This window comes from Silene latifolia, unplaced genomic scaffold, assembly GCF_048544455.1.
Source record: "Silene latifolia isolate original U9 population unplaced genomic scaffold, ASM4854445v1 scaffold_332, whole genome shotgun sequence".
Lineage (NCBI taxonomy): Eukaryota > Viridiplantae > Streptophyta > Magnoliopsida > Caryophyllales > Caryophyllaceae > Silene > Silene latifolia.
In genome coordinates this window covers 31,604-101,124 of record NW_027413264.1, presented here as the reverse complement: position 1 = coordinate 101,124, position 69,521 = coordinate 31,604, and the positions used below count along the sequence as shown (strand labels likewise).

The window sequence follows — 69,521 nt, the reverse complement described above, 5'->3', positions numbered from 1 at the left end:
GAATGGGCTTGCCTTCCGTCATGGATCGTCAACAAGGGAAATGGTTTGGATTCGTTATGGAATCTCTTGAGATACGCTCGTCCTAAACTAGGGTTATATCAAGGTTTCTATTGCCAGACATGGAATAGGTAAGCAAAGAACACGGAGTTTCAGGTCCTCTACAACTTGGAATGGAACATCATTTAAGTGCACTTAAATCAACTGTCATGCGTTGCTCGTTATTTGTTTTAAAATGTCTCAAATCAATTCTTGTTGTCACAGGAAAGGGTAAAGGAAGAGATATGATAGAATATGTGGATTGAAAATTGTACTTTTATTGAAATGAATAATGAATGTATTTAACATAGACTCGAGAAGACACGTGACTCGTGGGACAGCCCCCAGGTTGTCACTGGAAATGGAAATGGACACGAAGAAAGACACTTAAAATGGGAAAGAAAGCCTAAGACTCGGAATCGGACCCGGACTTTGATTCGATCTTAGATCTAGACTTGTAATCATCGGCCCACGCTTGAACATTTAATCTTCCAGCAATTGGCTTCAGCATCTGGCTTTGAGCATTCATCCATTTCAGCACCACGTCCTCATCATTGGGAACACTGGAAGGATACCAATCAAGAAGAGTTTCTTGATAAGTGGTATATCCATGAGGATTGCCTAAGTTGCCTTGTGGGCTAAAGGTTGAGAGGGACAACTTCCCACTTTCAATCATATCTTGGATCATATGCTTCAAACAAAAGCATGATTTTGTATCATGTCCCCTACCACGATGATATTGGCAATATGCATTACTGTTCCATCTAGATAGTATGTTTTCAGGGTCTGGAGTTGGACCGATTAGGTGTAATTTGCCCTGTGATACTAACATTTATAGCGTTGCCGCATAGGTGATGCCAAGGTTAGCGAATGCTCTAGGAGCCCGTCTTGGTCTTCTAGGTGGGGCTTCCATGAGTTTAGCCCTATCACACTTAATGTTAGCTTGAGCAAAGGTCGATACATGGTACTTGTCGTTCTCGATATTATCCTGGATGATATTCTTTAGTTTGTAGCAATTCTCGGTGTCATGCCCCCTTCCTCTATGGTATTGACAATATGAATTGCCATCCCAAAACTTAGACTTATTTTTCGGATCTGGGGTAGGCCCTATTGGTTGAAGAAGACCTAGAGAGGATAATTTGTTTAAGGCTAGGGCATATGGTATGCCTAGACTTGTGAATGACCTGGGAGAGTTCTTTGACAAAGGCTCCATGAGGTTGACTTTGTTGATTTTGATGCTTGGATTAGAAGAACTAAAGATAAGTGGCTTGTTTTTTGCTTTAGAACTGTCAGGTTGAGGGTTTGTCTGGACACTTTTCATCTTGAGGGGTTGGGCCTCAAGTTTCTTACCCATTTTAGCAAGCTGGTTCTCCATGTTGGAAAGTCGAGAGTTTAGATTATCAATGGCTCCCTCTATCTTGGAAAATTTATTATTAAAGGCAATGGAAAGCATGAGCATTCTGATACCCGTCGTTGTGAGTACCAAAGATAAAATTTATAATTCCTATTAAAACTAACCTAGGCTAGTGGTAACAGGGTCGAACCACAGAGAGGCGGGGGAGTTATAGTTGCTTTTATTTCAGTCTATCGGTAACAATTGTGGGGGTTTTGATATGGAAAGAATCTAAGTCTAAATGCGAAAATAAAAGAGCAAATAACAAAAATAGATGTAAACTAATGATAAAAAGGAGCTAGGATGATCGGGTCACTACAGCTACGATGGCACATAAGTCTAGGTAAGTCTCGAACTACAGTCGTGGGTGATGGGGAAAACAAGTCCTCTCGGTCCATGTTAATTAGTAGCTACCTCTCGGCCTATGCTACTAATCCCTAAGTCTCATTAATACTAACTCTCGTTCTTGATTAATGAATCCTAATGCAAACTAAATTACATTATCTTTCGATCTAGCAATCTAGCCGTCTTAAATCGTTAATCTAAGTCCTTCCCTATCTTTCGATCTACGGGTTGGTCAAAACTAAGCATCTAACAAGTCTCCGCTAGGTCTCATTGATAGATATTGCACTTAACGATTCAAACGAAGCAAATCAAAACACGAAGTCAGCCGATCGACCAGCTACTCGATCGATCGACCAACCGACTCAGTCGATCGACCACTACTCCGATCGATCGACCAAGCCCTAATGCGAGGTCACCTATTCGTATGCCATCTACGCTAAGTTCGCCTACATCCTAGCAAGGGTAATTTAGCTAGACATACTTGAAATAACAATAGCAATAAACTTAACGATTAAAACATTCGAATTCATGCTTAAAATAATTAAACGAATAATTAACATAAAACGATGATTGGCTTTGGGAAACTAATCTATCAATTCTAATGCTACGAAATAAAGCAATTAAACCAAATAAAGACAGGAGAATACCGAAGGGAATTTGCAGAACAAAGATCCAAAACCGATTGCGAAATAACTTGTATTAGAGAACCCTAATAAATTTTATGAACTAAAACTGAAATAATAACTGAATGAATAAAACTTGATGTCAGGTTACGTTATATAGCAATCTCACGTAACATTATTCCTAAACCTAATATATATTGGGCTTCCTTATTCTCGATCTTTTATTTTAAATGGACCGTTGTTCATCGATCGACCATAAGCATCAATCGATCGACTAAGTAGCAGCGAACAGTAGCTACTGGAACCCGTGGGGTGGTCGATCGACCACTTGGACCATCGATCGACCAAGAGTCTTTGTCTGAGAATAGCATTCTGACGATTCCTGCAGCGCGCACCGATCTTAAAACAGCTGCCATTTCTTCGTTACTTGGTCAAATCAGGCGTTCTACGTGGCGTTGGAAGGCTAAGAGGATAAGCTTTCACCTCCAATTGGAATCACTTGATTATCTGCTATAGAACTCGAGATATGGCCATATGAATGGGGCTGCAATATCGTGAAATGCTTCTTTGCTCGTTAAACTCGTACGCACCCTTTCTTTTGCTATCTTTAGGCCTTGAAACGCGCACCAAGCTCATTCCTCGAGTCAATACTTCATGTCAAATGCAATGTTAATTACTTAGGGACGGATTCGGCTCGATTTCCGCTCAATTCTTCATATTTCTGCAATAATGGACAAAAACACGAAAGTAGAGGAAAATAGGGAAATAAAGGCATATATTGCACATTTGAGCTCTGAAATGCGTGTAGAATAAAGTGTGAAACATCATATTTTAGACACGCATCAAATCTCCCCAAACCAAACCTTGCTTGTCCCCAAGCAAGAACTAGACTCGATCCTAAAACCTAATGGAACGAGTTCAATCTCAGAGCGAAATGCAAACCGTCAAGCCTAAACCAATTTAATGCAATAACCAACAATCAATTAGCAATGCGAATCATGCAAACGAGTTATAAAGTCGTTAAAAATCACTGAACTGAACAATCAACTGAGAGACTTATCAATTCGGACTCTCACGGGTCGCTCAAATCACTCAAATAAGCACAGGTGAATATATGTAAAGATAGAAAGAAGTAATTTTGTGAAGACTCTCACCTAACTACGACCTATAAGAACATGCCTGCAGTCTAATATGAAAATAATCTCTACAACCGTACATATGCATTCCAACCAAACCAATGACCATGACACATGCCGAGGTAAATATGGATATGTGAGGTAATGGGTAAGAAGGGGCTAAAAAAAAGAATTTGGATATGAGGAGTAATAAGCCAAGCTAGTAACTACAATCCAAACTATAAGCGAATCCCAACTTCAAACTCAATGTAAATGTTACAATACGGTGCCAATTCAAGGCACAAAGCTCACAACCTCCATAAAATTGACTCCCCAAAGAATATAAATGATAAAATGGGAGTGAAAATCACCAAATCGTAATAATTCAAACATGTGATTTTTTTCGAACTTTCTTTTTCTCGGGATGCAGTCGATCGACCAATATGGTCAGTCGATCGACCAGCTTCTACAGCACTCGTCTCTTTTTTCTTTTCTTTCTTTTTTCTTCCTTTTTCTCCTCTTTTTTTTTCTTTTCTATTTTTTTTTTCTTTCTTTCCTTCCTTTTTTCTTTCATCTTCCCAACATCATCTCAAAATGAGCATATAACCAAATCGCAATAAAACATTTCCCAAAAATACAAGTACTAGCTCGGATAAGGTAGGCTAATTTTAGACTGTATTTTATGGGACAAAAGAGGCTAAATTTGGTTATGCGGGGTTCATGGGCAAAATAAGAAAAGGGAAACCTCTACCACATGTATCAACAAACCACAAACCGAATGCATACAGGTATTAAGCAGATTAAGTTCATATTTATGCATATTTATGTAACATGTCTCATAAGGAGTACTACTCACATTCCTAGATAAACTGGTCATAGATGACACCAGTTATAAGGCTCTAAATCTCAGAATATGATGTAGTTTGCCAAAAATCAAAGTCAAGTTATCAAGTTCAGCAAATAAATTAACGAAAACTCGTAGATATGCATATATGATTCTACTAATAACATGTTAATCAAGCAAGGCTTAGGCATAAAACAGCTGAAAATGCAATGTCATCATGGAAATACTACCGTTCCGACTCGACCTATATGCTAAAATAAACGTGCATTTTATGGAAATTTTTTTTGAATTTTGTATATATATAAGGGAAATGAAATAAACAAATGCAAACTGAAATGTAAACGTGAATGCAAGCAAATGAAATGCAACGCAAAACCCTTCCCCAAACCAAATCGCACAATGTCCCCATTGTGCAAAATCATGTAATGAAGAAATGAGAAATGGGAATTTGCGTTAAATTAAACAAACAAGACATGAAGTGGAAATCGGGAACTCACAAGGCTTTAAGCGCAGCAAAAAGGAAACCTCCCCAAACCAGCGTGAGCTAGGAGGTTTCAGTAGCCAGCAGTGCTACCAATAGGTACCTGAAAAGACAAACAAAAGATACCGCGTGTAAAACGAGAAAACAATTATGAACGGTACAATTATGTGCAAAAACGAAAAGCAGAAGAAATCAGAAATAAGACGGAAAATAAAGTGGAGGGAAGACTCCCTCAATTCCGCAAAACGATCAAACACAGCAGGGGAATGATCAAAAATAGGTACAGCGGCGAACTTGGTCGATCGACCACATCACCCAGTCGATCGACCAGGTGAACAGGAACAGAAGCTCCTGGAGATCGCAGCTCAGTCGATCGACCATACTAGCCAGTCGATCGACTGCAATAACTGCTGTAACTTTCTGATTTCGTCTAATTAGCTCAATAAAGAGAGCTAATATGGTCTTCAACCTGCAAAAGCACATAATAACGCGCCCAAAATTGCGCAAACCCAAAGTAACAGACTAAAGGTCTTTAAATCCTAAGCAAACCAAATTAAAGCGAAGTCTCGCGCACACAAAAAACGATAAATAGTCTAAAAGCAATAAAATAGATCAACGGAAACTGCGAAAAATCTCCGACCAAGGCTTCTGCCTACATGAAGTAGCTTCCGCAGTGCTCATCTCAGAAGCTGGACTCCACTCTACTCCGACTGGAATACTCAATGGGTCATCTCTAGCATCTTCCCTAGCTCCTGACACTTAAGATCCGACTCTTTGACTGGCTCCTTCTTCTTGGGCTCCTCATCTGGCTCCTCGTCAGTGCCATAGCTCAGACATCCCAGACCGCCTCTCTGAACAATGGGCTCCTTCACAGTTGAAGCAGAAAGCCGTTCTTCCTTCCCCAAACCAGTTCCTGCAACAGTCAAAACAGAAGAATCTTCCTCCACTTTGCTCCCATTCTGGGGCGGAGGTGTCATAACAAGAATAGGTACAGGCAAGGGAGTAGGAGTGTCAGTAATGAAAACATAAGACTTACGAGTAGAAATCGCATTACAAGTCACAGGACACATAGCATCTTTCTTCCTATAAGTCTGGGCAAAACTAATGGACTGCTTCCCCACTTTAAAGGTCAATGTCCCTGAGCCAACATCTATAACTGCACCAGCAGTGTGCAGAAAGGGTCTACCCAAAATGATAGGGATATGGGTATCCTCGGGTATGTCTAGTACAACGAAGTCAACAGGGAAGAAAAACTTTCCTATTTGCACAGGAATGTCCTCTAGGACTCCTACGGGCTGGACCGCAGAACGATCAGCCATTTGCACTGTCATATTAGTGACCGCAAATCTAGTCAATCCTAATCTCTTAGCAAGACTCAAAGGCATGACACTAATACTAGCCCCTAAATCACATAATGCCTTCTCAATTGAGAAGGTACCAATATTACAAGGGACTGAAAAACTACCCGGGTCAGCTAACTTGTGTGGGGCAGTGTGAGTCAAATAAGAGCTAGACTCTTGATCAAATTAAGACTCGACCCTATCAAGTTTCCGCTTCTTATTTAAAAGTTGCTTCATGAATTTCATGTAAGCGGGAACTTGATTTACCAACTCAAGAAAAGGTACTTGCACATTTAGACCATGAATGACATTTTTAAATTTTTCAAAATATACCTCATCCTTCGTTGGTACTAGCCTCTCTGGATATGGGGCTGTCAGAAGTAGCTTAGCCCTCTCCTCTAGGTCTGTCATACCGGCATCAGTGGACTTAGGCTGAAAATCCACTACTTTGTCTTTGTTGAAGCTCGAACCTTCCTCAGACCGTCTCAGGAATGACCCATTAATCGACATCGGGTCATACTTGGGAACCGAAACTGACCCATCAGTACTCGGGTCTTGCCTCAATATTGTCGGAGTTGTCGTACCACGAAACATGTGATCCCTCAAATTATTGGGCATTGGAGGACGAAATGACTCACCCTCAGCAGCGTACTCAGTCGATCGACCATGCATGTCAGTCGATCGAATGACTTCTACAGGAACAGTAGCTGCTGTATGTCGCGGACTGGTCGATCGACCGGGTGAAGTGGTCGATCGACCGTGATTACTGCTGGTCGTGTTTTTCTCGCCTTTTTTCTTCTTCCCCTTTTCAGCAGTTTCCTCGGGTCCATCGAGAACAGACCCGCTCCTCAGCGTCATTGCATGTACGGTCTCAATACGCTGATTCAGAGAGTGAAATTGACTCGGTATCTCAGCTGCATTTTGATCCAATGTTGCAATATGAGAAATCAGCTTCGCGATTAAGACCTGATTCGCCGCATTGGTTTTCTGTACCTCCACCATAAGCAGCTGCACTAGACTCGTCAACTCTGCAACTTCGTTTTCAACTCTTCTTGTGGAGTGGATGGTGGTGGGGCTTCATTTGGAGGCTCATATGGTTGATGCGGTGAACTAGGAGCGCAATTATATGAATTGTCGAGCTGAAGTTGATGAAAAGCAAACATCTTCTCCTTAGGATGCCTGCATGCCTCAGATGTGTGTCCCGATCCGCCGCATCTCTCACAAAACGGCATCTGCTGCTCCTGAGAACGGAGCATGGGTGGATCCTTCTGAAGTGCTGCAGATAGGACCTGTAGGACCTAACAAAACAACACTCGAGGAAATGGTAAGAACTGCCTCAAGGTACTCAATCTTCCCTTGAGGCGAAACACAGACTAAAATAAAAAACAACTAAAACTAGCGCTGCCTCCCCGGCAACGGCGCCAAAATTTGATACCCGTCGTTGTGAGTACCAAAGATAAAATTTATAATTCCTATTAAAACTAACCTAGGCTAGTGGTAACAGGGTCGAACCACAGAGAGGCGGGGGAGTTATAGTTGCTTTTATTTCAGTGTATCGGTAACAATTGTGGGGGTTTTGATATGGAAAGAATCTAAGTCTAAATGCGAAAATAAAAGAGCAAATAACAAAAATAGATGTAAACTAATGATAAAAAGGAGCTAGGATGATCGGGTCACTACAGCTACGATGGCACATAAGTCTAGGTAAGTCTCGAACTACAGTCGTGGGTGATGGGGAAAACAAGTCCTCTCGGTCCATGTTAATTAGTAGCTACCTCTCGGCCTATGCTACTAATCCCTAAGTCTCATTAATACTAACTCTCGTTCTTGATTAATGAATCCTAATGCAAACTAAATTACATTATCTTTCGATCTAGCAATCTAGCCGTCTTAAATCGTTAATCTAAGTCCTTCCCTATCTTTCGATCTACGGGTTGGTCAAAACTAAGCATCTAACAAGTCTCCGCTAGGTCTCATTGATAGATATTGCACTTAACGATTCAAACGAAGCAAATCAAAACACGAAGTCAGCCGATCGACCAGCTACTCCAGTCGATCGACCAACCGACTCAGTCGATCGACCAGCTACTCCAGTCGATCGACCAAGCCCTAATGCGAGGTCACCTATTCGTATGCCATCTACGCTAAGTTCGCCTACATCCTAGCAAGGGTAATTTAGCTAGACATACTTGAAATAACAATAGCAATAAACTTAACGATTAAAACATTCGAATTCATGCTTAAAATAATTAAACGAATAATTAACATAAAACGATGATTGGCTTTGGGAAACTAATCTATCAATTCTAATGCTACGAAATAAAGCAATTAAACTGAAATAAAGACAGGAGAATACCGAAGGGAATTTGCAGAACAAAGATCCAAAACCGATTGCGAAATAACTTGTATTAGAGAACCCTAATAAATTTTATGAACTAAAACTGAAATAATAACTGAATGAATAAAACTTGATGTCAGGTTACGTTATATAGCAATCTCACGTAACATTATTCCTAAACCTAATATATATTGGGCTTCCTTATTCTCGATCTTTTATTTTGCGTCAGACCCGTTGTTCAGTCGATCGACCATAAGCATCAGTCGATCGACTAAATAGCAGCGAACAGTAGCTACTGGAACCCGTGGGGTGGTCGATCGACCACTTGGACCAGTCGATCGACCAAGAGTCTTTGTCTGAAATAGCATTCTGACGATTCCTACAGCGCGCACCGATCTTAAAACAGCTGCCATTTCTTCGTTACTTGGTCAAATCAGGCGTTCTACGTGGCGTTGGAAGGCTAAGAGGATAAGCTTTCACCTCCAATTGGAATCACTTGATTATCTGCTATAGAACTCGAGATATGGCCATATGAATGGGGCTGCAATATCGTGAAATGCTTCTTTGCTCGTTAAACTCGTACGCACCCTTTCTTTTGCTATCTTTAGGCCTTGAAACGCGCACCAAGCTCATTCCTCGAGTCAATACTTCATGTCAAATGCAATGTTAATTACTTAGGGACGGATTCGGCTCGATTTCCGCTCAATTCTTCATATTTCTGCAATAATGGACAAAAACACGAAAGTAGAGGAAAATAGGAAAATAATGGCATATATTGCACATTTGAGCTCTGAAATGCGTGTAGAATAAAGTGTGAAACATCATATTTTAGACATGCATCACATTCCACTTTGGATATCGTCGTCTTCGAGGACATTGATCTCTTCGTCATCACAAGGATTGAGTAGATGAGAACAGTCTAGAGATGATTCTTTGTCATGTTTAATGATATTAGACCCAAGAGGGTCGATTTTCTTGGATTGCGCGACAGAAGGTGGCTTAGGAATCTTGCCCTCTTCGATCATATCTTGGATGGTGTGTTTCAAGAGAAAACACTCTTCAATATCATGACCTCTACCTTGGCGATATAAGCAGTATTTGTTTCCCTTCCAGAGGTTCACCTGTTTCTCTAATGGTGGATCCGAAGTCGGCCCTATTGGATGACGCTTGCCTTGGGCAGAGAGTCTCTTCAAAGCATCGACATAAGACATGCCTAAATCGGTAAGCACCCTTTGATGCCTCCCAGGTTTCCTTTCAGTTGTTTTCCGCTTTCTAGGACGATGGTTATTGCAAGAGGTAAGCTTTGGACGATATAGACTAGAGGTTTCTCTAGGTGGCGTGTTCTTTTCCACCATCCCATTTTCAAGGGTGAGGACGGGAATGCTCAAATTTTCCACTGTAGCTTGAACTCGTAGGACCATGGCATAAACGTCTTGGAGGGTCATGGTGATTGTGGCTTGAACTGCTTTGTGATCTTGCTGACTGACGGAACTTGCTGGATTCCTACTCGACAGAAATGATGCACATTACAACTCAATTCGACATGGGATCACGCATACCAAGGCAACAAACAAGGAACACAAGAAGGGACAAGTAAACACGAGGGTAAGACGACAGATACAGACTTGACTTGTGAATTCGTGAAACGTCGTGAGCGACTTCTCATGTTTGAATTCACGGTGCTTGACTTTAATTTTAGACTCGAGTGTTAACTTCGACAGAGTGACATTTATATGGTTGACTGGATTGACGGGATTGACGACACATGTTGATTCTAGACTCGAGGTTTGGTTATAGGTGTTTAAGAAGAATGCTGTAGTTTAGACTCAAATATGAGGCCCATTGAGACTCGTGTGTTAAGCCTCGGAATGTGTGACTCGAGGTGTCGAAAATGTGTAGATCCTAACTGAATTTGGGTATGGGGGTCCAAAATGACGGCGTGACGCCTTAGGACTTGACTTGAATTCGAAAAGACCCAAAGTGTAAAGCAAGACGGGTTTATGACTCGATAGAGTTCTGACTAGGACATAGTCGGTTTGAACTTTGACTCTAACTTAGCCCAATTGAATTTACATGTTTGCATTTACATAGTTTGAAAATATTTTTAAAAAAAGTTTTTTTTTTGGCTTTTTTTTTTCACGTTGTTTTTTGTTTTACGTTTTTTTTTTACTTTTTTTTTTACGTTTTTATTTTATTCTTTTATTTTATTTTGTTTTGAGAATTTACAAAGGATTTTTAAAAAGGTTTTTTTTTTGTTGAAAAATTAAAATTTGAAAATTTGAAAATTTGAAAATCGGAAAATTCGGCATTACTTAGTTTATAAATGGGACAAAAAGGTTTGAAAATGAATTTTATTGACATTATTTAGTTTATAAATGAGGAATTTAGACACATACAAAGTACACATACAAACATGCATTATAACGGTATGCTGAGTGCATTTAAAGGGTTTTAGCTTAAAAAAGGTGGGTTGTCATAACAAGCTATCAAACCCTGGTATGTGGAGATGTCCGTGGCTCTGTGCCAAACATGAGTAAGGTCGGTTCCTAGTCCATTTCCTCGAGTAGTGAAAGCCCTTGATACAAACAAGAGTATGTACCACGGTATGGTTGACGTCAATCGCTATCCATCCTTAGGCCCAGATAAGAATTTGGACCGTCCAGACGGGACGATTGGTCGAATGGGTTGGGTTTGGCCTAGGAAGGCCGAATAACGACCTAAGAAGGTCGAGTAATGAAAACCGACAACTGTCTCGTATAAACTATTCTTTAACCTTGTTCAAGTTTCACCCTTGGCAACACGTAAGTGTATATCCCCAGCGGAGTCGCCAAATTGTGGACACGGGGGGCCCACGGGGGCGCTTAGGAAACAAGCATTTGCATTTGTGGAGTCGCCGCCAATTTATTGTGGAAAATTGGAAACCGTTCGAATACTCCGCGTCATGTCAAGACACAAAGTAGTGACATAGACACTAAGAACTCGTTACCCTTAGCATTCTATGTCTAGAATGACTCTCGTGGATGCCAATGAACACGGATGTTCACAGAGATCTGGAGTAAGGGGTGAGGGTACGTATTAGGAAGTCCTTTTAATGAACACCAGCCCGCCTCGATAGCGGCATCTACTAATGATTAGGAAAGTTATTCATACTTGATATGTTGTCGATTATATGCAATGCAATGCAACATCCAACGTTTTAATCCTAGCATGTGAATTAAACTAAGTCGGTGAACAATTAATTAGCACTCATTAATGTCGAAGTAGGGTTTAGATTAATTACATGTGAAAACAAGTAAACATCCATGATAAATACAATAAGTAAATAAAGAAATAAATTACAATGATTTAACTGATTTACGTCATAAACATGCTCAAAACAGTTTTAGAAATAAAAGAAAAGAATAAACGAAGTAAGGAAAATTGGAAAAATAAGGAAATTGGAAAATATGGAAAATTAGAAAATAAGAAAATTTGGAAAATAAGGAAATTTGGAAAACAAGGAAATTTGGAAAACAAGGAAATGTGGAAAATAAAAATAAAGAAATAAAATAGAAAATAGAAAATATGGAAAATATGAATGAGATGGAAAATATGTCGAATTATGGTGATAATAAGAATAATAGTTAATTAAAATCCTAATTAGAAAACCTATGTTAAAACGCGAAGAGTTCGAGGCGGCTTGAACTCGAATAGTAAGAATGCTGCGTCTCTTGGAAGAGGCGCAGTGGTCACTGCGTCTGTTTCTGAGGTGAGTTCTGGCTGTGAAGTCAGAACTGCGTGAGTTGTTAATGTTCGTTAGTAATTTAAGTCCGATTATTGATATTAGAACTCGAGTTGAAGTGATTAACAGATTACATACATGCTAATATTGTTATAAAACGAATTAAAATTGAGAATACAACGGTTTAGTATGGTTAGTATTGATAGGATGCCGGAATTGATTTATATACAAAACTTGAATTAAAGACGGTTGAAAATAAAAGAAAACAAAATATGAAAAATAAAGAGAAATATGTACGAAGACGAATTCAAGGGAGTTGATACGGATAAATCGAGTCTCTTAAATCCGGGTTTGAATTTGTGACGAAAACCCGCAAATATTAATTATAAGGGATTTAAATAGAAAATTATTGAAAAGGATTCATAAAAAACTAATTTGAAAATTATTAGGTGAAATAAGGGAAAGAACGATGAAAGAAAAATAAAAGACGAAAGGAACAAAAACACGAGGAAGAAGAAGAAGTGCATCAACTGAGAGCTGCCGCTGGAAGAGGCGTAGCGGATGCTGCGCCCTTTCCAGAAGGCGCATCAGTTGATGCGATTCTTCCCCACGTCAGATCTGTGTTATTTTCTAAAAGGTTTTAAAAAGGTGATTTTAAAAGACGGTTTCGAGCATGCTTATGATATAAATTCTTACATTAATTATAATATAGAAAATAAAAACAGAATTAAGATGGGATTTTACACCCTTAGACTTACATGTTAGCGTCGCGAGATTTAACTAAATCGGTTTTTAATGGTAACTCGACTCGATCTATGCAAATATGAAAGTGCCCTTGAAAAAGGATTTAAAATAAATTGAATTATTGATTATGGTGTAGTGGTTAAATTGGTCGGTCATGCAACGTGACTGGTACTCAGAATGATCTGAGCTTACGTGGTTGATTGATCAAGCACGTAGACGTCAAAAGCTTAGATCGCGGTCTTAGAATGCAAAGGGAGAAGAGAAGGGTGGACATTCGCGTGAGAAATATGAGGAACGAAGGTCCCTATTTATACTAATCACAGAATAAGGGTTTAGGAAAAGAAATAGCAAAGAAAGATCCGGAAACAACCGACTTAGTTGAAACACGGAAACTTGGACAAAAAGAAAGCCTGGAGAAAAGGCGCAGCAGGTGCTGCGTCCCTTAGAAGAGGCGCAGCACTTACTGCGTCCTTTCTCGGGTAGGATCCTCTGCGCGAGAAAACGTGTTTTGACAGCCTGTCGTATTTTAGGCATAACTTTCTCTAGAAGACTCGGAATAAGGTAATTTTTGTGGCGTTGGAAAGTTAAAAAAAATATCTAGAACTTTTTGTGAAATAGGCCTGACCCAAAAAAGTCGATATCACCTCGTAAAACGGGCCTAAAGGTCGGGTTATCATTTTAGCTAAATGAAATGCACATTTTGTACTGTAAACTTTAAGTTTATCCCAAAGAAGTGACATGGGACTCAAAATGAGAAAATGAGAAATACCCATAACATTTTATGACATCCTAACCTTAGGTAGACAAACCCATTGCTTTTGACTCGAAATTTGACGGTTATAGGAAATGAAGACAGTTTTTGACCCGGACTCCACATGTACTCTAATTACTGCCAAAACGACCGTAATTACACCTAGACGACAACCAAGGGGTAGACAAGAGTGTATGAGTTACCTTTTATTAACCGATTTACAAAACGTCATAAAATCGCGACATATGCTAAACATGCGGCCCAATCATCACTGGGTGTTTGGCGAGAGGTGCAGAAACGAGGTATCTACAGATGTACAATTACCCGATTCGACATGCGACAGAACAACCCGATCCATGACTCGATCGACATAACGGAAGTCGAGTACCCCGAATTCAGCAGAACAACACGAAAGAGGCGCAAAGAGCATGAGTTAACCAACACTTGGCAGAACGGCACAAGTAAGGCGTAAAGATAAGTCAAGCAAGAAGGCATAACATTATAATGTCATTTTCACAAGAATATGACTCATTACAAGTAGTCACTCAAGATGATATCTCACCTTTGACAATTGATAAAGAATCGATAATGAATAAGTAAGAACTCGAATATGAATTATAAAACGTCGTTTCATACTTTTATGACATGAGCAAACATTACATTTCATATTTACATGTTACTTAAGCATAACATCACTATGCCAAATAAGACCTTTAATAACGGTCAGATAATGCAATTACCATTTTTAAATAAAAACACGGGACCGTTATTGCAACGATGGTTATTAAATATATACCACGGTTGTACAAACACGCGACCGTTATATAACATCAATAATGGATCTATAATGCCGTTATCACAACTGAAGAACCGTTATAAAACTGTTGTTAAATATGTTTATGGCAATGGGTATACTTTTAAGAAACCGTTATTAAATCTTAATAACGGTTTCAAATTCGTTGTCGTATTTTACTATTGACAACGTTTTATCGTTCCAAAACCGTTGTTAAATATTATATATGATAACGGTTCATTTCGTTATCTTATTTAATTGAATGTCAAAATTTAACAACGGCTTTATTGCATGCAAAACCGTTGTTATATTCATCTATTGACAACAGTATGTAACCGTTATCTATTTTTATTGATGAAACTTTGACAACGGTTCTGCTTAAATAGTTGTAAAAGTTTTGAATTCGAAAACGGTTATCGTTCGTTATCTTATATTTTTGACGGTTTGAATGGAAGGGAAAATATGTTAATGGTTATTTATCTAAATAAAACCGTAGTCAAATTATTGTTTGCAACGGGTTGTTTTTAACCGTTATCGTTTTTAGTTATTGTTTTTTTTTTTAAAAAAAAAATGATTTTAGCTTCTTCTAGCAGCTGCTAAAATGCTAGTTTTTCAGCAGCGTTTCTAGCAGCTGCTGAAATTCTATTTTTTCAGCAGCTGTTGAAAAATAGCATTTCAGTAGCTGTGCACTGCAAAAATTCAAGGCTGCATCAAAATATTATACCCCATGATCAATTAAACTCAGTTTAAAAACAATACAAACAGGATGATCAAAAGCCAAAACACAACTTCCTAAAAAAAAAACAAAAGAAGCCAATGCACAATGGCTCTATATATACACACGTACATAAAGCATGAGCAAACTATTGAGACTCCGCTAATGAAACAACATAACTGACCCACATATTTCTCAACTGGGTGATGTCCTCTGGCGAATATTCTGGGGCTTTGTTGAGTATTAGTGGAAACTACAATTCAAAATATACATAATCAAAATAGATATAATACATGGAAGCATACAGAATTGAACTCTATTTACGTCTGAAATAGTTTTTAAATCACACTAACCCGTATCGAAATGGTAGAATAATTTCCGTTGATAACCTCCGACATGGACAGACAAACGTAAAAGGCGCACTGTTTGTCGTCTGGTACTTTAGGAGACTATTATATAAATCACACACAAATCAGCTGAATTTGATAATCAACCTCTCGCATAAACATAAATTAAATGATACGAGTAATTATTAAGAATACGCTTACTAATGGCGTGATAAAATTGGGATCAGTGTTGCTTTTATATTTCCCAAGTGGACATAATCTTCTTTTTGCTTCAAAAACACTAATTCATAAATATACACACATGCCATTATTATTTGCAATATATGGCTCAAGTCATACAATAACAAATGACATTATTGAAAGTTGTAAACTTACTCAATTATCATCTTTACACAATCGTAAGAGGGTTTGACTTCATGAGAGTCAATCCAAAGATTAATCGTTTTTTTTTTCCACTTGGATTGCCGAGCACCCAATGCTTCCTATTCAATTTAGGACATTGAATTGTTAATTAGTTCATTTACACGCATGTAAGCATGTTAAAAATAAATTTATGGAATCGTGATTCATTACAATAATCAAGTACTATACATACATATTCTCATTGTAGGGGGCAAGCCATATTTTTTTCGTCGACATCAACCAACAAGCGATACTATTGATTTGTTCTTCGTATGAAATTCTTTGCACGGAGAACGCCTTAGTACTCAAGAATCCGTAGACGTGAATTGGGAACTTCCTCTCAGCGATCAAATTAGTCAGGTACCTATCACGCCACATGGAACGAAGAATTTTATTGTAATTGATAATTTAAACAAACATCATTATTCGTAAATAGAAATGACTAAATAGTTTTATTAATAAAACTTACTTCATCCAAATCAAAATGTGAACAACATCTAAATTGTCAAGGTCGACAAATTCCATCAGTTGCTTGGTCCAAGATGCGGCTATATTAGTCGCTACTTATAATTTCCTCTTCAATGTTAATCATGACTACATCCTCTCTAGATGACTTAATTACAGTCAGGTTGTGCAAAGCTTTCAGCAAAGTAGTTTTCATTTTTTTCTTATATGCACACGATTCATAATAAGAATCATAAGGAGGCTTGACTGCAACAAAAGTAGCTGGCTTATATTGTATGTCCTGTGGTTTTGTTTTTGGGGAAGACGTAGTCTTTTCGGTGACTCTTTCCGTTGACGTAGTAGTAATTGCTTTAGCTGCCGCCATGGCTTTGCTTAACTTTTGCAAATGTAAAGATTAAAGTACTTACGATATGTTAACATTCGTACCCTAATATATTTAAACAACAAGTAATAATTAACGTCTGCATATAGGTACCTCGGGGATGATAACATTGATGAGGTTGCCAGGCCATTGCACATAAGAACTTAGGGCTTCTTTCAAATAAGTGACCTCCGCATTAGGAAATGGTACTTTTACTTCTCCATACTCGTCTTTATATAATTGGGACATTTTCACTTTCCTGCATTTGTCACGAAGGGGTATACCATGAACCTTAACTTGTTGAGGCCGGTCGTAAGCGAACATGTATCCCCTGGCAACAACAACTTTCTGTTTTCCCTATAAATAGAACAGACGACAAGCCACCTTGCAATAGCACTTCACGATAGCTTTAATCAATTAGTACACATACATTCACTAACTTTAATAAATTTCATAAGTAAAAAACGTGTATGATATGAATAATTATAAACTAGCAGTTATTACCTTTTTCGGTGTTGAGAAGAACGTCTGATCATCAACTACCTCAATCTCATCCTTTGTCACGGCCTTCCTGGCTTCCTCTTCCTCTTCAACTGCCTGAAATCGATCTTCGGCTCCCACCTCAGTGTCCTTTGCCATTTCCTTCTCCCTTGCCATGTCCTCCTTGGCTTACTTCTGTACATTAACACTTGTCCGTATAACACATACTGATTTTCCAAATTATATAACACATTGTATATATGACATAAATATTATTACCTCTTTTTCCTCCTCCTCCTCCTCCTCCTCCTCCTCCTCCTCCTCCTTCTTCTCCCCTGCTTCCTTTATGACTTCTTGAACCATATCCAACTCTTCTTTTGATGGCTTTTCCCCAGTGTCCAACATTCTCAGCATCAACTTGGCCATTTTCTGTAGCTGTGTAGTAGAAATTAATGTTAGCATATATAGTTATAGATTACGTTGGTTCAAATACAGTATTTATAAGATTACTTTCTTGGAATCATCACTACTCATCATCCTTCGAGTAGTTTTTCCAAAATAATTAGTGATACCAACATGCGTCGATACCCCTCGCACACGACCTGGATGCTTTGCTTTGCCGATTGCGCTAGCAAGAATGTCATCACGTCCTTGTGGCTTCCATTTTCCTTCATGTACCTCCTTCTCACAGATCCTTTACATACAAAAAAAACCATTAAGCAACTAAATTTTATTTAAACTCACAATTATATAACTCCCACCACCAGTGGTAGGAGTGACATATTAAGTCAAACTTATAATTTTCTCTTTGATGTCCTTATCATATTCAGTTTCCGTCTTTTCGTTCTTAGGAGTGTGACCTTCCACCCAAACGTCGTGACGACTGAATTTTACAAGTTTTGCCTACAATTCATTCATCACATTGATATCCTCTCAAAATATATATGATTACTGTGAACGTATAAAACATCCAACTAAAACACCTAATAGTCTAATGGCTATAAGAATTATGTACTTACAAGTTTCGTCTTAATCAATTTATACCCACCTCGGGAGCAGTAAAAGACGGTATTTTTCTTTGAAATGTTCGCCTTGTTCCTCTCACTCATAGCATTCATCAAATAAATTGTATCAAGAAACATAAGCATGAGCAAACACTAAACAAAGTATACTTCTTTACTTGTTATTATTAAGTTACCTTAAACTTGTCAGACTGCCTATAAGCGATATAGCTATCCCAATAGTCTTGACTGACATACGGATACTTCTTTGTTGGTGGTTTCTTGTTCATCTCCCCGGTTTCCTTGTTGAACAAGTGGTTCTTAGCAATCTTTAACTTCCAAGAACTGAGGGTTTCCCCTGTCTTTTTTTAAGGTACTTATCATACTTTTCGGGGACAACATAAGCTAACTGCATATGTGATGAGCATAGTTGGTACAAGTGTTTCGGCTAATACACATATCAAGTAGTAAAATTAATTTCAGCTAAAGCATTTATTATTGTATATACATACCTTTATTCTGTTTATTAGCATGGTGTTCCGTATTTTACTCAATTCACTGATACGCGGCGTACCGAGAGGCACATATTGTCTTACACAACAACCAATCCAACTCGCAAAATACCCGGCATTCTAACCATATGGCAGCTCCGTGTCTTTATCCCATAATAAAGGATTAGGCATCTTTGAATTTATTACTTCTAAGGAAACCCTGTGGCGCATTCGACCCGCAGTGCGTTGCAAATTATTCTCATCACCTGAGTCATCGCTTGCCGCATTTCCATCGTTTATTTTCCGCTTTTCGACCATATCTAAAGCAGAAATTAATAAAAAAATAATAACAATGCATACTTATAATAACAAACAAATATCTAGAGAGGAGGATTTATTACTTCTTTAAAGAGGAGAATCTAGGTTTATCTGACGGCGGCAATGACGATGACGACGATGACTGCGATGACGATGGGGTAGGCTGGTGGTTGAGGGGAAGCTCAGAGTATATATGTGTGAATAATACAACACTTACAAGACCATGTTTAATGGAAAGTAATAAACACGGTATAAGAAAAACCGTTGTATTTTATTTCCAAACAAACAATGGTTTTGTTTGAAACCGTAATTGATTAGTATTATTTACAACGGGTTAAAAATAACCGTTGTCTTAAAGATTTTCATTTTGTTTGATTTTCCCGCCAAGAAATAAAGTATCATTTTTATATAGATAACAACGTCCTGAACCGTTATAATTGTATACGTCCTGAACAACGGTTTAGGTATAAGGTTATATTTTATATTTCATTTTGTTTGATTTTACCGCCAAGAAATAAAGCATCATTTGGTATATGGCAGCTAATTACAATATGTTTTTCAGAAAATCTTGCTTATTTCTATTAATTTAAAGGATTACAAGTTTACACATAAAGAGTACAAACTACCACCATACATAATAAACTAGGTAAATAACAATTAGAAGAAGAAATTTGACAATTAACTTAAGTCATGCCTCATTATTTTTGAGTTCTACGATATCCATGGTTAACTTCTTGCATTCTTCTTTTGCCTTCAATATTTCACTGTCATTTCCCCGCTTCGATTCTTCAAGTTGATGTAGTATACTTCTCACTTGAGTAATCTCGATATCCATGCTCTTTTTCTCAGTCACTAACCTGTTTATAACCTTCCTCTGCCACTCAGTCATTGGTTCATCAACCCACTTGAAGTAATTTCATCCACGCATTTTAGTCTCGGGATTATAGAATTTGCAAGTAAGAAACTTTCTTCCCGAATTTTGCAAAGTCGAAGAAGTCTGCAATGCTGCCGGAACTGAGCAATTAAATGTCCCTGTTGAAATAGAGGAAGAAGAAGAGCTACCACTTGACATAATTGTGGGTAAATATCCGTATAATACCCTTTAAATTTAGGACTATAACGTAAATTTAACATGCGAATATCGTCATAAAACATAAATACAATAGAGAAACGATAAAGATAAAGAATCAACCTCGGGTCCTTTGATGCACGGCGTAAAGAACAGAAATCAAACGAGATTCCCTCCTAATTGTTGCACCCAAGATTTGTCCGAGAAATGCCCTTGTGCTAGAAAGTGTTCTCCGATTGCCTTGCAATATTGGGAGAACTTGATGTGAGTTTTTCTCGAGATGTGAGATCTCGGTTTCAGAGAAAGCTTAATCTCCAAAACCCTAATTTCTGTGTAAATGAAATTGTCTAGGTCAAAAGGAGAGGGAGTCTCTCCTTTTGTTTGGTTCGGCCAGCCGTGGGTTTCCATGGGGAAGTGGGCTTCCACTTCCTCTTAATTTTAACTCATGGACTGGCTCGAAAATTGCTAAATGTATATGACGCGGTTTATTATAAGTCGTCATCGGTTATCGGCTATTAAAACATCAACTAATAACACGGGTTAGTTGAAGTATTAATACATGTCCGACAGAGACGATATTGTATAATTAAATTCAATATACATTAATCAAATATAAAACGCTTATATTTAATTTTACGAATTAATCGGTTAATTAAGCCTTAGCCCATAATATTTAATCCGTATTAAATATAATATCTCAACATCACATTTTGACTAATTATTAGTCAAATAACTCGGACTAATCAAGTTAGTCAAATTTGCATCTACATGATCGTATTTTCATACCGTCACATCTCTCGAACGTATCCTATAGGTGTGACTTTTAGGGATCGATTGATCACCGCCATCCGTATGACAATAACGTCAAACTTATCTAGCAAGCCAACCGTTATTGATAAACGTGGATCAACCGATAATAATACCAAAAGTATGCCCTTTGATCCTTTTAGAGGTTTATAAGTCCTTGCACTAACTGTTAAGGACACCAACCCCAACAAGCTCCCACTTGTCCGTACAAGTGTATGTGCAATGACGTTATCCGCACTAACTGGAGGACACAAGCTCCAACAAACTCCCACTTGTCCGTACAAGTGTATGTGCGATAACCGATTCTCATATTCATTTAAAATTTCTCCCACTCAATGTAAAACAATTTGCGGATCTGGATCCACAAAGGTCGTATTTTACAATCGATCTGTATCTAGAGTGGTTTCCCGACTAGAGAGTAACTTAACTGATAAAACGAATCCGTGTCCGAGCATGGCCATGCATTTCGATTCTGACTCCTCGAGTGGCCCTGAGAAATATCGAGTACCCGATAAAGGCTGAATATTTCCTTCAACTCGACTCCTTCCGATCTAAGCACAAAGATGAAATGACCCGGAAAAAATCTACTTGGCCCCCTGTTACGGATGACCGTGAGAAAGAAACCAAAGTCACCCAAAATCTGCCATAGTCTCAAGAGACAGTCGATAGTCAAAAGAATCGACTCTTAGGATCACCATGGAGGTCCTATCCACGACCGGGCACGTAATGTTATAAAACATTTAGGACTCCACGTCGATGTCACAATAGTGTCCTACGAAATATCCGTATAAATCGCCTCTGTGATTGGTCAGTCAACCGGTTGACTTATGGCTCGTTGAACCCACCATCAACCAACGTCACAAAATAATTGCCAGAGTTATCAGCTCATGTGGGCAATTAAGGACTAAAAAGATATGATGTTTGTTCAGTTCACTTTGTGGTGTTCAAAATTGTCGTACAATTCCACATGAAAAACAAAATATATATATATAAGATATCAAAACGATGATGTTGTATAGAGTACAAAGGAGAATGAATCTAATCCATAAAAGAGTACTACAACTTAGGAACACGTTTAATTCCCATGGAATTTACGTGCCCTTCATGCTTATCTTGTCGTAATGCTTTAGTGAGAGGATCTGCTATGTTATCATCTGTAGCAATCTTTTCTATCACTACTTCCTTTTGCTCCACGTAATCCCGGATTAGATGAGCTTTCCGTTGTACATGTCTAGACTTGTTGCTAGACTTTGGCTCCTTAGCTTGGAAGATGGCACCACTATTGTCGCAATAGATGGTGATCGGGTCATTCGAACTAGGCACTACAGATAGCCCATGTAAGAATTGACGCATCCATATCGCTTCCTTTGTAGCTTCGGACGCGGCATAGTACTCGGACTCATCGTAGAATCTGAATGTGATTTGTTTGGAACTCTTCCAAATGATCAGCGCCATTAAGAGTAAAAATGAATCCAGACTGAGATTTCGAGTCATCTCGATCCGTTTGGAAGCTAGCATCTGCGTAACCGGTTGCGCATAGCTTTTCTTCGCCTCCATAAGTCAATGCCCAATCTTTAGTCCTCCGTAGGTACTTAAGAATGTTCTTGACAGACCAGCCAATGTGGTTCACCTGGATCTTTGTTGGAATCGACTTGTCATACTCAATGCATATGCCACGTCCGGACGTGTGCATATCATGGCATACATGATTGATCCTATAGCCGAAGCATAAGGAATCCGTGTCATGCGCTCTTTCTCTTCCGGTGTCTCTGGTGCCCAAGACTTGCTCAAATGCACCCCTGGAGCCATAGGAAGAAACCCCTTCTTGGAGTTAGTCATCTTTGAATCTCTCTAGGACTTTGTCTATGTAAGACTCCGATCGAGAGATAACATCCGTCGTGATCTATCTCGATAGATACGGATGCCTAGAATTCTTTGTGCCTCTCCCAGATCTTTCATCTGGAAATGGTTTTTCAACCATACTTTCACCGAAGATAAGAGAGGTATGTCATTCCCAATCAGGAGTATGTCGTCAACATACAATATTAGGAAGACAATCTTGCTCCCACTCGACTTGATATATAGACATGGTTCCTCGACCGATCGAGTGAATCCATTTTCTTTAATCACTTGGTCGAAGCGATGATTCCAACTCCGAGATGCTTGCTTAAGTCCATAAATGGAACGCTTAAGTTTGCACACTTTCTTAGGATGTAAAGGATCGATGAAACCTTCGGGTTGTACCATGTACAACTCTTCCTCCAAAAAGCCGTTTAAGAAGGCGGTTTTCACGTCCATTTGCCAAATTTCATAGTCATGAAAAGCGGCAATCGCTAAGATTATCCGAATGGAACGCAGCATGACTACGGGTGCAAAAATCTCATCGTAGTGCAAACCTGGCACTTGGGTGAAACCTTTAGCAACTAGTCGTGCTTTATAGATATCTTGTTGACCTTCCACAGAATGCTTTATCTTGTAAAGCCATTTGCATTGAAGGGGACGAACCTTAGCAGGTAAGTCAACAAGATCCCATACGTTGTTCTCATACATAGAGTCCATCTCGGATTGCATGGCCTCAAGCCATAGCTTTGAGTCAGAACTAGTCATGGCACCTTTATAGGTTGCGGGTTCACTACTCGTTAAGAGTAGAACGTCATCTATGTCATGTTCCTCGACCATACCAATGTATCTGTCCGGAGGAATAGAGACTCTTCCCGACCTCCTAGGTTCCTCGGGAATATTCACATGGCCGGGATTGAAGGAACAGGTTCCTCCAATGGTTGCTCGGTGTTTGGTTCTGGAATCTCCGACGCAGTCGAAGGTTCTATCACTCTTTGCATTCTCGAGAAATTCCTTCTCTAAGAATGTCCCACTAGCCGCAATAAAAACACGTTGTTCGGTTGGCGAATAGAAGTAATGACCAAGCGTTCCTTTAGGATAACCTATAAAGTATGTCTTGACCGATCGCGGGCCGAGCTTATCCTCGTGTCTCCACTTGACATAAGCCTCGCAGCCCCAAACCCGTATAAAGGACAAGTTAGGGATCGTTCCCTTCCATAGTTCATATGGAGTCTTGTCAACAGCTTTAGACGGACTTCGGTTAAGTATTAGAGCGGCTGACATAAGAGCATAACCCCATAATGAATCAGGTAATATCGTGTGACTCATCATGGATCGAACCATATCAAGTAGCGTTCGATTTCTCCGTTCGGACACACCATTCAGCTGAGGTGTTCCGGTGGAGTTAAGCGTAGGGCAATCCCACAAATCCTTTAGGTGTTGATCAAACTCATGAGAAAGATACTCGCCACCACGATCCGAACGTAGTGTTTTAATCTTTCTACCTAATAGGTTCTCACCTATTCTGCGTATTCCTTGAATTTCTCAAAGGATTCACTTTTGTGCTTCATCAAGTAGACATAGCCATATCTACTCAAATCGTCCGTGAAAGTGATGAAATACCTATAGCCTTCTCGTGCGGTGATTGACATAGGACCACATACATCCGTGTGTATGAGCCCTAATAGGTCGCGCCGCGCATTCCAACACCTTTGAAGGAAATCCGAGTCATCTTACCGATGAGACATGATTCACACGTGCCAAATGATTGAAAATCAAAGGTCGAGATAGCTCCATTCTTGATGAGTTGTTTAACGCGTTTCTCATTAATGTGTCCCATACGGCAGTGCCATAGATACGTTTGATCTTTGTCACCAACCTTTAACTTTTTATTCATTACGTGTAATATTTCCGTGGTCTGATCTAAAACATAAATTCCGTTCATGGAGATTGCCTTGCCGTAAATCATATCGTGTAATGAGAAAATGCAAGTATTATTTTCTATTACAAATGAAAAACCAAGTTTATCAAGTGCAGAAACTGAAATAATGTTTTTCGAAAGACTAGATACATAATAGCAGTCATATAATGACAACTCAAATCCGCTAGGAAGTTGGATCACATATGTCCCCTTTGAGACGGCAGCCACTCGTGCTCCATTCCCGACACGCAGTCCACCTCACCCTTTACGAGGGGTTCGATGTTTCGGAGCCCCTGCACATGATTACACAGATGAGAACCACAACCAGTATCAAGTACCAAAGTTCCGTAACTTGCGTGGTTAATCTCAATCATATGAATAAAAGTGGAAGAAGAGGAAGACATACCAACAGGTTTAACACGACCTGCCTTTAAGTCCTCATGATAAACAGGACATGTGCGTCTCAATGCCCATCTTGTGGCAATGATGGCATTCCATGTTTTCATTCTTGCTCTTTGTCACGCCTGATGAGGTGCTCGACTCACCAGGCCCACTCTTACCCGAACCCGACTTCTTGAACTTCGGTTTACCTCTCGCTAGGTTTGCACGAGCTTTGCCCTTACCTTTCCCTTTGTTTGACACAACGAGAACATCCTTTTTCATGCTCCCACTGAACTTCATGTCCTTCTCGGTGCATACGAGAAGGGAGTGCAATTCATGGGGAGTTTTCTTCAAATCATTCATATAGTAATTCGCTCTAAATTGCGAATAACCATCGTGGAGTGAGTGAAGTATGCGGTCGATAACAATGTTCTCGCTGATGTTACAATTAAAGGTCTCCAGACTTCTCGACATTCTCAATCATCTTGAGAATGTGTGGGCTAACTGGTTGGCCCTTCTGGAGTCTCGCATCAAAGAAGCGAGTGGTATGCTCATAGGTCACGATTCTCGGTGCTTTCGAGAATTCCTTGGTGAGCGTGGTGAAAATCTTGTTTGCACCATGGGCTATGAAGCGTTTCTGCAAATTGGGTTCCATTGCAAAAATGAGTACGTTTTTAATCGCACCCGCTTCCATACAAAATCATTAAACTTGGTGATTTCAGCGACTCTAGCCGTGGGACCTGGTTTGCGGGATGGGCTCAAGAGATATTTGAGCTTCCGTCGGCGCGGCAGCATTCCGTAATGCCGCCTCCCAGTCCGCGAAGTTTGATCCATCATTCTTCAGTCGAGTAGACTGATTCATCTGATTCATGAAGATCCGAAGCCAGGACTCACGGTCCAATGTGGCACTTGGCATTGGGTTATCAGTAGAACCAGCCATTTGTTATTAAGCAGTTTAAAAGTCGTGATCTACACTGAAAAAGAAAGAAAAACAAAACGAAATAAGCAACTCATCGAGGTGATTTAAGTCTATTTAAAATACATTTTAACATGTAGACTCTCGCACTTGCATAATTGATCTCCCTCAAGAATGATACAAGTGATCCCAAGACTCAATTTCTGTAAATTGATAAGCCAACTGTTTAGCTAATTCTTCCGGAAGAACTCTTGGTCGATAGATTTCCGTAAATCCTATCTATAGTCCACCACAGTCACAGGATCGTACGAGTGACCATAGTGTTGAGATAAAATAGGTCAATCGGTTCCAACTTACCCGACGTAGAAGGGGTCATATTATGCCTACCGACGAAGAAGGGACTCATTGGAGTTTGACCTATAAAGACCGTTCTCAATTTTGGTTTATACGAGGAAGATCCCATCAACTTAATTATAATTCATTTTAAGTGAACGAATAACTAGCGTCTGCGTGAATGAATCAATTTAGGTGATGGCTTAGCATGATCATGTGACATGAGAATGTCAAAGAAAACTAACTCGTGACCTCTATATGTGTCAGTTTTCATGCAATAATTAGGTGGTTTGGTTTTTAGGCGGAAAATGATGCATATTATCGTTACGAAAAATAAATAAATGAATGCAATACGTAAATAAAAATTCCTAGTGTGGCCAATCCTAGTAAAATAAAACATAAAACAACTTTGGAATCCACCGTTGGACCCGAGAAGCTTGTCTTGATGTTCCATCTTGATCCAAGTAGCGGGAGTGAGCATCCGGTCTCCATCTTTGGTCTTCTCAAAAATTACAATTTAAAATTACAAATATAAACCTATTTACATTCTAATTAAAAACTCGTAATTAAAAAAGAAATAAAATGGAGATACGAGATCTCAAAATACAACCAAGACCGTGTTCCATCATTACGGTAACACGTTCTACTAAGGCCACACTAAGTTACAACCGTTTGCAAAAATAAATAAATACGTAATAAAAGGCATTCAAGGCATTCAACAAAACGATAAATAAAAAATGCATCAACTAAAAACAAATTCATTCGTGACATAATTCCGTAATTATGTTAAATTTATCCAAACCACCTTTTAATGATTAAAATTCATGTGATAAAACCGCTTCTATCATTTAATTTTAATCCATTACAATCCGTTACTTTAAAAACGCTTTAAAATAACTTAATGGTACGTGTGTGAACCGTTTCACAATCATAGCGAGTGTACAATATCCGTATAATGTACATTTTGTAGCCAAAAGAAAATTTAAAGCAAAAGGAATAAATTTTCAAAGTCATGTCAAAACAAAATCCCTCGATCCAGGACACAGTGTGCTCGATCGAGGAACGAAAGGGCTCGATCGACTGAACTGCTAGTCGATCGAGAGGTGTGCTAATCTGGAAGTACTCGATCGACAAAACTGGTGGTCGATCGAGGACTTATATCAGCAATACTGCTCGATCGAGTACGAGGACTTCTCGATCGAGCAGTGGGGTTTTAAAAGTGGTCGATCGAGTACAGCAAGGACTCGATCGAGTAAAATCATGTCAGAAAAACCATTCGATCGACTAAAAACATGCTCGATCGAGGGACAAAGTTTCTGGAAAACATAAAATCCTCGTGAAAACAGTTTGACAAAACAAAACCTACTGCAATTTTGATCAAAACCGCATCAAAACAAATTTACAATTTGACAAAACATGACATATTGTTATAATTTCGTATAAAACAACAATATGCACAAAAACAAAACGTAAAAAATGAATCAACCGTGTAAAACATGTCACGGTTTCAACAAAAACGCAACATCCGTGTATACAAGGCACGTATTTCGAGACAAACAAAACCGTTTCAAAATCGTTTTATGAAAAACACATAGAAAAATTTACGTGGCCTCGCTCTGATACCACTTGTGGGTAAATATCCGTATAATACCCTTTAAATTTAGGACTATAACGTAAATTTAACATGCGAATATCGTCATAAAACATAAATACAATAGAGAAACGATAAAGATAAAGAATCAACCTCGGGTCCTTTGATGCACGGCGTAAAGAACAGAAATCAAACGAGATTCCCTCCTAATTGTTGCACCCAAGATTTGTCCGAGAAATGCCCTTGTGCTAGAACGTGTTCTCCGATTGCCTTGCAATATTGGGAGAACTTGATGTGAGTTTTTCTCGAGATGTGAGATCTCGGTTTCAGAGAAAGCTTAATCTCCAAAACCCTAATTTCTGTGTAAATGAAATTGTCTAGGTCAAAAGGAGAGGGAGTCTCTCCTTTTGTTTGGTTCGGCCAGCCGTGGGTTTCCATGGGGAAGTAGGCTTCCACTTCCTCTTAATTTTAACTCATGGACTGGCTCGAAAATTGCTAAATGTATATGACGCGGTTTATTATAAGTCGTCATCGGTTATCGGCTATTAAAACATCAACTAATAACACGGGTTAGTTGAAGTATTAATACATGTCCGACAAAGACGATATTGTATAATTAAATTCAATATACATTAATCAAATATAAAACGCTTATATTTAATTTTACGAATTAACTGGTTAATTCGCCTTAGCCCATAATATTTAATCCGTATTAAATATAATATCTCAACATCACATTTTGACTAATTATTAGTCAAATAACTCGGACTAACTGGTTAGTCAAATTTGGCATCTACATGACTGTATTTTCATACCGTCACATCTCTCGAACGTATCCTATAGGTGTGACTTTTAGGGATCAGTTGATCACCGCCATCTGTATGACAATAACGTCAAACTTATCTAGCAAGCCAACCGTTATTGATAAACGTGGATCAACTGATAATAATACCAAAAGTATGCCCTTTGATCCTTTTAGAGGTTTATAAGTCCTTGCACTAACTATTAAGGACACCAACCCCAACAATAATTTGAGTAATAAGAGAGAGAAAGAAAGAAAGAAATAAATAAATAAATAAATAAATAAAGAAGGTTATTTAAAATCTATGTTATTCATCAATTGCATAGTCTAACATGGTTCTTATAAGAACCGTTGTAATATATTATTAATATCTTCCAATTTTCATTTATTTTTAGAGGTGTTTATATTCTAACGCGGTTCTTATGCACTACAGTTGTCATTATATTATATGTTATTGTAATTAATGTAGCCTAAATCATTATTATTGTTTTATTCATTTAGATGTTCGCAAGTTATTTAAAATATATGTTAATAAGCATTTGCATGTAATAAAGAGTAGAACTATATATTAAAACGAGTTTATCATACAATGGCAAAAAAAAAAAAAACAGTACAACAAGGGAAAAAAAAGAAAACACAATAAAAAAAAAAAAGTAAAAAACCACAAAAACAAACAGCTTGCTAAGTAAATTAATTAAACACCTTAACAGGAATTTGACTAGGAGGTGGGTAATGAGGATAAACTTGATTATAAATCAAGCTTACTACATCGGCATCAAGACGGTGATCAAAATGAGGCACTTCTTCGTCTTCCCATGATTTCGTTACATTAATAAAACTGTACGAAAAAAACCTTCTCATCAGATGAGCGTCCTTACTAGTGGCAACCCATAAGTAAGGCCCAGCGTGTACATAACGATCCTTAGGGTCGTCGGCATAAAAGTCACGTTTGCCCCTTTGATGGTCACGTGATACATACCTTGCAGCGAGTTGTTTTGCTTGACGAAAATCGTCAAGACCATTCCCTCGAAACTCGATCAGAGCATATCCATGAAACCAACGACTCGAAATCCAAGCCGGGTGGATTGCCCTAACATTTGAAAACAAATTCTCAATAAGGATGTCCCTTAATGGGGTAAGACTCTTAGAAGCTGGCTTCCCAGCAGCATCGCGTATGACTGAGAGATTGTGAATTATACACGTAATCGGTTTGATATAGCGGGTTACCGATTTCTGAGGAGGTGCAACTGCGGATGATAAAGACGACGAAATTTTAATTATAATATGTATGTATATGTATATCCCCCTTATATAAAAGTGGCTAGGGGATTTTAAGGGGGAGCATATAAGATGAATAGTTGAAATTTGGGATGAATAGTTGAGACTTGTTGGGTCGGATAACATGCTTCTTTGTTGGTTATTTGGACGGGTTTGCTTATTCGGCCTTCTCACTCAACTCCACTCTTCAGTTCAACCCACAAGCATTTCCACTTCAAAGTCCAATCCAACACACATGTACAGTCCAACCCTCTCTACAAGTAGTCTTGGCACCCTTCAATCAGACTTGGGAAGTGTGAACTCCCTTTTCTCCTACTCTCTTTCTCGTTTTTCCTTTCTTGAATAACAGGGAGAGGACATAGCCGACAAGAGCGAATGTAACACCCCGGTTTATGAAGGAGCCTTTAGCAAGACATTCCCTAATAAACCGGACTGTTACCATCTCGGTTTCCCGAGGTAGTGAATAACAAATTAAACTCCAAGGCAAAATTATATAATTACTTTAACTTAACTATTACAAAACCTCTTTTACATCAATTACAAAGAACTAACATAAATAAAAGTGAAAGTCTTCTAAATGATGATCTAGCTACTAAGTCTTCTGATCCAATGTCTCACGCCCACCAAGCTCCCCTTCTATCTCTTAAACCTGTCAAGTCTGCTCGCCAATATTTGGGTCATCACAGGTGTTCACGAATACACAGGGTCAACCACGAGGTTGAGTAGGGAAAACAATTAAACAACAAAATATGATATGCATGATCCTCCGTCACCTCCATCTCCATCTCAACTCATATCTCATATCTCATTTCTCATACTCATAACCCGGAACGCCCAGCCATACCGATCCCCGGTAGACTATATATATCGACCGTAGCCGATCTGCCAGCTCGCAGCTGAGGGCAGCAGGGCAAGTCCTGCAGAACCCACCTGGGCCTTAACACAACATCATTATCACCACACCACATCACCACAACATCCTCCATCTCCAATGCATATGAATGCTCAAAAGAAATTAATGCAACACAATATATATATATCATTGAACTGATAAATCATAAAAATCATGCCGGTTACCAAATGTTGTGACATCATACTCAATACGATCAATTCAGTCAATCACCTTCCCGTATATGAATCATAACGTAAATCAACAACCATGAATCAAGTCAACACAATTCAACAACAACGATAATAAGTCAAGTGTATTTCCCTACCTCAAAGTGCCAGCAATTCCAATTAAGCAGTTTAAGCAGTCCAGAAAATAAAGCAATGAATTTGATTAGCGATCCTTCACGAATCCGTCACCTAAAACAATTATAATATTTATAATTACTAATTACTAAACATAGAAATCTCCCAAAGTAGAAGCTACTAAAAATAGATAGGTTACCCAATATAGAGAGTTCCTAAAATAGAAGTTTTCCCGAAATACAATCCCGACACCAAACTTATGCCCAACTGATAACTAAAATAACCCGGTTAGTATTTGACCCAACTTCCCAAAATAGAAAGTTACTAAAGTAGAATTTCTTAAAATGGAAACTTTCCCGATATAGTAACTTTTCTCTTTTAACAAACCCGACTCAAAATCCGTCTCTAATTATTTTAAAAGACTCCTGGAATTTAAATTAAATAAATTATTTAAATGACTTGGAATTGCATTTAATAACTAATATGATAAATAAAATATTAAACGAATTAAACGATTTAAGAAAACCCGAATCAAACATAAAACAACTCGAAAAACCCGAATCCACAACCCGTGACATCTCACTCGCCCAAACCCTCACGCGCCCCGAACCACCGTGACAACCACCAGCCGTGCTCCCCACTTCGACCCCACCACCAACAACCACCACCACTGGTCGATCGCATTGGCCGCGAGTCGAACCAGGGCTGCCATAAGGCCTGGTTCACCACCGTGCCTCACCAAACACCCTCTGTTCTCTCCTTACCACCACCGCAGCCAACACCTATTACCTGTCAACTCACCACTGTCCTGCTCACCGTCAGCCCACGAACCCAGACGACATGGCGCCGTCGTTTCGACCTCCCCCGAGTCCACGGTGGCGCCACCCCAATCCTAACCCTCTAACTCACCTGAAAACCCGTATCTTAAACCCGTTTGTTCCCCCCTGTCGCTGCCGCCTCTCCCTGCCAATACCACCACCTAAAACCATCCCAACAACCACCAAGTCACTCGTCTCACACCACACTACTCATATACCCTGTCAACAACCACCATAACCACCTCTATAAGACACGAAACAACAACCAACAACCCGACATCAATGCGAAAAACAGAGGAGGGGGTTGAATGCTTACCTTTCCGCCACCACAACCGCCACCAGGGCCACCCACGGCCGTCGACAATCGTCCCTAGCTCTTCCTTGCTGTGCCGTCAACACCCACGGCCATTCTCTATCTCTCTTTATGCGTGAAAGGCTGAGATTGGTGTTGAAGAAAAGAGGGAGGCGGGTTGAGGGAGTAAGAAATGAGGGAGGCGGGTTGGGTAGTGTGCTATTAGGGTTAGGGTACTATTAGGGTTAGGGTACTATTAGGGTTTAGGGTTACTTGGGCTGAACAGTTATTGGGCCAACTCAAATGGGTTAGCTCACATTTCGAATTCCATATAAACCTGTCTCATATAACTTAGATCGATACAACGCGAGTCAAGTAAAATAATTTAACGTAATTATCGACTCAACAATTAACCCGACTTAATTAGTAATATAAAATGTATAATAATTAATATATAATAATATCCGTTTAATTGATTATATAAAATACGGGGTATTACAGTCTTCCCCCCTTAAAATGAACTTCGTCCCGAAGTTCGCTCCCGTACTCAAACCTCAGAAGGGTATTGTATATCGTACATACGGACGTCACGCATTTCTAACACAGTTAACACACACTTTTGACACATCAATTAAACATAACAGACACGAAATGTTACATTTTACCCTCCTAAAAATAAACTTCGTCCCGAAGTTTAACTCATCTTCCCTTAACCCAACTAACTACAACTAATAACTACCTGAGAACACAAATGTATAACAACTAAATAATCACCTGAGAACACCGTCATCTTCCATCTAAATTCCGATCTCAAACTCAAGTAACTCAATAACCATGGTCACACCGGACCGTAAACATAACTCCCGTAGACATAACTCGGCTCATAGGCTAACTCATAACTCAATATCAGTAGTTTAACCACCCTCTCCTTTTACACATCAACCAACTAACGTATAGTAGAACAAAACATATAGAACTCATTTGCATAGGTACCTCACAACGAAACATCAACTTGATCAAAACTACAATCTACAAACAAGTGCAACACAAGCCTTAAGATTTTACAATCCTACCCAACTAGAAACATGGTTACGTCCTCGTAACCTCTTTTCAACTTCCATATACGTATGCAACAAAATCACTGTCAACCACATGTAACAGGAAAGAACACATGATAAGAGATTGCGCATTAACATTAAAGTCGAAACAAGATTTTATTATGGAAATAACTGATTTTAAACAAGTAACATTTATTACTTAGCTCATGCTTAACTTAAAAACACAGCATCAAACTAAAAGAACAACAAGAAAGGAACCAAGGTTTACACGGTTTCACAACTAAACAAATTTGATGATCAACTATAGACCATGAACGAGCGAGAGTAAAATCAACAAAACAATTTAAGAGACTTCTCACATTTGTAAACATATCACAGAAAATAGATCTACCACTACTATCCATCACAATCACAGGATCTTATTGGCATGTCCTTACCACCATTTACTCACTCACTGGTTTAGGTCACGAATTAGGCCGATGAATTCAAGCAATCAACAACATACTCATAATTCATATTTTAAGTTATCAAAATTGTTTGCACGATATTAATTCTGTAAACATATTTCCCAATAAAAGTAACAACATATGATCTATGACAACAACAACATTACTTCCATATCACACATGTGTTTAACATTTTAGCCACTATATCATTCAATTGTGTCCAGCAACTGAGTATAACTCATTTTCAGCAAAACAAAAGATATCGTGTAATTAGCTTAAACATATACTTTTGCCATCATATACTTTGTAGAACACTAGCTATGATAAAAGATTAGCAACTTGAACAACTTCTCTGATTTGCACGATTTGAATAATTAGGCAACTCGTAGGCTCAATTAAACGTAACTATAACGACTATCATTTAAACCAATGCATATCATGTGAATCATCAAAGGGTTATCCCATTATAATTGCCAACGTAGTTATCATAAACAATCTTTATTATAATATAATTGATAGTAACGACTCGAGAATATAGATATGTCAATTGTCGTGTTACAATTGCAGGAATCACTTTAGCATTTTATGATAATATAATAACGAACATATTCAATAAGGAATAACGACACTGTTTATTATCATGTTATAGGTTTTAGGTTCAACTGAAATAATTTAATGAAATGAAAGTTATGAGTATAACTATAGGCACACAGACTCACATGAAAGACATTAGAACTCAGATGCATCCTACATGTGTGAACATTTAGACATAATCATTACTACCATCTATGTGTAAACATTTAAACATAATTATTATAATTATTCAGGCGAGTATATTAGAACAATCAAATTAACTTTTAACACCATCAACTTTACCAAGATATGACAATATAGTTCTAGATTTATATATATCCGACCACTATGCAAATATGATGCACACACCAGAGATATTACAACATGCCAAACGTATGTAAAATATGCAAACAACTGGACTCGTATAAAATATTTCACCCTTGATTAAGAGTCAATTTAAGCTATTCAATTTTGCTCATACTATGATGCCAACAATGTTATCAACTAAACTTTAATTTTATCACCGGTTAAGATACATAACTACTGAACATGCCTGCTACTATCATCATATAAGGACATTATAAATTCACATTACTCAAGCTCATGAATTAATCAAACAACTGTATGAAAACTCAACCTAGAACACACATTTTACAAGTCATGATTCACGTTGTAACTTTCAAAGATCACGAATAAATAACCGTTCGATTAAAACTTGATTCATATTACCTTTATAAAATACGGAAAGTTAAAAAAAAAAAAAAAAAAAACAGGGAAAAAGAATTAGGTCTAAAGCACAAGAATTCCGTTTTTAAAGAATTTTACAACTCAGTTGGTCCAAACAAACATGTGACAGCAATTGGTCCAAAACTTGGGTCAGTTTGCAAGACTTACCAATGAATATAGAGACATCAAGAATTTTCGTGGCTTATCAATTTGAAAACGTATGCGAATCTTTTGATCGACGGGGTTGGAATTATGCAAAAATTATTAATACAATTTAAATGAGGATTTTGACAAAATCGTTGGTCAAAACATCACTGCACAGGAACTTCCTGACCACAGCCCACTAAAACATTTATTACACTGAAACCAACGCTAAATGAACATTAACTCCCGAGGATATCTCCCATAAAATTTTCATCCATAGGCAATAAACAGAAAAGAAATGGCAGTAAGGTCAATTAAAGAGTAAAAACAAACAAAACGAGTTTCAGCACTAGGTCATTCTTTACTATGTTACAAGCTCTTATGAACATACTATGTATACTAACCCATCCCAACTTAAATCTCACACTTTGTACTTAGGTAAACATCTATCCCATAGAATCCATTCGCATCTCGATCTACTCCTTAAATCTAAATCACGATTGCTATGACTAGAAACATGCAATTCAATAGTGTTTATAATTACTATCACAATACTATACTAGCATGGCTTCGGGATCACATAACCGCATATTACTAGACATAGTAGTACTATCAACACATCATTCAACATCTATCCAGATAATTATCATCAATTCGCAATTATTTTCACGCTCACGATTACCACAATCCAACACTTCATTGATTATTAAACTGAACACGAAAATTTATTCTCATCTCCACGACATCATATGATCACGTCATCATTCATACGAAACACTTACCGTAACGTTGTCCTGTAGAATGGTTAGAATATATGGGTCTCAAGGTATACATCAACTCGATTATATCCAAGGTTTTCCTTCTAACTATCCCATTCACTCAATTTCTCTCGGGTTACCTGGTTCAAAACTGAGAGGGCAAAAGAGTACGTATTAAGGGCGCCTTCTTAACCGCACTGTGAGCTCCTAACAGTTTATTCCCAGGGGTTCATTTTATTTAGACACATCCTACGTTCATTGGGTTCATTGGTTTAGGCCTGAGGATCGTTCGCTCTGATACCACTTTGTAACACCCCGGTTTATGAAGGAGCCTTTAGCAAGACATTCCCTAATAAACCGGACTGTTACCATCTCGGTTTCCCGAGGTAGTGAATAACAAATTAAACTCCAAGGCAAAATTATATAATTACTTTAACTTAACTATTACAAAACCTCTTTTACATCAATTACAAAGAACTAACATAAATAAAAGTGAAAGTCTTCTAAATGATGATCTAGCTACTAAGTCTTCTGATCCAATGTCTCACGCCCACCAAGCTCCCCTTCTATCTCTTAAACCTGTCAAGTCTGCTCGCCAATATTTGGGTCATCACAGGTGTTCACGAATACACAGGGTCAACCACGAGGTTGAGTAGGGAAAACAATTAAACAACAAAATATGATATGCATGATCCTCCGTCACCTCCATCTCCATCTCAACTCATATCTCATATCTCATTTCTCATACTCATAACCCGGAACGCCCAGCCATACCGATCCCCGGTAGACTATATATATCGACCGTAGCCGATCTGCCAGCTCGCAGCTGAGGGCACCAGGGCAAGTCCTGCAGAACCCGCCTGGGCCTTAACACAACATCATTATCACCACACCACATCACCACAACATCCTCCATCTCCAATGCATATGAATGCTCAAAAGAAATTAATGCAACACAATATATATATATATATCATTGAACTGATAAATCATAAAAATCATGCCGGTTACCAAATGTTGTGACATCATACTCAATACGATCAATTCAGTCAATCACCTTCCCGTATATGAATCATAACGTAAATCAACAACCATGAATCAAGTCAACACAATTCAACAACAACGATAATAAGTCAAGTGTATTTCCCTACCTCAAAGTGCCAGCAATTCCAATTAAGCAGTCCAGAAAATAAAGCAATGAATTTGATTAGCGATCCTTCACGAATCCGTCACCTAAAACAATTATATTATTTATAATTACTAATTACTAAACATAGAAATCTCCCAATGTAGAAGCTACTAAAAATAGATAGGTTACCCAATATAGAGAGTTCCTAAAATAGAAGTTTTCCCGAAATACAATCCCGACACCAAACTTATGCCCAGCTGATAACTAAAATAACCCGGTTAGTATTTGACCCAACTTCCCAAAATAGAAAGTTACTAAAGTAGAATTTCTTAAAATGGAAACTTTCCCGATATAGTAACTTTTCTCTTTTAACAAACCCGACTCAAAATCCGTCTCTAATTATTTTAAAAGACTCGGGAATTTAAATTAAATAAATTATTTAAATGACTCCTAGAATTGCATTTAATAACTAATATGATAAATAAAATATTAAACGAATTAAACGATTTAAGAAAACCCGAATCAAACATAAAACAACTCGAAAAACCCGAATCCACAACCCGTGACATCCCACTCGCCCAAACCCTCACGCGCCGCCTGAACCACCGTGACAACCACCAGCCGTGCTCCCCACTTCGACCCCACCACCAACAACCACCACCAGCCTGGTCGACTGCCGCCGGCGAGTCGAATTAGGGCTGCCATAAGGCATGGTTCACCACCGTGCCTCACCAAACACCCTCTGTTCTCTCCTTACCACCACCGCAGCCAACACCTATTACCTGTCAACTCACCACCGCCCCGCTCACCGTCAGCCCCACGAACCCGACGACATGGCGCCGTCGTTTCGACCTCCCCCGAGTCCACGGTGGCGCCACCCCAATCCTAACCCTCTAACTCACCCGAAACCCGTATCTTAAACCCGTTTGTTCCCCCCACCGCCGCCGCCTCCCCGCCAATACCACCACCTAAAACCACCCCAACAACCACCAAGTCACTCGTCTCACACCACACTACTCATATACCCTGTCAACAACCACCATAACCACCTCTATAAGACACGAAACAACAACCAACAACCCGACATCAATGCGAAAAACAGAGGAGGGGGTTGAATGCTTACCTTTCCGCCACCACAACCGCCACCAGGGCCACCCACGGCCGTCGACAATCGTCCCTAGCTCTTCCTTGCTGTGCTGTCAACACCCACGACCATTCTCTCTCTCTCTCTCTCTCTCTCTCTCTCTCTCTCTCTCTCTCTATGCGTGAAAGGCTGAGATTGGTGTTGAAGAAAAGAGGGAGGCGGGTTGAGGGAGTAAGAAAAGAGGGAGGCGGGTTGGGTAGTGTGCTATTAGGGTTAGGGTACTATTAGGGTTAGGGTACTATTAGGGTTTAGGGTTACTTGGGCTGAACAGTTATTGGGCCAACTCAAATGGGTTAGCTTACATTTCGAATTCCATATAAACCTGTCTCATATAACTTAGATCGATACAACGCGAGTCAAGTAAAATAATTTAACGTAATTATCGACTCAACAATTAACCCGACTTAATTAGTAATATAAAATCTATAATAATTAATATATAATAATATCCGTTTAATTGATTATAAAAAATACGGGGTATTACAGTGAAAGAGGGGTCGTGTGTAGTTTTTTTTTTTTTTCGACAAAAGTAAACCATTATATTAATGGAAAGAAAACAGAAAACAGAAGAGTCTGAAACCAAAATAACTACAACAGTAAACTATCCAGTAGCTAAACTAACCGACCAGTTACGTCGGGAACGAAGGAAAGTGCGAATTCCACACAGTGAATTACGCACATCGATTGGAACTGGCTTTTAAGATGCCAGAACTGATGATAATTTTGGTGATGAAACGATAAAAGCAATGTCAGTAAACGAAACATCCTGAGTCTTCATAACCTGGTGCAATGCGTCAGAGTGCGCCGCGAAAAGAGAGGAAGCACGCAAGTAGAAGATCTTAGGCAAGCAAGAGTCAGATACAACAGTAGACACATATCCATTCTGAAAGGAACTCCTGCAAATAGAGATCTTGTAAGAGATCGTAGCACTCGAAATTGTTGGATACATACCTGCCATATTGGAAAATCGTCGTGATTGAAACTCTTCATGATGGAGAGAAGATAAACTTAAATGGGACTGGTGCAAGGTTTCTGCCAGACGAAGTATACGTACAGGCTCAAGAGTAGCATTTTCAAAAACAATGGAGTTCCGAGTGAGCCAAATGGAGCGTAAGACGCAAAAGAAGTACAGTAAATCATCAAACCCGGTTGATGAAGAACGGTGAAGATACAGCAGATGATCAGCTAGCCACTTAATGAAAGAGACATTTGAATTAGCCATTGATCTAATTCCAAGCAACGAAGCCCTCCAGACATGCTGGATTACATCACATGAACGAAACAGATGTTCAGGAGTCTCCGTACCCGTTTGACATAACGGACAGGAAGTACCAATGCTTAAACCTCGATGGGCTAGAACAGTCTTTGTTGGGATAATGTGATGAGCAAGGCGCCAAATAAAAAGAGGGAATTTATTTGAAAACGGAACTAGCCAAACCAATTTCCATGGGAAGACACATAAATGTCGTGGGCGTGGCGAAAGCTTAGGTAGAAGATATTTGTAACCCGATTGGATATTATATGCACCATCCTCAGTGTATTTCCAATACAGATAATCATCAATTTCAATTTGAGGTGGTTCCATAGCCAAAATGGCCTTAGCAGTGGAAGCATCGAAAACCCGAAAGATAAGAGGTGTCCTCCATAAGCCATTCTCAAAAATCAAATCAGAAAGTGTAAGAGAATGATGACTCGGGTCCTGCCGAACATCTGGGCACTTCCCTTGTACCCAAGGACTTGTTCGAATATTAATAGAATGGCCATTACCAACCTTCCATGCCATGGCATCAGAGCAGCGTGCTGCAACTTTACAAAGCCCTTGCCATACAAACGATGGCTGTGAAACCCTGGATTTAGGATTAGGAATAGGGAAATCTTTTTGATACTTGGGTGTGAGATATTTGGCAAGAATACCAGTAGGTTGATGATGAATGCGCCAAAAATTCTTCAAGAGATAAGCCTGACTGAGAATAGTTACTGATTTGATACCAAGACCTACCAAATCCTGTGGTGTATGTAAGTGTGGCTGAGAGAGCCAGTGAATTGATCTTTGAGAAGAATTTTTACTCCACCAGAAGGCCGCAATTAAGGAGTCAAGTTTTTTAGTGACTGAAAGTGGTAGAGGAACAGCAGCAAGAATATGGACCAACGAACCAATTAAGATAGAGTTAATGATAACCAACTTGCTAGGCTGCGATAAATGAAGAGATGCCCATGACGAAATACGTGTAGTAATCTTATCCAGGAGATCATGAAAAGCATTCTTCTTACACTTAGAAAGATCCACCGGAACACCCAAGTAAGTTCCAAAGGAATCAGCAATTCTCATACGCAAAATAGATGTCATGTGGGACTTGAAATCAGCTGGCGAATTCGGACTAAATTTAATAAAAGACTTTTGAAGATTAATCATTTGTCCTGAGGCGGCTTCAAAATCATGGAAAATATCTCGAATAGACTCAAAAGAAGCAGGCGTTGCCTTACAGCAGATAAAAACGTCATCAGCATAAAACAAGTGCGAAAGAGGTGGAGCATACCGAGAAATCTTAAGGCCAAAAAGTTGATGACGGGACTCAGCTGCCTGAAGTTGACGAGAAAGAATTTCCATACACATGATAAATAAATAGGGTGATAGAGGATCCCCTTGGCGTAGTCCACAAGAAGGATGGAAAGAAGGGGAAGGTTCGCCATTAATCATGATACTATATTTCACAGTGGAGATGCACTCCCAAATGAGATTCCGCCAGGAAATTGGAAAACCAAAGAAATCCAAGGCTGACATTAGAAAATTCCAGGATACACGATCAAAAGCCTTATGCATGTCTAGCTTGATTACAGAGTTACAGTTTGTTCCATGTTTAGCTTTGTTAACATAGTGCATTATCTCATGAGCAATAAGGCATCCATCAGACATGAGACGACCAGGAACAAAAGCTTGCTGAGATTCAGAAATAATGGAAGGAATTACCAGCCTGAGACGGTTAGCCATACACTTGGAAGCCAAACGGTAGATGACATTGCATAGACTAATCGGTCGAAATTGCGAGACACACTCCGGTTTATCAATTTTTGGTATTAGAACAATGATGGTATTGTTCCACTCCTTTAGCATGACGCCCGAATTAAGAAACCGAAGAACTGCCGAGGTCACTAAATTGCCTATCTGTGGCCAAAAAGTGTGAAAAAAAAGAGGTGTAATGCCATCCGGACCTGGTGATTTTGATGCATCCATACCACGGAGAGCATTCATAACATCAGTTTCCTTGAAAGACTCTTGCAATATCGAACATTCAGTGGATCCTAGCCTGGAAGAAGATAAACCAGCAAAACAAGATTGTAGAGAGTCCACACGAGAGGCAGGATCCAAAGCGGTATTAGAGGTGAGCAAAAGCTTGAAGTAATTAACAATCTCATCAGTAATATTGCTGGGGGACGCCAACCATACATTATCAGCAGATCGAAGGGTAATGATACGATGTTTTGTTGATCGCTGTTTCACTCGGTTATAAAGAAAGCGTGTAGGAAACCCATCTAAAATCTCACTCTTGATCTTGGATCGTTGAACCCGATTTGTCTCGATTTGAAGCAAATGTAAGCGAGAGGAGCGAAGATGTAGAAACTCGACGCACTGTTGTCCACTATATGGGTAGCAGTTAAATCCAAATCAGCTTCTATTTCTGACCAGTTAATCCCGTGAGATATACGATGATTGATTACCCATTGGAGGATTGCACGTCGAGCTGTGGCAAGTTTACGGGAAACTACAAACATCGCAGAACCAAAGAAAGGGGTTGCCCAAACTTGTAAAACCAATTCACGGACCTCAGGATAAGACAAGCACCAGTTATCAATACGATACGGTCTTTTACATGGTTTAGAATCCGGGCATAATGTAAGGATTATAGGAGCATGATCCGAGACAAGAATAGGAAGATGTAAAATTGAAGTAGACGGGAAAAGAGCAAACCAAGCCTGAGTAGCATAAGCACGGTCCAGACGTTCCATTATAAAATTACCATCAAACTGACTATTCATCCAAGTAAACCGGGGTCCAAAAAAAGGAACATCCATAAGACTATTCCTAATTTTCCAAGACGTGAAATCACCCTGACCCCGAATGGAATATGAACCGCCAAACTTATCAGCAAACAATTCAACCTGATTGAAATCTCCTAAGAGAAGTAAAGGAGAAAGATTCAAAACCTTAGAAGTAATACGATCCCATAAAGATTGGCGATATTCAAACCGAGCTTCACCATATATAAAAATAATATATATTACATTATTTGTACAAGGAGCCATAGGGATTACTAATTTACATAATATAAAGTGAGGTTCTATATATAAGGTTGTTAAAAGTAGAGAGGTATCCCATCGCAAAAGGAGGCCGCCACTACGTCCAACTGAATCAACACCGCAACAATTAGGCAGACCCAGATGAGAAGTCTTATACGAAGCCGAGTCAAAGGTAGTCATAGTTTCTTGAAGAAACAAAATAGACGGATGATATTGGTGGACACTTCTATGTAGAAAAGGAATTGTAGGATCATCCGTCGATCCTAGCCCCCTACAATTCCAACAAAAGATCTTCATGGGTAAACGGGTGGCGAATTATGGTCCGCCACCAGACCGAAAACAGGAACCACAGCATCACCTCTGGACAAAGAAAAAGGAACAAGCGTTAGTAATGGTCCGTCCCAAAAAATAAAAGGACCACCTTGTTCCATTCGCGGTTTCTTTGACACAGGGTCATCAAGAACCGATGAAAGAGAGCAAGAAAAAGGCCGTTTAGGATGCAAAACAGAAGCAGAGCACGTCAAATCCGGCGGCCTAAATTGGAAAGGCTCAGCAGATAAGGAACCCAACAGTAACTCAACTGGCATTGGTTCATAGTCCATATCTACAGCCAAATCCATATATCTCGTTTTGCGAGAGTGCTTAAAACGAGTTCGGCTGTAAAAGTTAAAACCAATCCCTACCTTTCTTTTAAAGACAAATTTCACCGACCGTCCAAGAGAGTCCAAAGCAAGATGGTGAGTGTTAGAGGAACTAGCAGGGGGACGAAAAAGGCAACTAACATCCAGAGAACGAGGAGGAGTGGATGGTTCAGCAAGCCCGAGTTCAAGAGTTGCATCCACCTCCTCTTCAGGCACACTCATGCGAAAAGCCGGGGATACCTCCCTAAAGCGAGAAGGTACACCACCATGTGATGGACCTCCAACCTCAAACGAGGAAAGGCCACCACGAGAATGGCCAGGCACAGGAAAAGGAGAACAAGCAGGCGAAAAAGGACCCGACACAACAGAACCACGAATCACAGGGAAATTTTCAAGCAAGACCTCGCGAGACTCGTCCTCATGGACACAAGACTCAGGAGGATAATGAAAATCCATGCCATTATCATAATATTCTGAGGATGATGACGAAAAAGGAAACACCGGTGATCCTCCACCGGAATCCACAAGAACAGGGTCCTCAGAAGAGAGCGTATGAACATCCGAATTTAAAAAGTGGATGCGAGGAGGAAGTCCAAAAATTTCTGGACTATAAAAAGACGACCCAGGAGGGCCGTGTAACACTTCCAGTCCACGAGCAGCAAGCTCATTCAAACGGGCTTGAATACCACGAGCACCAAGAACTTTACCAGATGGACAAAAGGACACACGATGGCCCTAAAGACCACAAGTTTTGCAGAATCGGAAAACTCCTTCATAGGAGAATCCAATCCAAAGATGCTCTCTATCATTAAGAGAAAGATAACAACCAAGAATCAGTGGTTTGGAAAGGTCCACCCAAACTTTAACACGGACAAAACTCCGAGGTGGAAGCAGTGACGGGTATGACTCCTCCTCACAAATATCTCCCACATGGGAGAGAAGAAAAGCAGCAACCGAGGTGTTCAGTAACTGAAGAGGAAGATGGTGCACCCGTATCCAAAGAGGAACAACATGAAAGAGCAAGTTATCAGGAACAGTGGAAGGTGAAACTGATCGAAAAACAAACAAACTTCCTTCAATGTTCACAGTTTGTCGCAGACGGAAATAGGCTAAATCAACAGCTGAAGAAAACTCGAAAATGTAATAAGGCTTCATAGCACGAATAGTAACAGAGCCTTGAAGATGCCAGTGTTTAGAAATTTGATCGTATATGCGGAACACATCCAAAAAGCGTTGATCAAGAATTTTGGCAATTAGAGCTTTCGAAAAATCAACACCAGTGAAATCCGCACAAAGGTATAAAGGCAGTTTAAGACCCACACCAGATCTACAAAGGTTAGGTTTAGAGGAAGAAGCCATATTTGAGTAAAACAGAGGTAAGAAAACAGAGGAAACTAAAGAGGATAGGTTGGAACAGGGGTAGCTATAGTTGGTGGCAAAGGGTGAATTTAACGGTGGAAGGGAAACATGATGTAGGTGAGGTGTCAAACAAAGGGCTGCATGACTGACAACTCAGCAAATTAGGGGAAGTTAGGCAAGGTTAGGCGGCGATGAGGAAAGTGGAGGCTATGGTGGAAGGGTTAGGCAAGGAAGGGAGGCGGTAAAGCTAGGGTAGGCGGTCGTGTGTAGTTATTGCATCTTGGAGCGTTAACTCAAGGACCACAAAAGCCTGATACGACGTTGTCTCTCGTTGTACGGAGAACTGTCTAGCTTAGTCACAGTGTCTCTCTATTTTCTGATCATCCTTGTCGGTCTCCGTGATTATCAGGTTCGATTCATTTTGTTTTTGATTTGTTTTTGTGCTTCTGAATTATTTGATTGTGTTTTTGTTTCTGATCATGAATAGAAATGCTATTGTCACCAAGGAATTCAACGTACCTAAAATGCAAAATCGTTAAGAAATGGGTATTTTTTTCCACCCATGTTTGTTAATTTTATTTATGGGTTTGTTGTTTGATCTTGGACTTTATTTATCTTGATCCCGATCTTATTAAGTTAGGTATGGAATTTTATGGGTTTATCGTTTGATCTTAGGTTTTGTTGATATCTTTTGATCTTAATCTTATTAAATTGCATATAGAATCCTTAAAAAATGGGTATAGAATCCTTAATAGAAAACCTATTGTTATCAGTGAAGGTAGATATTGAGAGTGATGATTCTGAATGAGTGATTTTTTTTCTTTTATCAAAGTCGATTAGTGCAGGATCCTAATAGCACTCTTTTTCTCTCTAATTATTCCCAATTTGTGCTTCTTGTGTCTGGATTATGACATGTAAAAGTTCTCATCTTTTTTTTTTGTTCAAAAGTTCTTGTTTAATGGTGTAGTAGTGCGTTTTTGTGTTTCAAGAAGATTTGGGAATAGAAAATCAATATAGTTTGTAAATCACAGGAAGGGGTAGTGTGCTTCACTGCTTCTGCCTTTGATTAAGAACATAAAAGGGATAAATTTTATCTAGAGAAAATGTCATTGGTAATGTTGTCTTTGATTGAAATGCAGTCTCTGATGATTGTCGTGATCGTCCTGAATGTTATAGAATGGCTTGTCGTATCATTTTCCAAAGTAAGTGATCAACATACAGAGAATAACAGAGTTATTGTCTTATATAGACTATAGCTTATAGGAGCTGATTGCTTAAGGTTCATTTTACTGACCGAAACTTTGTTGCAAACTCTGTATCTTAATTGCTGGTGTACTTTGAAAGGACGTCCTGTTCTTGTACATGGAACAACTGCTTAAAGGTTTTGGTGTTGGGATTTTTTCATACACGGTAAAATCATATTGTTTCTTCATGGTTAGATTGCTTAGCTTGATTACTTTATAGTTTATACAATGGTTGAGCAGAGCTTTGACAGTCTTTAGTGTAATCAGGTACCATATTGTCGAACTATCACCTCAACACATGAGAGGAATGCTTGGATCAGTTAACCAGGTTATTATCCTTACTCACCTTATTAGCACCTAGTCATTTGTTTCCATATTTTTGTATACTTTCTACTTTTTATATATACATGTAAAATTATGGGATCTGTAAGTTTGTTGTTATCCATTGAAATGATTGGGGTTTTGAAAATTCTCTATTCAGCTTGCTGTCAGAGTTGGGATAATGCTGGTTATCTACTGGGAATTTTCGTTGACTGGAGACCATTAGCAGTGATTGGGAAGTCATATTTCATATTTCTCATATTTTTTAAAATCTCAGTTTTGCAATGTTGTTGTATAATACGATAATTAGTTTTTGTGCAAGAGAGCCTCATATGTCACAAGTGTGCTTTTCAGAAAATATATTGACTATCATATCATACTCTTAATAAGATGGAAAGGCTTCTATGTTAGTCGACGCCTTCATTTTGTGGTTGCCAAGGTACTACGTCCTTCCAAATTCCTCTTCAATTTATAATGTGTCCAATTCACTATCACAGAATCCCGCTCTTATTTTTTTTTGCTAACTGCTTTTCAATTTTCACCCTCTTTTATTCTTTTTATGAGTCCAGCTTCTTCTCGAGCTCCTGTTGTCATCGACAATGGTATTGGTGGGGAGTTACTAATGGAATAAGATATACGAGGAAAAAATCGAGAATTGAAGCTAAAAATTGAAAAAATTTCATTGTTCAAGGGGGCGGTTGCCTCGGCTAGCCAACTAGGCCCATAATTGGGTTCGAGTAGAGGTTTTGGAGGTGTTCTGATGAATTGGGATTGTAAAGAAAGTATCTTTTGAACTGGGTAGGAGTATAATTGATGAATTAGTGTTAATTGATGTTAATTTTGGGGTAAAATTGAGGTTATTGGGGTGTTATTGATGAATTAGGATTGTGATGGAAGTATCTTTTGAAATGGGTAGGAGTATAATAGAAGATTGGTATTAGTTGATGTTTATTTGGGGTTGAAGATGAGGTTTTGAAAGATGAGAGTCATACAGCCAGTCATTTCGTTTAGGACTGATCTTCCATGTTGATGAATTGGGATTGTAAAGGTAGTATCTTTTGAAGGGTAGCAATGGCGGAATCAAGATTTGTAGTTGTGGCGAAACATTCTGGGGGTGAAGTAGTATGGCAATATCGTAAATTAGCATAATTATTGAAAGTTTTTACTAAAAATTTCAGATTTGTTATTGTTTCGAGGGTTTAGGGCCAATGCTAGCCCATGTTACTATCTTTTGTATGGAAAACCTCTTCTCTTTTAGAAGGTAGTGTAGAATGAAGAGTCAAAATTGGGTGAGGATTGTATTTGGCCATTTTGGGATAGTAAGTTAATTCGTCGAATTAGATTTGGGGACTTGGTGAATTGAAATAGAGCTTGGCTTTGTGAGCACACCGGTGAAGTTATGATCCTCATATCATCTGTGAATGTGAGCTGAAGGCTGAAGCAGAATTGTGAGCTTGGAAGTGAAGTAACTTCTATGAGTATTATGTCTTTGATACATCTACACAGTTTTGAACCCGACTTTATGATTTTTCAGTTTATACTCTGTGTTTTGGAACTACATGAGAATAAATAATTGTTGTACTCATGAGTAATGTCAATAAGTGCTTTGGTTTGCGCCTTAACTCTTAATTCACCCTTTTTTATCTTCCATCCATAGATGATTTGTCGTGACCCGAGGGATATCAAAGAACCTCGACCAAGTAAGGGACATTGTTGATGCTTCTCCCTTGCCGTCCTTATCCTTTTCTCCTCACAAGGATAAGATATTAGTCCTCAAGCGAAGATCTCTAAATCCTTTAGCAGACCTTGCTAGACCCGAAAAAAAGCTTGCTTGTATTCGTATTGATGGCAAATGCAACACCAGGAGCCGAATGTGAGTAATTATATGGAGAGACATCTTCACCCACACCTACTGTTTTGGTAAATATACAAACTCGTATAATCACTCTTGAACAAGCTGCTTTTATAACCTTAGTTTAAACATACAAACATGCGACAAAGAAGAGTGTAATTTTAGTTTAATATTTGTTTCACCTTTTACTTCCCCGAGCTCCTTAGCCTACTGTCTTTCTTTAGCCTTTTAACTTTTACTCATGCGCTCCCTCATTCTTCGAGTCTCCGTGACTTTCGGCTTTGTCGGCTCGAGTGACTGGCTATACTTGCTTCTTTAGCCATGTCTGGAGATGTGACGGTCTCACCTGATGAAGTAGAAACAGGAGATGAAGGTGGATCCTCCTCAAATAAAGCGTTCTCGTAGTAACTAGACAGAGTACTCAGCTCTTCTTCTGTCGGCAATACTCTAGATGATCGTCTCAACTCACGCAAAGTCTTCTCAATCTCAGGATTGAACGGTAGTAATTCACCACCCTATAACCTGCGCATAAGAAGAAACTACAAGTAGAATATGAGAATAGTTTAAGGAACATATGTCCCTTAAACTAAGAGAAAGACTAAAAATAGAAACAACTAAAAATTTTAAACAATTGCCTCCCCGGCAACGGCGCCAAAATTTGATGCTATGCACCAAAAAAAATATTTATAGTCCAAACTACTACTATAGCTAGTGGCAGTCAGGGTCGAACCACAGAGAGGCGATGCAATTAATAGTTGTTTTATTTAAGTCTAAAGTAGCAAATGTGAGGGGGATTTGATTTGAGTTGATCTATAACTAAAGGCAATAAATGAAAAGTAAACTAAATAAACGGATGAAATAAAGTATTAAAAGGGTGCTAAAATGGTCGGTTCACTATAGTTTCGGCGGCAGTATACTAGGTAAGTCTGAAACAAACACGTGAGACGGGAAAATAAGAAGTCCTATCGGTCCATTCTTACAGGTAGCATCTTTCGATCTCGCTACAGGTACCTAATATCACTAATGCTAACTTTCGTCCTCAAAAGTGATTTGAAAGGCTAAACTAACTCATCTTTCGATCTCATTAATCTAGTCGTCTTAATTAGGTAGGCTATCTCCCTTCCCTATCTTTCGATCTTAACGGGTCGGTCAATTCCTAAACATTCAACTAGTCGCATGCACTCGATTCGTCAAATATAGAAATTAAATTAATTAAAACGAAGCATATCTCACGTGGCCAGTCAATCGACCAGGGAACTCAGTCAATCGACCATGGCGCGTTCTAGTCTTCCTATTCTAATGCCGCCTATACTACAGATCCCCTACATCCTAGCACAGGGTATTTAGCTACTCATGTTTACGATAAAAACAACAACAAAATTAACAAGTAAAGCTAACGAATTCATACTTAGATTAACTGAACAAATGATTAGCATAAAACGATAATTTAGCTTCGGGAGATCTAACCTAGCAATTCTAAACTATCAACGAATTAAAGCAATGAAACTGAATATAAGAACAGAAGAGTACCGTGAAGGGAATCGCAGAGGAAAGATCAAAACCGAATGCAAAAAGAACTTTATTAATGAAAGAATGAACTAAACTAATGATTATTGAATTGTATGTAAAGAACTAGATGATGAAAACTGGATCCTTAAAACTGAAACCTAAGCTACGTTATATAGGAATACAACGTAGTTCTTATTTCCCAAAACCTAATTACGACGGGCTTCAAACTTCTCGTTCTTTTAATTTGCGCGTCAGCTCGTATGATGGTCGATCGACCATGCAAGGCAGTCGATCGACTGGTCTGCAGCGAACAGTAGGTTCTGTAAGTCGCGCTCTGGTCGATCGACCATAGGAGGCAGTCGATCGACCACTATAGCTGGTAGTCCGCTTATAATTCTTCATAAAGTTGTCTTTCAGGCCTCGATATGCGCCCCAAGTTCATTTCTTATGTAAATACTTCATGTCAAATGCAATGCAAGGTACTCGGGGAAGGATTTAGCTTGATTTCCGCTGGATTCTTCACATTTCTGCAATAATGTACCAAAACACGAAAGTAGACGGAAATAGGGAGAATAGTAGCATAAACTACATAAATGAGCTCTGAAATGCGTGTAAAATAGGGTGTAAAATATCATATAAAAGACACGCTTCAAACTTTCCCAAACCAAACCCTTGCTTGTCCCCAAGCAAGAACTAGACTCGATCCTAAAATCTAATGGAACGAGTTCAATCTCAGAGCGAAATGCAACCTGAATAGCCTAAACCAATTTAATGCAACAACTAACAATCAATTAGCAATATGAAACATGCAAACGAGTTATGAAGTCATTAAAAACTGCTGAACCGTCAACTATAGAGACTTATCAATTCGGACTCTCGCGGGTCGCTCGAATCACTCATAAGCACAGGTGAATAATGTATAAGATAGAAAGAATTCATTTTGTAGTGACACTCACCTAACTACGACCTATAAGAACATGCCTGCAATCTAATATGAAAGTAATCTCTACAACCGTACATATGCATTCCAACCGCACAAAGGACCATGATACATGCCGAGGTAAATATGGATATGTGAGGTATGGGTAAGAAGAGGCTAAGATAAATTTGGATAAAAACAGAGTTAAAAGCCAAGCTAGTAACTAAGGGAACTAAATTATAACAACATCCAACTTCTTGCTCAAACTTCCAATCGAAACGGCGCTAATAGCAAGCACAAAACTCACAATCTCCATAATTAATCAACTCCCCATAAGATATGAATGCAACATGGGAGAAAAAATCGCCATTTAATTAAGACTTTGAATTATGCGATTCGACTTTCTTTTCTTCTCGGGCTTCAGTCGATCGACCCAGATGTCCAGTCGACCGACCATAGATCGAACTTATTTTTCCTCTTTTTTTTTTCAATTCTATTTTTTTATTTCTTTCCTTCCTTTTTTATCTTCCAAACATCAACTCAAAATGAGAATTAGCTACCAAAACAAAGTAACAATTCCAAGAACATAAACTACTAGCTTGACAAGGGCAGGCTAAATGTAGGATGTAGTTAACGGGACAAAAAGGCTATTTCTGGCAGTGTGGAGCTTACGGGCAAAATGAATAAAGGGGTACCTCTTCCACATGTGTCAACAAACCACAAACCGAATGCACACAGGTATTAAGCAGATTAAGTTCATATTTATGCAAATTTATGTAGCATGTCTCATAAGGAGTACTAGTCACAAACCTAGATAAACCGGTCACGAATGACACTAGTTATAAGCTCTAAACCTCAGAATATGATGTAGTTTGCCAAAAATCTAAGTCAAGTTTCAAGTTCAGCAAGATATTAACGAAAACTCGTAGACTATGCATATGATTCTACTAATAACATGTCAATTGGCAAGGCTTAGGCATAAAACAACTGAAAATGCAATGTCATCATTGAAATACTACCGTTCCGACTCGACCTATATGCTAAAATAAACGTGCATTTTTTTGAAATTTTTGAAATTTTTCAATTTTTTTTCAATTTTCTGTATATATAAGGGAAAATAAACAACAATGCAAGACAAAAATGTAAACGTGAATGCAAGCAAATGAAATACAACGCAAAACCCTTCCCCAAACCAAATCACACAATGTCCTCATTGTGCAAAATTATGTAATGAAATAAAAGGAAAACGGGAATTTGCGTTAAATTAACTAAAGAAGACATGAAGTTAAACTCGGAAACTCACAAGACTTTAAGCGCAGCAAAAGAAAACCTCCCCAAACCAGCGTGAGCTAGGAGGTTTCAGTAGCCAGCAGTGCTACCATAGGTACCTAAAAAGAAGCAAAAGTACCACGCGTAAATCCGAGAAAACAATTTACGAAACACAAAATTATGTGTAAAATAGAGAAACGGAAGAAAACAGAAATGAGTCGGAGAATAAAGTGGAGAAAAGACTCCCTCAACTCCGCAAATCGACCAAACACAATAGGGGAGTGATCGAAAACAGGTACAGCAGCGAACATGGTCGATCGACCACATCACCCAGTCGATCAACCAACGTGAACAGGAATAGAAGCTCCTGGAACTGTAGCGCTCAGTCGATCGAAAATAAAAGGCAGTCGATCGACTGAAAAACCTGCTGTAAGTTCTGATGTCTTCGAATTAGCTCAATAACTCGAGCTAACATGGTCTATGAACCTGCAAATACACACAATAACGCGCCCAAAATTGCGCAAAACCCAAAGTAACAGTCTAAGCATTTAAAATCCTAAGCAAACTTATTAAAATGCGAAGTTTCGCGCACACGAAAGCAATAAAAAAGAGTCTAACAAAAGCAAATAAAATGTTTGTAAAGTCTTAATCAACTAATAGTTGATCAAGAATGGCCACGGAATGGCCCACTTGCACGGCTTCTGGCTACAAGAAGTAGCCTCTACAGTGCTCATCTCCTCAGCGACACTCTTCTCAAGTTCAACATCCGCAAAACTCAACGGATCAATAGCTCTAACATCTTCCCAAGCAATGACCTCTTCTGGCTCATCAGAATCCAAATTGGACTCCGTCACTTTGACTGGCTCCTCATCAGGCTCCTCATCAGTGCCATAGCTAAGACATCCTAGACCGCCTCTTTGAACGATTGGCTCCTTCACAGCTGGAGCGACATGCGGTTCTTCCTTCCCCAAACTAGCTTCTTCAATATCCAAAACAGAAGAATATTCCTCCAATTTGCTCCCAATCTGGGGCGGAGGTGTTATAGCAGAAACAGGCATAGAGGCAGGCATATCAGGAAGCACAAAATAGGATTTCTTTTCAGAAACCGTATTACAAGTGACTGGCCACATGGGGTCTTTCTTCTTAGCTGTCTGGGCAAAGACAATGGAGTGTTTCCCTACTTTGAAGGTCAGAGTCCCTGCACCAACATCTATAATCGCACCAAAGAAGGTGTGCGAAATGGTCTACCCAATATGATAGGAATGTGGGCATCCTCGGGCATATCTAGTACAACGAAGTCAACAGGGGAAAAGAACTTTCCTATTTGCACGGAATGTCTTCTAAGACTCCTATAGGCCGGACCGCGAACGATCAACCATCCAGACAAATGTTAGTAAATCGCAAACCTAGTCAATTTCAACTTCCTAGCAAGACTCAAGGGCATTACACTAATACTGGCTCCTAGGTCACACAATGCTTTCTCAATAGAAAAGGTGCCAATACTACATGGGACTGAAAAGCTACCTGGGTCTTCTAGCTTATGAGGTGCAGTATGGGTCAAATAAGAACATGACTCCTCAGTTAGTGCGACAGATTGCACAGTTTCAAGTGACTTCTTTTTAGACAAAAGTTGCTTCATAAATTTCATGTAAGCAGACACTTGATTAACTAATTCAAGAAAAGGAACTTGTACGTTTAAGCTACGAATAACATTTTCAAATTTGTTAAATGATACCTGTTCCTTTGTCGGCACTAATCTCTCCTGGATAAAATGGCTGAAAGAAGCAACTTAGCCCTCTCATCTAAGTCTCTCATGCCGGCATCAGTGGATTTAGGCTGAAAATCCACTACCTTCTCTTTGTTGTAGCTTGACCTTTCTTCAGACCGTCTCAAGAATGAACCATTAATCGTCATCGGGTCATACTTTGGAAACGGGACTGATCCATCAGCGTTTGGGTCTTGCCTCAATATTTTCGGAGTAGTCGTACCCCGAAACAAGTGGTCCCTCAAGTTATTTGGCATTGGAGGACGAAAAGACTCACCATCAGCAGCGTAGTCAGTCGATCGACTGACTTCTACAGGAACAGTAGCTATGTCACTTCGCGGACTGGTCGATCGACTGGGTATGTCAGTCGATCGACTGACATACCTGCTGATCGTCTTTTTCTTGCTATTATTCGTTACAGCCTTCTTCTTACTTGGTTCCGCCTCATCTTTTTCAGTGACATCCTTGACCATAGCGGGCCCCTCAAGGGCGGACCCTCTCCTGAAAGTAATAGCATTAAGGGTATCCTTTTGATCCGTCTGCGACGGTAAATGTCCCGGAGCTCGAGTTGCACTTTTGCTAGCCAATTGAGCGATTTGGCTCTCTAACATCTTCATCCCGGCCTCTCTAGCTTAAGACTCCTTCAGCAACAAATTTTTCAACTCGGCAAAATCCGAACCTTGGGACTGCTGCTGCTGTTGTGGAACATACGGAGGCTTTTGATATGGCTGCTGCTGCTTATGAGGGGGCACATAATTCTGCTGCTGCTGCTGCTGTGGAGGTGGAGTCGGATTTAGGACATTTTGGCTACTCCATCTCAAGTTCGGATGGACATTCGGCTCAAAATGAGTGTTTGTCTGCCTATAATGTTGAAAAGAAGCACAAGACTAATAGGGAATGCTGCAGTTCTCTGAAACATGTCCTTCTCCTCCACATCTCTTGCAGACGAAAGGACCGTCTGAAACAGCATTCACATGATAGATCCCTCCTTTTGAAGCTCCCCCCAACTCGTACTTATCAAATCTCGCCGTAAGAGCCTCTAATGCAGCTACAGAAGGGGATTCAACACTTCTCCTTTTATTTCCCCTGGAATTTCCATACTCAGCTTTATGGGTGGCCAAATCATCAATAATTTTCCACCCCTTAGTTTCTCCAACATTCTCCTGGAATCTACCATTAGCTGCCGCATCCAGGATAGCCCTCTGATCGTCATAAAGCCCATTATAAAAGTGATTGCATAGACTCCATTTCTTGAACCCATGGTGCGGAATAGTTCGCACCAGCTTCTTGAAACGTACCCACGCCTCATGAAAATTCTCATCAGGACCCTGTTTAAAGCTCGTGATCTGAGCTCTAATGGCATTGGTCTTCGAGGCAGAGAAATATTTCTTGTAAAATGCTAAGGCCAGCGAATTCCAATCAATGATCCCGTTAGCAGCTCGATCCAGGTCTCGGTACCACTCCCTTGCAGCATCACTAAGAGAGAATATGAACATCGTCTCCTTCACCTGGTCCTGGGTCACACCGGTTGGTGGGGGTATGGAACAACAGTAGTCAATGAATGTCTCCATATGTTTGGCTGCATCTTCATTTGCAGCTCCCCCGAATTGGTTCCTCTCAACCAAGTTGATATAGGACGGTTTCGGCTCGAATTTTCTGTCCGTCCCTGGGAGTGCGAATCCCTTATAGAGATTCTCAGCTGTCGGCTTAGAGTGACTGACTATACTTGCTTCTTCAGCCATGTCTGGAGATGTGACGGTCTCAGCCGATGAAGTAGAAATAGGAGATGAAGGTGGATCCTCCTCAAATAAAGCGTTCTCGTAGTAACTAGACAGAGTACTCAGCTCTTCTTATGTCGGCAATACTCTAGATGATCGTCTCAACTCACACAAAGTCTTCTCAATCTCAGGATTGAACGGTAGTAATTCACCACCCTTTGACCTGCGCATAAGAAGAAACTACAAGTAGAATATGAGAATAGTTTAAGGAACATATGTCCCTTAAACTAAGAGAAAGACTACAAATAGAAACAGCTAAAAATTTTAAACAATTGCCTCCCCGGCAACGGCGCCAAAATTTGATGCCTGTCGTTGTATGCACCAAAAATAATATTTATAGTCGAAACTACTACTATAGCTAGTGGTAGTCAGGGTCGAACCACAGAGAGGCGATGCAATTAATAGTTGTTTTATTTAAGTCTAAAGTAGCAAATGTGAGGGGGATTTGATTTGAGTTGATCTATAACTAAAGGCAATAAATGAAAAGTAAACTAAATAAACGGATGAAATCAAATATTAAAAGGGTGCTGAGATGGTCGGTTCACTATAGTTTCGGCGGCAGTATACTAGGTAAGTCTGAAACAAACACGTGAGACGGGAAAATAAAAAGTCCTCTCGGTCCATTCTTACAGGTAGCATCTTTCGATCTCGCTACAGGTCCCTAATATCACTAATGCTAACTTTCGTCCTGAAAAGTGATTTGAAAGGGTAAACTAACTCATATTTCGATCTCATTAATCTAGTCGTCTTAATTAGGTAGGCTATCTCCCTTCCCTATCTTTCGATCTTAACGGGTCAGTCAATTCCTAAACATTCAACTAGTCGCGTGCACTCGATTCGTCAAATATGGAAATTAATTAATTAAAACGAATCATATCTCACATGGCTAGTCGATCGACCAGGGAACCCAGTCGATCGACCATGGCGCATCCTCCACCGAAATCCACAAGAACAGGGTCCTCAGAAGAGAGCGTATGAACATCCGAATTTAAAAAGTGGATGCGAGGAGGAAGTCCAAAAATTTCTGGACTATAAAAAGACGACCCAGGAGGGCCGTGTAACACTTCCAGTCCACGAGCAGCAAGCTCATTCAAACGGGCTTGAATACCACGAGCACCAAGAACTTTACCAGATGGACAAAAGGACACACGATGGCCCTAAAGACCACAAGTTTTGCAGAATCGGAAAACTCCTTCATAGGAGAATCCAATCCAAAGATGCTCTTTATCATTAAGAGAAAGATAACAACCAAGAATCAGTGGTTTGGAAAGGTCCACCCAAACTTTAACACGGACAAAACTCCGAGGTGGAAGCAGTGACGGGTATGACTCCTCCTCACAAATATCTCCCACATGGGAGAGAAGAAAAGCAGCAACCGAGGTGTTCAGTAACTGAAGAGGAAGATGGTGCACTCGTATCCAAAGAGGAACAACATGAAAGAGCAAGTTATCAGGAACAGTGGAAGGTGAAACTGATCGAAAAACAAACAAACTTCCTTCAATGTTCACAGTTTGTCGCAGACGGAAATAGGCTAAATCAACAGCTGAAGAAAACTCGAAAATGTAATAAGGCTTCATAGCACGAATAGTAACTGAGCCTTGAAGATGCCAGTGTTTAGAAATTTGATCGTATATGCGGAACACATCCAAAAAGCGTTGATCAAGAATTTTGGCAATTAGAGCTTTCGAAAAATCAACACCAGTGAAATCCGCACAAAGGTATAAAGGCAGTTTAAGACCCACACCAGATCTACAAAGGTTAGGTTTAGAGGAAGAAGCCATATTTAAGTAAAACAGAGGTAAGAAAACAGAGGAAACTAAAGAGGATAGGTTGGAACAGGGGCAGCTATAGTTGGTGGCAAAGGGTGAATTTAACGGTGGAAGGGAAACATGATGTAGGTGAGGTGTCAAACAAAGGGCTGCATGACTGACAACTCAGCAAATTAGGGGAAGTTAGGCAAGGTTAGGCGGCGATGAGGAAAGTGGAGGCTATGGTGGAAGGGTTAGGCAAGGAAGGGAGGCGGTAAAGCTAGGGTAGGCGGTCGTGTGTAGTTATTGCATCTTGGAGCGTTAACTCAAGGACCACAAAAGCCTGATACGACGTTGTCTCTCGTTGTACGGAGAACTGTCTAGCTTAGTCACAAAGTGTCTCTATTTTCTCGATCATCCTTGTCGGTCTCCGTGATTATCAGGTTCGATTCATTTTGTTTTTGATTTGTTTTTGTGCTTCCGAATTATTTGATTGTGTTTTTGTTTCTGATCATGAATAGAAATGCTATTGTCACCAAGGAATTCAACGTACCTAAAATGCAAAATCGTTAAGAAATGGGTATTTTTTTCCACCCATGTTTGTTAATTTTATTTATGGGTTTGTTGTTTGATCTTGGACTTTATTTATCTTGATCCCGATCTTATTAAGTTAGGTATGGAATTTTATGGGTTTATCGTTTGATCTTAGGTTTTGTTGATATCTTTTGATCTTAATCTTATTAAATTGCATATAGAATCCTTAAAAAATGGGTATAGAATCCTTAATAGAAAACCTATTGTTATCGGTGAAGGTAGATATTGAGAGTGATGATTCTGAATGACTGATTTTTTTCTTTTATCAAAGTCGATTAGTGCAGGATCCTAATAGCACTCTTTTTCTCTCTAATTATTCCCAATTTGTGCTTCTTGTGTCTGGATTATGACATGTAAAAGTTCTCATCTTTTTTTTTTGTTCAAAAGTTCTTGTTTAATGGTGTAGTAGTGCGTTTTTGTGTTTCAAGAAGATTTGGGAATAGAAAATCAATATAGTTTGTAAATCACGGAAGGGGTAGTGTGCTTCACTGTACGCCTTTGATTAAGAACATAAAAGGGATAAATTTTATCTAGAGAAAATGTCATTGGTAATGTTGTCTTTGATTGAAATGCAGTCTCTGATGATTGTCGTGATCGTCCTGAATGTTATAGAATGGCTTGTCGTATCATTTTCCAAAGTAAGTGATCAACATACAGAGAATAACAGAGTTATTGTCTTATATAGACTATAGCTTATAGGAGCTGATTGCTTAAGGTTCATTTCTTGACCAAACTTTGTTGCAAACTCTGTATCTTAATTGCTGGTGTACTTTGAAAGGACGTCCTGTTCTTGTACATGGAACAACTGCTTAAAGGTTTTGGTGTTGGGATTGTTTCATACACGGTAAAATCATATTGTTTCTTCATGGTTAGATTGCTTAGCTTGATTACGTTATAGTTTATACAATGGTTGAGCAGAGCTTTGATAGTCTTTAGTGTAATCAGGTACCATATTGTCGAACTATCACCTCAACACATGAGAGGAATGCTTGGATCAGTTAACCAGGTTATTATCCTTACTCACCTTATTAGCACCTAGTCATTTGTTTCCATATTTTTGTATACTTTCTACTTTTTATATATACATGTAAAATTATGGGATCTGTAAGTTTGTTGTTATCCATTGAAATGATTGGGGTTTTGAAAATTCTCTATTCAACTTCTTGTCGAGTTGGGATAATGCTTTGGTTATCTCACGGGAATTTTCGTTGATTGGAGACCATTAGCGATGATTGGGAAGTCATATTTCATATTTCTCATATTTTTTAAAATCTCAGTTTTGCAATGTTGTTGTATAATACGATAATTAGTTTTTGTGCAAGAGAGCCTCATATGTCACAAGTGTGCTTTTCAGAAAATATATTGACTATCATATCATACTCTTAATAAGATGGAAAGGCTTCTATGTTAGTCGACGCCTTCATTTTGTGGTTGCCAAGGTACTACGTCCTTCCAAATTCCTCTTCAATTTATAATGTGTCCAATTCACTATCACAGAATCCCGCTCTTATTTTTTTTTGCTAACTGCTTTTCAATTTTCACCCTCTTTTATTCTTTTTATGAGTCCAGCTTCTTCTCGAGCTCCTGTTGTCATCGACAATGGTATTGGTGGGGAGTTACTAATGGAATAAGATATACGAGGAAAAAATCGAGAATTGAAGCTAAAAATTGAAAAAATTTCATTGTTCAAGGGGGCGGTTGCCTCGGCTAGCCAACTAGGCCCATAATTGGGTTCGAGTAGAGGTTTTGGAGGTGTTCTGATGAATTGGGATTGTAAAGAAAGTATCTTTTGAACTGGGTAGGAGTATAATTGATGAATTAGTGTTAATTGATGTTAATTTTGGGGTAAAATTGAGGTTATTGGGGTGTTATTGATGAATTAGGATTGTGATGGAAGTATCTTTTGAAATGGGTAGGAGTATAATAGAAGATTGGTATTAGTTGATGTTTATTTGGGGTTGAAGATGAGGTTTTGAAAGATGAGAGTCATACAGCCAGTCATTTCGTTTAGGACTGATCTTCCATGTTGATGAATTGGGATTGTAAAGGTAGTATCTTTTGAAGGGTAGCAATGGCGGAATCAAGATTTGTAGTTGTGGCGAAACATTCTGGGGGTGAAGTAGTATGGCAATATCGTAAATTAGCATAATTATTGAAAGTTTTTACTAAAAATTTCAGATTTGTTATTGTTTCGAGGGTTTAGGGCCAATGCTAGCCCATGTTACTATCTTTTGTATGGAAAACCTCTTCTCTTTTAGAAGGTAGTGTAGAATGAAGAGTCAAAATTGAGTGAGGATTGTATTTGGCCATTTTGGGATAGTAAGTTAATTCGTCGAATTAGATTTGGGGACTTGGTGAATTGAAATAGAGCTTGGCTTTGTGAGCACACCGGTGAAGTTATGATCCTCATATCATCTGTGAATGTGAGCTGAAGGCTGAAGCAGAATTGTGAGCTTGGAAGTGAAGTAACTTCTATGAGTATTATGTCTTTGATACATCTACACAGTTTTGAACCCGACTTTATGATTTTTCAGTTTATACTCTGTGTTTTGGAACTACATGAGAATAAATAATTGTTGTACTCATGAGTAATGTCAATAAGTGCTTTGGTTTGCAGTCTTAACTCTTAATTCACCCTTTTTTATCTTCCATCCATAGATGATTTGTCAGCGGCCAGAGGATATCAGCAACCTCGACCTGAAGTAAGGGACATTGTTGATGCTTCTCCCTTGCCGTCCTTATCCTTTTCTCCTCACAAGGATAAGATATTAGTCCTCAAGCGAAGATCTCTAAATCCTTTAGCAGACCTTGCTAGACCCGAAAAAAAGCTTGCTTGTATTCGTATTGATGGCAAATGCAACACCAGGAGCCGAATGTGAGTAATTATATGGAGAGACATCTTCACCCACACCTACTGTTTTGGTAAATATACAAACTCGTATAATCACTCTTGAACAAGCTGCTTTTATAACCTTAGTTTAAACATACAAACATGCGACAAAGAAGAGTGTAATTTTAGTTTAATATTTGTTTCACCTTTTACTTCCTGAGCTCCTTAGCCTACTGTCTTTCTTTAGCCTTTTAACTTTTACTCATGCGCTCCCTCATTACTGAGCCTCCGGCGGCTTTCGGCTGTCGGCTCAGAGTGACTGGCTATACTTGCTTCTTTAGCCATGTCTGGAGATGTGACGGTCTCACCTGATGAAGTAGAAACAGGAGATGAAGGTGGATCCTCCTCAAATAAAGCGTTATCGTAGTAACTAGACAGAGTACTCAGCTCTTCTTCTGTCGGCAATACTCTAGATGATCGTCTCAACTCACGCAAAGTCTTCTCAATCTCAGGATTGAACGGTAGTAATTCACCACCCTATGACCTGCGCATAAGAAGAAACTACAAGTAGAATATGAGAATAGTTTAAGGAACATATGTCCCTTAAACTAAGAGAAAGACTAAAAATAGAAACAACTAAAAATTTTAAACAATTGCCTCCCCGGCAACGGCGCCAAAATTTGATGCTATGCACCAAAAATAATATTTATAGTCCAAACTACTACTATAGCTAGTGGCAGTCAGGGTCGAACCACAGAGAGGCGATGCAATTAATAGTTGTTTTATTTAAGTCTAAAGTAGCAAATGTGAGGGGGATTTGATTTGAGTTGATCTATAACTAAAGGCAATAAATGAAAAGTAAACTAAATAAACGGATGAAATAAAGTATTAAAAGGGTGCTAAAATGGTCGGTTCACATGTTGCTATTATAGCTAAACTAGTGGACTGGATTTATGGGAAGGCTGATAGGCTCTGGATAAGATGGATCAACCAGATTTATCTGAAAAATGGGGACTGGCATAACTATAAACCACCTGCTGATGCTGCTTGGGCTTGGAAACAAATTTGCAAAGTGAAAGAAATGATGAAGAGTTCATATATAGACAGTCAATGGATGCATGACATAACTGGTTATACAGTTAGACAGGGTTATGAATGGCTTAGACATTCACAACCTAAGAAAGACTGGTCTAGTACAGTTTGGAACAAATGGAATATAGCAAAACATGCTGTTATTACCTGGCTCTATATGAGTAAGGGTCCAATGTCGGAGAAAAGTCTGCATAGAATTGATACTGTCGGAGAAGACTTGCTGCATTTGTGAAGATGCTGATGAAACTGTGGAGCACCTGTTCTTTAACTGTAATTACAGTAGACAGCTGCTGCAGTATATAGAAATATGGTGCGGGTTCAGAATAGATGTCAACATGAATGTTGTAGGAAGAATGGGAGTAAAAGCTCAGGCTCATGCTATGATATGGACTGCTTGCTGCTACTATATCTGGCAACAGAGGAACAATGCACGAATGAATGGAGTGTTGGTATGACCAGCTTCCCTTGCTGAACGCATGATAAAGGAAGCTAAGCATAGAATCAGGAGTATGGTTGGCAGGAATATGCAAAGAGGAGAACGAGAGTGGCTCAATAAATGGGGGTGTTTACATCCTATTGTTGGGCAGCAGGATGCTTAGTCTGAGTTTATTTTGCATACATGTTGGTTTGTTTGAGCTTTTTGAGTGTTAATGGGTTCTGTTAATGCTCTTTCCAGTTTTGGCAAGTTGTAAATTTGACTTTTTTGTCCTTGATATATATATAATCTCACATTTCACCAAAAAAAAAAAAATGGTCGGTTCACTATAGATTCGGCGGCAGTATACTAGGTAAGTCTGAAACAAACACGTGAGACGGGAAAATAAGAAGTCCTCTCGGTCCATTCTTACAGGTAGCATCTTTCGATCTCGCTACAGGTCCCTAATATCACTAATGCTAACTTTCGTCCTGAAAAGTGATTTGAAAGGCTAAACTAACTCATCTTTCGATCTCATTAATCTAGTCGTCTTAATTAGGTAGGCTATCTCCCTTCCCTATCTTTCGATCTTAACGGGTCGGTCAATTCCTAAACATTCAACTAGTCGCATGCACTCGATTCGTCAAATATAGAAATTAAATTAATTAAAACGAAGCATATCTCACGTGGCCAGTCAATCGACCAGGGAACTCAGTCAATCGACCATGGCGCGTTCTAGGTCTTCCTATTCTAATGCCGCCTATACTACAGATCCCCTACATCCTAGCACAGGGTATTTAGCTACTCATGTTTACGATAAAAACAACAACAAAATTAACAAGTAAAGCTAACGAATTCATACTTAGATTAACTGAACAAATGATTAGCATAAAACGATAATTTAGCTTCGGGAGATCTAACCTAGCAATTCTAAACTATCAACGAATTAAAGCAATGAAACTGAATATAAGAACAGAAGAGTACCGTGAAGGGAATCGCCGAGGAAAGATCAAAACCGAATGCAAAAAGAACTTTATTAATGAAAGAATGAACTAAACTAATGATTATTGAATTGTATGTAAAGAACTAGATGATGAAAACTCGGATCCTTAAAATCGAAACCTAAGCTACGTTATATAGGAATACAACGTAGTTCTTATTTCCCAAAACCTAATTACGACGGGCTTCAAACTTCTCGTTCTTTTAATTTGCGCGTCAGCTCGTATGATGGTCGATCGACCATGCAAGGCGATCGATCGGTCTGCAGCCGAATGACGAGGTTCTAAGTCGTCGCTCCTGGTCGATCGACCATAGGAGGCAGTCGATCGACCACTATAGCTGGTAGTCCGCTTATAATTCTTCATAAAGTTGTCTTTCAGGCCTCGATATGCGCCCCAAGTTCATTTCTTATGTAAATACTTCATGTCAAATGCAATGCAAGGTACTCGGGGAAGGATTTAGCTTGATTTCCGCTGGATTCTTCACATTTCTGCAATAATGTACCAAAACACGAAAGTAGACGGAAATAGGGAGAATAGTAGCATAAACTACATAAATGAGCTCTGAAATGCGTGTAAAATAGGGTGTAAAATATCATATAAAAGACACGCTTCAAACTTTCCCAAACCAAACCCTTGCTTGTCCCCAAGCAAGAACTAGACTCGATCCTAAAATCTAATGGAACGAGTTCAATCTCAGAGCGAAATGCAACCTGAATAGCCTAAACCAATTTAATGCAACAACTAACAATCAATTAGCAATATGAAACATGCAAACGAGTTATGAAGTCATTAAAAACTGCTGAACCGTCAACTATAGAGACTTATCAATTGGGACTCTCGCGGGTCGCTCGAATCACTCATAAGCACAGGTGAATAATGTATAAGATAGAAAGAATTCATTTTGTAGTGACACTCACCTAACTACGACCTATAAGAACATGCCTGCAATCTAATATGAAAGTAATCTTTACAACCGTACATATGCATTCCAACCGCACAAAGGACCATGATACATGCCGAGGTAAATATGGATATGTGAGGTATGGGTAAGAAGAGGCTAAGATAAATTTGGATAAAAACAGAGTTAAAAGCCAAGCTAGTAACTAAGGGAACTAAATTATAACAACATCCAACTTCTTGCTCAAACTTCCAATCGAAACGGTGCTAATAGCAAGCACAAAACTCACAATCTCCATAATTAATCAACTCCCCATAAGATATGAATGCAACATGGGAGAAAAAATCGCCATTTAATTAAGACTTTGAATTATGCGATTCGACTTTCTTTTCTTCTCGGGCTTCAGTCGATCGACCCAGATGTCCAGTCGACCGACCATAGATCGAACTTATTTTTCCTCTTTTTTTTTTCAATTCTATTTTTTTATTTCTTTCCTTCCTTTTTCATCTTCCAAACATCAACTCAAAATGAGAATTAGCTACCAAAACAAAGTAACAATTCCAAGAACATAAACTACTAGCTTGACAAGGGCAGGCTAAATGTAGGATGTAGTTAACGGGACAAAAAGGCTATTTCTGGCAGTGTGGAGCTTACGGGCAAAATGAATAAAGGGGTACCTCTTCCACATGTGTCAACAAACCACAAACCGAATGCACACAGGTATTAAGCAGATTAAGTTCATATTTATGCAAATTTATGTAGCATGTCTCATAAGGAGTACTAGTCACAAACCTAGATAAACCGGTCACGAATGACACTAGTTATAAGCTCTAAACCTCAGAATATGATGTAGTTTGCCAAAAATCTAAGTCAAGTTTCAAGTTCAGCAAGATATTAACGAAAACTCGTAGACTATGCATATGATTCTACTAATAACATGTCAATTGGCAAGGCTTAGGCATAAAACAACTGAAAATGCAATGTCATCATTGAAATACTACCGTTCCGACTCGACCTATATGCTAAAATAAACGTGCATTTTTTTGAAATTTTTGAAATTTTTCAATTTTTTTTCAATTTTCTGTATATATAAGGGAAAATAAACAACAATGCAAGACAAAAATGTAAACGTGAATGCAAGCAAATGAAATACAACGCAAAACCCTTCCCCAAACCAAATCACACAATGTCCCCATTGTGCAAAATTATGTAATGAAATAAAAGGAAAACGGGAATTTGCGTTAAATTAACTAAAGAAGACATGAAGTTAAACTCGGAAACTCACAAGACTTTAAGCGCAGCAAAAGAAAACCTCCCCAAACCAGCGTGAGCTAGGAGGTTTCAGTAGCCAGCAGTGCTACCATAGGTACCTAAAAAGAAGCAAAAGTACCACGCGTAAATCCGAGAAAACAATTTACGAAACGCAAAATTATGTGTAAAATAGAGAAACGGAAGAAAACAGAAATGAGTCGGAGAATAAAGTGGAGAAAAGACTCCCTCAACTCCGCAAATCGACCAAACACAATAGGGGAGTGATCGAAAAGCATGCAAAGAACAACATGGTCGATCGACCACATCACCCGATCGATCAACCAACGTGAATGAATAGAAGCTCCTGAAACTGTAGCGCTCAGTCGATCGAAAATAAAAGGCAGTCGATCGACTGAAAAACCTGCTGTAAGTTCTGATGTCTTCGAATTAGCTCAATAACTCGAGCTAACATGGTCTATGAACCTGCAAATACACACAATAACGCGCCCAAAATTGCAAAAACCCAAAGTAACGTGATCTAAGCATTTAAAATCCTAAGCAAACTTATTAAAATGCGAAGTTTCGCGCACACGAAAGCAATAAAAAGAGTCTAACAAAAGCAAATAAAATGTTTGTAAAGTCTTAATCAACTAATAGTTGATCAAGAATGGCCACGGAATGGCCCACTTGCACGCTTCCGGCTACAAGAAGTAGCCTCTACAGTGCTCATCTCCTCAGCGACACTCTTCTCAAGTTCAACATCCGCAAAACTCAACGGATCAATAGCTCTAACATCTTCCCAAGCAATGACCTCTTCTGGCTCATCAGAATCCAAATTGGACTCCGTCACTTTGACTGGCTCCTCATCAGGCTCCTCATCAGTGCCATAGCTAAGACATCCTAGACCGCCTCTTTGAACGATTGGCTCCTTCACAGCTGGAGCGACATGCGGTTCTTCCTTCCCCAAACTAGCTTCTTCAATATCCAAAACAGAAGAATATTCCTCCAATTTGCTCCCAATCTGGGGCGGAGGTGTTATAGCAGAAACAGGCATAGAGGCAGGCATATCAGGAAGCACAAAATAGGATTTCTTTTCAGAAACCGTATTACAAGTGACTGGCCACATGGGGTCTTTCTTCTTAGCTGTCTGGGCAAAGACAATGGAGTGTTTCCCTACTTTGAAGGTCGAGTCCCCGCACTAACATCTATAATCGCACCAAAGCGGTGTGCGAAATGGTCTACCCAATATGATAGGAATGTGGGCATCCTCAGGCATATCTAGTACAACGAAGTCAACAGGGAAAAAGAACTTTCCTATTTGCACGGGAATGTCTTCTAAGACTCCTATAGGCTGGACCGCAGAACGATCAACCATCTGTACAGTCATGTTAGTAACTGCAAACCTAGTCAATTTCAACTTCCTAGCAAGACTCAAGGGCATTACACTAATACTGGCTCCTAGGTCACACAATGCTTTCTCAATAGAAAAGGTGCCAATACTACATGGGACTGAAAAGCTACCTGGGTCTTCTAGCTTATGAGGTGCAGTATGGGTCAAATAAGAACATGACTCCTCAGTTAGTGCGACAGATTGCACAGTTTCAAGTGACTTCTTTTTAGACAAAAGTTGCTTCATAAATTTCATGTAAGCAGACACTTGATTAACTAATTCAAGAAAAGGAACTTGTACGTTTAAGCTACGAATAACATTTTCAAATTTGTTAAATGATACCTGTTCCTTTGTCGGCACTAATCTCTCCGGATAGGGGGCTGAAAGAAGCAACTTAGCCCTCTCATCTAAGTCTCTCATGCCGGCATCAGTGGATTTAGGCTGAAAATCCACTACCTTCTCTTTGTTGTAGCTTGACCTTTCTTCAGACCGTCTCAAGAATGAACCATTAATCGTCATCGGGTCATACTTTGGAAACGGATCGATCCATCGGCGTTTGGGTCTTGCCTCAATATTTTCGGAGTAGTCGTACCCCGAAACAAGTGGTCCCTCAAGTTATTTGGCATTGGAGGACGAAAAGACTCACCATCAGCATGCGTAGTCGGTCGATCGATGACTTCTACGAAATGATAGCTATGTCACTTAGCGGTCGGTCGATCGATCGGTATGTCGGTCGATCGATCGACATAATCGCGATCGTCTTTTTCTTGCTATTATTCGTTCTGACCTTCTTCTTACTTGGTTCCGCCTCATCTTTTTCAGTGACATCCTTGACCATAGCGGGCCCCTCAAGGGCGGACCCTCTCCGAAAGTAATAGCATTAAGGGTATCCTTTTGATCCGTCCTGCGACGGTAAATGTCCTGAGCTCGAGTTGCACTTTTGCTAGCCAATTGAGCGATTTGGCTCTCTAACATCTTCATCCCGGCCTCTCTAGCTTAAGACTCCTTCAAAGAACAAATTTTTCAACTCGGCAAAATCCGAACCTTGGGATCCTTTGCTTTGTTGTGGAACATACGGAGGCTTTTGATATGGCTGCTGCTGCTTATGAGGGGGCACATAATTCTGCTGCTGCTGCTGCTGCTGTGGAGGTGGAGTCGGATTTAGGACATTTTGGCTACTCCACCTCAAGTTCGGATGGACATTCGGCTCAAAATGAGTGTTTGTCTGCCTATAATGTTGAAAAGAAGCACAAGACTAATAGGGAATGCTGCAGTTCTCTGAAACATGTCCTTCTCCTCCACATCTCTTGCAGACGAAAGGACCGTCTGAAACAGCATTCACATGATAGATCCCTCCTTTTGAAGCTCCCCCCAACTCGTACTTATCAAATCTCGCCGTAAGAGCCTCTAATGCAGCTACAGAAGGGGATTCAACACTTCTCCTTTTATTTCCCCTGGAATTTCCATACTCAGCTTTATGGGTGGCCAAATCATCAATAGTTTTCCACCCCTTAGTTTCTCCAACATTCTCCTGGAATCTACCATTAGCTGCCGCATCCAGGATAGCCCTCTGATCGTCATAAAGCCCATTATAAAAGTGATTGCATAGACTCCATTTCTTGAACCCATGGTGCGGAATAGTTCGCACCAGCTTCTTGAAACGTACCCACGCCTCATGAAAATTCTCATCAGGACCCTGTTTAAAGCTCGTGATCTGAGCTCTAATGGCATTGGTCTTCGAGGCAGAGAAATATTTCTTGTAAAATGCTAAGGCCAGCGAATTCCAATCAATGATCCCGTTAGCAGCTCGATCTAGGTCTCGGTACCACTCCCTTGCAGCATCACCAAGAGAGAATATGAACATCGTCTCCTTCACCTGGTCCCGGGTCACACCGGTTGGTGGGGGTATGGAACAACAGTAGTCAATGAATGTCTCCATATGTTTGGCTGCATCTTCATTTGCGCTCCCCGAATTGGTTTCTCTCAACCAAGTTGATATAGGACGTTTCGGCTCGAATTTTCTGTCCGTCCCTGGGAGTGCGAATCCCTTATAGAGATTCTCAGCTGTCGGCTTAGAGTGACTGACTATACTTGCTTCTTCAGCCATGTCTGGAGATGTGACGGTCTCAGCCGATGAAGTAGAAATAGGAGATGAAGGTGGATCCTCCTCAAATAAAGCGTTCTCGTAGTAACTAGACAGAGTACTCAGCTCTTCTTATGTCGGCAATACTCTAGATGATCGTCTCAACTCACGCAAAGTCTTCTCAATCTCAGGATTGAACGGTAGTAATTCACCACCCTATGACCTGCGCATAAGAAGAAACTACAAGTAGAATATGAGAATAGTTTAAGGAACATATGTCCCTTAAACTAAGAGAAAGACTAAAAATAGAAACAGCTAAAAATTTTAAACAATTGCCTCCCCGGCAACGGCGCCAAAATTTGATGCCTGTCGTTGTATGCACCAAAAATAATATTTATAGTCCAAACTACTACTATAGCTAGTGGTAGTCAGGGTCGAACCACAGAGAGGCGATGCAATTAATAGTTGTTTTATTTAAGTCTAAAGTAGCAAATGTGAGGGGGATTTGATTTGAGTTGATCTATAACTAAAGGCAATAAATGAAAAGTAAACTAAATAAACGGATGAAATCAAATATTAAAAGGGTGCTGAGATGGTCGGTTCACTATAGTTTCGGCGGCAGTATACTAGGTAAGTCTGAAACAAACACGTGAGACGGGAAAATAAAAAGTCCTCTCGGTCCATTCTTACAGGTAGCATCTTTCGATCTCGCTACAGGTCCCTAATATCACTAATGCTAACTTTCGTCCTGAAAAGTGATTTGAAAGGCTAAACTAACTCATATTTCGATCTCATTAATCTAGTCGTCTTAATTAGGTAGGCTATCTCCCTTCCCTATCTTTCGATCTTAACGGGTCAGTCAATTCCTAAACATTCAACTAGTCGCGTGCACTCGATTCGTCAAATATGGAAATTAATTAATTAAAACGAATCATATCTCACG

At 39.3% G+C, this 69,521-nt stretch overlaps 1 protein-coding gene, 1 long non-coding RNA gene and 2 other non-coding genes across 4 annotated transcripts; 3 read left to right on the top strand and 1 right to left on the bottom strand.

The window, feature by feature from the left end:
• Positions 1 to 16,936: 16,936 nt before the first annotated feature.
• LOC141639308 (uncharacterized) lies at positions 16,937 to 46,617 on the top strand. Its single transcript, XR_012542458.1, has 3 exons — positions 16,937 to 17,020; positions 46,131 to 46,191; positions 46,345 to 46,617. It is a non-coding gene; the product is annotated as an uncharacterized LOC141639308 (long non-coding RNA).
• Positions 46,618 to 54,752: 8,135 nt separating this feature from the next.
• LOC141639311 (small nucleolar RNA R71) lies at positions 54,753 to 54,859 on the top strand. Its single transcript, XR_012542461.1, has one exon. It is a non-coding gene; the product is annotated as a small nucleolar RNA R71 (small nucleolar RNA).
• A 1,574-nt stretch (positions 54,860 to 56,433) lies between these two features.
• Positions 56,434 to 57,057, bottom strand: LOC141639305 (uncharacterized). Its single transcript, XM_074448463.1, has one exon. The coding sequence runs from the start codon at positions 57,055 to 57,057 to the stop codon at positions 56,434 to 56,436; it is 624 nt and encodes a 207-aa protein (XP_074304564.1).
• An 11,060-nt stretch (positions 57,058 to 68,117) lies between these two features.
• Positions 68,118 to 68,224, top strand: LOC141639310 (small nucleolar RNA R71). Its single transcript, XR_012542460.1, has one exon. It is a non-coding gene; the product is annotated as a small nucleolar RNA R71 (small nucleolar RNA).
• The last annotated feature ends 1,297 nt before the right edge of the window (positions 68,225 to 69,521 follow it).

Bases quoted from the DNA above. Each gene is read 5' to 3' on its own strand.
- LOC141639305 (XM_074448463.1), bottom strand. From the start codon at position 57,057: ATGGCTTCTTCCTCTAAACCTAACCTTTGTAGATCTGGTGTGGGTCTT.